This window comes from Panicum hallii, chromosome 4, assembly GCF_002211085.1.
Source record: "Panicum hallii strain FIL2 chromosome 4, PHallii_v3.1, whole genome shotgun sequence".
In the NCBI taxonomy this organism is placed as follows: domain Eukaryota; kingdom Viridiplantae; phylum Streptophyta; class Magnoliopsida; order Poales; family Poaceae; genus Panicum; species Panicum hallii.
The window spans coordinates 34,731,027-34,803,115 of NC_038045.1; the positions used below are offsets into that span (position 1 = coordinate 34,731,027).

General features: G+C 43.9%; 3 protein-coding genes across 3 annotated transcripts; 1 reads left to right on the plus strand and 2 right to left on the minus strand.

Moving 5' to 3' along the window:
• Positions 1 to 29,746: 29,746 nt before the first annotated feature.
• Positions 29,747 to 36,051, minus strand: LOC112890777 (signal recognition particle 19 kDa protein). Its single transcript, XM_025957633.1, has 5 exons — positions 36,003 to 36,051; positions 35,203 to 35,368; positions 34,123 to 34,345; positions 33,914 to 34,013; positions 29,747 to 30,140 (listed from the first exon to the last, which is right to left on the minus strand). The coding sequence occupies exons 1-5, from the start codon at positions 36,034 to 36,036 to the stop codon at positions 30,007 to 30,009; spliced, it is 657 nt and encodes a 218-aa protein (XP_025813418.1). The 5' UTR covers positions 36,037 to 36,051; the 3' UTR covers positions 29,747 to 30,006.
• A 12,206-nt stretch (positions 36,052 to 48,257) lies between these two features.
• Positions 48,258 to 49,057, plus strand: LOC112888987 (eukaryotic translation initiation factor 1A). Its single transcript, XM_025955434.1, has one exon. The coding sequence runs from the start codon at positions 48,380 to 48,382 to the stop codon at positions 48,812 to 48,814; it is 435 nt and encodes a 144-aa protein (XP_025811219.1). The 5' UTR covers positions 48,258 to 48,379; the 3' UTR covers positions 48,815 to 49,057.
• Positions 49,058 to 50,631: 1,574 nt separating this feature from the next.
• LOC112888986 (RNA-binding KH domain-containing protein RCF3) lies at positions 50,632 to 56,191 on the minus strand. Its single transcript, XM_025955433.1, has 8 exons — positions 55,232 to 56,191; positions 53,446 to 53,898; positions 52,554 to 52,802; positions 51,925 to 52,152; positions 51,456 to 51,535; positions 51,275 to 51,383; positions 51,065 to 51,191; positions 50,632 to 50,984 (listed from the first exon to the last, which is right to left on the minus strand). Exons 1-8 carry the CDS (start codon positions 55,961 to 55,963, stop codon positions 50,968 to 50,970), a joined length of 1,995 nt encoding a protein of 664 aa, XP_025811218.1. The 5' UTR covers positions 55,964 to 56,191; the 3' UTR covers positions 50,632 to 50,967.
• Between the last annotated feature and the right edge of the window lie 15,898 nt (positions 56,192 to 72,089).

A 72,089-nucleotide genomic window follows, 5' to 3' on the forward strand; every position in this document is an offset into this window, starting at 1 on the left:
CGAGGAACTGCTCCATCCCTGCTGGTGGCGCCTGGTGCTGCTGATTCTGCTAAGAAACTGGATTGGAGTTGTTGCTTCTCCCTTGACGTGGCACGTCAGGCTGATCAACCCCTGATCCGGATCTGGTGTTCACCATCTGATCGGTTAGAAAAATAAGACTCATGAAATAAATCATGGAAAAAGGATAGGAACAAGGGTGAGATAGAGGCAGTAAAATAAAATAGATAGCCCCAAGCTTTACTAAACTATCTAACTTTATTTAAAACTTGATGTAATTATGGTCGTCACTCCACAATTCATCGCAATCATTACAAAGATCCAAATCGAATTGTTCTCACAAAACAAGGCACAAGCACACTGACTAAGACTAAGCAAACTCTAAAGAACGTTCGAACTAGCAATTACAAAAAAGACTCTTAAGGACACTCCTAAATTAAACTCCTACATCTAGCATCTCTAACGATAGAGGGTGCGATAGCCGAGCTCTCCGTAGTGGGCACGCTTGCGGGGAGGTGACTCTGCCCAGAAGTCTACACACTCATCGCTGTCTTACTCTGGAGTAGCTCCTGATCTCCCCTCAGCTGGGCCTCCAGAATCGTCTTCTCTCTGAGCATCTTCCTCAGCTTCCTCTTGACCTCTTGGATCTCTAACCCGACGGCATCCACGTCAGTGCTGAGGGCGGCGACCAACTCGTGTGTGGTGTCTGTGAGCAGGCTTCCCTCACCAGGGGGTGGAACAGGAATCTGTGCACTGGTGGCACCTTTCCTACGGCAAGGGAACTTTTGGAACTCTGTGTCCTGTAGCTCATCCAGGTAGACATGGTAGGGTGAATAGAGAGCCCTCCTGGTAGCTTCATTGGTCCCTACATCCAAGGTCTTCCTGGGCACATCATCATAGTGCATCTAGACTTCCCTCCGGCTGCCACACATCTCATCCGGAATGCTGATCACCACTGACACTAGCCACTCCTCCTCTTCCTGAGCATTCTTGAACACGTAGGCTTCATAGTGTGGCCTCAGTGGAAAGCCAATTCTTTGTATGGCCCTCCATAGAATGCTGGGAATGGACCTTCAGCAAAGTCCAAGTAGTGTAGATCTTTCTCATAATGGGGTTCTGGTGGCGGCACATCTGCTACAGCGGCTGGCTCTGGGTCATCATCTGGATCATCATCACCACCATCTGGTGCAGCTGGGTCATCACCACCATCTTCTGCATTATCGCCTCCTGCGGTGCCTGGATCGGCGCCGTCTCCTCCTGCGGCGTCTTCATCAGCACTATCCTGTGCATCGTCTGGGTGGTCTTCAGGCAGATCCATGGGCTCCACCTCAGTCTCAGTGTCCACCCATCCTCCTCCATAGTAGCCACAGTGGTTGTCATCATCATCCTCCTTCTAGGGTTCCTCCTCGAACTCCACGAGCACTGGGGCGTCCTCTGGTTGCATAGGCTCCTCCTGTGTGGGCACCTCCTAAGGAGCGGGCACCTCCTGCTCCCGTTGCTGCACATGCACCTCCTAAGGGTGCTGAATCTGACAGGGTGGTCCACGGGTGCTCTTGCGGGCGGTCTACCTGGTTCTGGCCATCTGTAGAAAAATAAGGACAGCGCAAGAAAGAGGATATTTAGAAAGAGCTATGAGCGATCTTAAAGCAAGAAGGAGTTTGGAAAAATAGGCAAACACACTTGTGACGCAAGCATGAAAACAAGAGTGAGATGCTAGTGATATAATCAAGAAATAAGTAATTTTCAAAAGCAACCAGGCAGTAGCTAGGTTACTGAACAAGATAAGCCTTATGTTTCGACCATTACTAACTAGGCTAACATCCTACAGTCAACACTGTGCTGATACCACTTCTATCATACCCGGTTTTAAGAAGAAACCAGATGCATCTCATATGTACGCTAGGATCAAGTTCACACACATATGATAGACGATACAAGTGTATATTCAAAACAATATCATAATGGAAGAGAGTGTTAAAGTACTTTATTACATGACCAAAAGCCTTAATCTTAAGCAAACAAATGAACATCTTTAACTAGTAGCGGAACTTCAACTTCACAGGCAGATGACTTGGAGGCATATGCCTAGAACTCCTCGAAGTCTTCAGGAAACTCCGGACAATTATCTTGTTTCTAGCAGCATCGGTTTTAATAAAGCAAGCGTGAGTACCAATGTTGAAATAGCCCTCTGTAGTTTCGCTATAGCCCGCTATTAGCTTTTAAGAAGATCTACCGCTATGCTATGCTACATTTGTCCGTACGTCCGCTAAATGGGTTTTACGAGATGTAACACTGCTAAATGTCCACTAAAGTGGCTTTTGTGAGATTTAGCAGCGCTAAATGTCAAGTTGCTAGTAGATTTTAGTGGTGTCATTCACTCAAAGATGCGGTGAAAAGAATCGATACAAATAAATGAATGTACTGTGGACTTTAGACAATGTAGCATGGGCACCGTTAGGCAGTTAAGAGATATGTTAGAGTTTATTTTTTGGTGTTAGACCAATAATGCTTATAATTTAATATGTGATTATTGATTATTTTATCATTCCGCTAAATTATTTAGCTTTTGCTATAGCCCGCTATAGCTTTCTATAGCTTTTACAACATTAGTGAGTACACTTGTGGTTGGTACTCAGCAAGTGGTGTAAATTATATGACATGCAAGGCCAATTTTAAGAAATAGCTGATATGATTTGATTGCGATAAGTACTTTTAGTTGGTCAAGTTTTCTTTAGCAAGCATTAACTAAGTGTAAGTATATACCAAAACCCTTAAGTAACAACAATATAAATAAATAACATTAATTTAGATCATCTTCAAGTTCAATTATTATGTGAGGGTCCAAGCCGCTCTTAACCGTGAGCACGGCTAATATATCAGTTTTCACTCTGTAGAGGTTGTACACTTTACTCAAAACTCATGTTTCCCTTCATGCCCAGGTTTACAAAGCCCTTAAACACTTCCGAGGTGAGTGGCAGGGACTCACTACGAGGCCTTTACAAAGATTCCCTAACTTATGACAATCCGCTAAGGTTTCTAAGTCAAAGCGGTCATAACTCTCCCTAATGAGGAAGACGCCTTAACCAAGACCATATCATAACCTCAAGAGGACCGAGCTATACCCGATAGTGCAACCCCTCTTGCCCTTTCGGTAAGATTATCATAAGCTAAAGTTTCTAATTAATTAGCCAAGGCCAAAACTATGTAGTATTGTGGTTACACTATTTTCCTAGGTGATTCTCCGTATTCCAATTAAAATAATGATCTTATAATTATCACCATAAAGTATTCCAGAACATGAAGTAAAACAAGTGTAGCATTATTTCCAAGTTAACCAACCATAGTCCAAGTAGATGAGCAACTAGCATAGCTACAACATAAAGTAAACAATTCAGGTTTAATCAAGGAAGTACAATAGAAAATAGGCATATCCTTAGTTTAGGATCCATAAAATTATAGACTCATGCATGCATATAAAATAAAGGTGTGTATTAAGATTATTGGGATCGAAGAATGATCAAGGACCACTTGCCTTTCTCAAAGCACTACTGCTGCTCAGGGACATCTTCAAAACCTTGGTCTTGCGGATCCTCGAACTGTGCACCGTCTACCACACCACACAAGTCCATACAAGCAAACAAGTACAACAAATAAGAAATAGTACAACAAACAATGTAAACAGAACCAAACAAGGTTGTAAAGCTACTGTACACATTGCAAGAATCGCGTGAGCGCAAGAATCGATAAAAATGGAGTTAAAACGGAGAAGTTACGGCTAGAACATGGTCCCATAGGCTTATTTGTAAAAGATTTAAAATAAAACAAGCTCTGAACGAAGAAATCAAGAGCTAAAACATAAATAAACCTAAAATCTATGGTTTAGATTTGAAAACAGAGACATTTGGACGACGGGTTAGATTTTAGAAAAAGACAAAGGCTAAAACAAAATAAAAAAAGGACTATTTTGCAAATATTTTTGAACTAGCATGGACTGCTTTTTGATTTCATAAAAATAGAGGGGCCATTTTGAAAAAAGGCTAGGGTTGACCGGTACGCTAGGTTTTGACCGGTGGTGTAGATCGGATCTAGACCGTCGGATTTGGATCCGATGGTGCAGATTGAGCAAGCGGAACGGGCAGCGGCGCGGGTTGCCGGCGACGAGCGGCGGCGGCGGCAGCTCGCTGGACATGCTCGAAATCGAGCTTCCGGCCTCGGTTTCAAGCGCGGGTTGGTTGAGGGGAAAGAGGGCACTTCGAGGATCTCGATGGCGGGGTCGGCTCAGAGTTTTGCGGATGCGAACGGAGGTGAGGGGGCGCAACGGTACACCGGCGAGAAATCGCCACGGCAATGAAGCGAGAGAGAGGGAAAGAAGGGACCGGCAAGGGGAGCTGGCGAGGCGGCGAGACCATGGCGACCGAGGTGCGGCGGCGGTGAGCTCAGCGTGGATAGGGTTTGAGCGATGCGGAGGCGGCGGCTGCAATAGGGTCGGCCGGATAGGGTCAAGGGAGGGTCTTGGCGGCGCTTATATAGGGGCGGCCGAGAGCCTTGGCGTGCGGGCCAAGGTGGCACCGAGAGGCAGCGCTTCCAGGTTGGACTCGAGTCCAGCTCGGTCGAGGGGGAAGGGGAAGGCCCCGACAGGTGAGGTCCGCCTGTCGGCAACAGAAAGAGGGAGGGGAGGAGAGGAGAGATGAGGCAGGCCGGTCTGGGCCAAGCGGGTTGGGCCGCGCAGGAGAGAAAAGGAGAAAGAGAAAAGATAGAAGGAAAAGAGAGAAAGAAAGAGAGATTGGGTCGGGTCAAAAGAAAGGAAGAGAGGGGAAGGAAAGGAAAACGAGAGAAAAGTTTTTAAAATAATATGATAAGCACAATTCAATTGAATTCATATTTGGAAATTTAAATTCACTGAATCCAAATAAATAAAACAATGCAATGCAGCATGAATGCTCAAAACCTATTTTCCTTCTAATTCTGTTTATGGATAAGTAGATTATTTATAATTCACGGTAAATATTCTAGAATCAAAATAAATTAAAGAGAACCTTATCGATCCTGCAAAATAATCTAGCAAATTATTTTAGACTCCTAAATTGAAAATTAGGGTGTTACAATGACCACGATGACCATGCCAAAACGGTCATGAAAACCATTTTCCAAAACCTGAATTTTCATCAAACTCTTCATGTTGTGGAGGCCTTTCACCTCCTACAGAAAGACGTTCATTAAACATCCTCTCCATGGCCTAGTGAGTTCCGTAGTTGGCGTAATTCAGCTCACGCAACTCGGGGTTCTTCTTCTCCATTGAAACCACCATGAACACTCGAATCATCAGATCCTGCTATGTTCGAACAGTGCAAGAAAAAGTGGAATAGGTAAAATTTATGGAATCTAACAACCTCATCTCTTACTTACCAATGTTCTTACTCGTTCTCAAGGACTATGGGTGTGCTAAAGTGGCAGTACCGCAGCTGTAATTAAGCGATCGAAATGATTACAAGACGAGAGGTCCGGTTTCAGATTTTTGTGGAGTTGTAGATGGCTATTCAAGGGAGGCTATGGTACTAAAAAAATCAAGTGCGTAAACCACTCAAAATATGAGAACGTTGCTGTCACAAGCACCACAAACTTGTGGTTCTGAATTTAGAACTTGCAATTGCACAAACCACAATATCACCCCTTTCATATTCTTCCTTCTTTTTTTTACTCTTTCTTTCTGATCTCCTTTTTTTTTGTTTTTAGCAAACACAAGATAGCAACTATGGGGTGCGGATAAAGAAAAGATAGGAACACAGTGCTAAAAAAATTATGACCAACAACTAGATGAATGTAAACGGCACCAGATTATCAGTACCAACAAAGGGCTATAGGATTTTTTTTGTGTGGCATTTTAGTGGACTATAGGATATGGCAAAACAAATATATATGATGGATGGAAACTGTAAAAGATGGTAAACAAAAGGATAGATATGTGGATGATATGATAAGAAAACCTACCGTGACAATGATAGCTCTGATTACCACATGATAGGTGCCGACATGAATCGACACAAGGATGGCCCGATCTTCACGACGGTAGGTTTAAGAACAAGGGTAACATTGCTGTGAAATAGCGGATAAGTAGCTTTATACCTGCCTAGGTTGAATGCGACCAAGCGATGGGGAGAGAGGCACCGAAACCTTGAGGACTTCGACTCGATCTCCGAACGATCGCAAAACCACAAACCGAGACTAATCAACACAAAATAGTGCAGCCGAATTGGAAGCCGTAGATCACAAATTAGGGGACCTTAGAGAGATATTCCTCACAAGTACAAGAAGAACTCGCAAGAACAAAGGTGTGTAGGACACTCAGCAGCGCGGCTTCAATACTATATCGGTTTATCAAATGATCAAAAGTTGTTTTCCAATAGCACATAGGTGATATTTATACAAGGAACAACCCTCCTTGTTGGGTAAGAACTGAAGTCACCACTTTGGGAGGTGGAAGGCCAACTGGTTGAGGCATTCAAGAAGTGGTCTTTAGTTCCCGCGCGTCTCCTAGGCTTCTGCGTAGTCTTCAGTAAACTTGTTATTATTCTCTGCTCAGAAGTCCAAAAGATGTGCCGTTTGTTGGGATGGAAAGAGGACTTGATAAGCTTTCCAATAATGTATAACTTGTATCATGGAACGTGACACACTAATACATACTTGTACGAGAAATTGTACCAACATTCTGTCCTAGGAAGACCGTTGACCTTCTCAGCGATCATCACTAAATTGATCATAAAATCTTATTGGAAGCTCCAAATTGCAAGCTGTTTCTTGAATTGGAAAGTAGACTTCATAATCTTTCATAAATGTTCTCAATGACCTTCATAGCTTTTGGGAATCAAAAGTTATGGCTGTTTCTTTTGCTGGTCTGATCTGGTAGTCCGTTTTGGTGGTCCGATCCTGCTTCTTCTCTTCATGTGTATACCTAGGTACAATCAATGTAGCACATTTAGGAAGTATAAAATTCTCATATATGTTGAAATTAGTTTCAGCTAGGAACGAAGTAACCTGGTGATGTAGCTTATTAGCTCGACTACGTGTAATTGGTCCAATACTCACTTGTTCTCTTGTTTGGGTGGCATCTTCTGCATCATTTCCTTGATTTGCATGTAACGGTGCTTGGTTGTTTGGGATGTCCTCAAAAGTGGGTGAGACCGTTGGCGACTACATTGCGCGTGGAAGGAGGCGAGGAGGTGCAGACCTAGATCTTAGATCTAGAAATACGGCGGCGCTGGAGTAGAGGAAGGTGAAAGGGCTAAGGCAGTGGATGTGAAAATGAGGGTTAACCCTAAGTCACCGCGTGGTTAAATAGCTAGCAATGAGCCTAGGGAGCACCCCACGGAAGCTGAAACAATTTTCATGGGATAAGATTTCTTTTAAGCGGTAATTTAGGGTTTGTTTGGGGAAGTTATTTGTTTAACCATTTTTAGAGATTTTATCCCGAAAAAAGAGTTTTCGAATTACAAACCAATCACTCTATTTTAACCATCAATTTAATTTCATAAAAATATTCTACAATGCATGCCACATTCTTTTGGATCCTTTTTTCAAATTCTGGATATGGCTTCAAGGCTCGGGGGCTGCGGGACACGTGTCATCAGTGACTTGTCTTTCAAATTTATTAGGAAGACAAAGAAGATTAAAGACCAATTTGACCCTCAGCCTGATTATTCGATTCAACCTAAGGCTCAAGGGCTACTCTATATGGAGTGCGATTTTCATCGCATCCCATATAAAAGAAGAGTACTACTCGAATACATATGAACCCTCAGCCTGGTTCTTCGATTCAACCTAAGGCTCGGGGACTACTCCATATGGAGTACGATTTTCATCGCATCCCATATAAAAGATTATTTGTGATGACCTAAAAGTTATCCGGGGCATGAGCACCTCCTAGCCATGAAGTAGCCAACGAAGTACTCGGAAGACACCTTCAAAATGGAGTTTCAAAAGAACTCGAAGAGTTGCACAGTCTAGGCAAAAGAGCTATTTTGATAAAAGGAGAAAGCCTTTGCAATTTGGACTTGGTGATCATATCTACCTTTGGGATTCACCAACCAAGAGTGTGCAAAGGTTTTGAGTGAGAGGGAAGTTAGCTCCCCGATATGTTAGTCCTTATGAAATCACCGAAATTTGTGGATCCGTGGCCTATAGAATGCGACTACCCCCTCCGCTTGCAGCCATCCATGATATCTTTCATGTCTCTCAACTCAAGAATTGTATTCGAGTTCCGACCGAAATTGTTGAACAAAAGGAAATATTGGTAGAACCGGACCTCTCTTATATTGAATATCTTATCAAAGTTCTTGATCAAAAGGAAAGGGTCACTAAAAGAAAAGTGGTTAAAATGTATAAAATCCAATGGAGCCATCACACCGAAGAGGAAGCCACTTGGGAAGCCGAAAGCTATCTAAATCAAAATTTTTGCTGTTTTCTAAACTCACCCAAAGGCCATCACATCGAAGAGGAAGCCACTTTCAACGCACTTCAAATAGAACAACTCATTGGTCTGTCGGGTCACCACCCAATTCAACCATGGTTACACAGGATCGACGTAGGTTTACCTCGCATGAAGACGAGTCCAGCCTTACAACAGCTCGCAACTTTTACACCACAGGATAATTAAATATTATTACATATTATTCGAAACTTCAAAGCTAATACAAATTTATACTAGCATTATTTGAAACTTCAAGTTTACCAGGCAGTATTCAGAGTTAGCAGCGAAAACAACAACGCGACTACATACGTCGCAGAGGTAGGCACCATACTCAGCTCAAAGCATGGCGTTACTCCGAAGGGCCATTGCCAGACGGGGACGGATCCCATTCCACGGACCAGCCAAGCGGAACAGTGCCGGGCCAAGTCAGACTATCCACTTGGGTCACGAACGACATACCTGAAAACCATATTACTAGCAAGGCTGAGTATACTAATACTCAGCAAGGCTTACCAGACATTTGGATATACTTAGCCCATAACTAGACCATGATAGGTTGAACAACTCTAGTTTTCATTTCCTGAAAAGCAACAAAGAGTATGTCCTTACTTTCATATGTTAGCTTTCAGATTCTAGTTTCTTTTAACCATTCTAGGTAAGCACCTATACTAGTCAAGCAAGGTAGATATTAAGCATCCATCAAAATTATTCCATTAACTATTACTGTTATTACTCTATGTGGCAGAAGTCTCAAGCAGTCTCAATCTCCACAAGAAACGGATGATTCTGAATCGAATTTCATAACCTTGCAAGGGATCCTAACTCACACGCTCGGAAACTTAACTTTTCGGGCAACCGTTCCCATCTTATTCCGGGGCGTGGATCAGGGCCACCACAAGCGACTGCAGGACCATACGCACATTCATTGTGCGGGACGTACGCCTACAGAGCGACTGTATGGCCGTACTCCCGTCCGCTACGTTGAACGTATTCCCACACGTCAGTGTGCGTGTGTGACAAAAACCAAAATTCGAGTGGTGGGTTAAGTCCACTTGCCGGGCCAATCAGGTAATAGGCTTACCGCGTACCATATTTACGGTATGTGGCTAGTACTTTCAAACACTTGACCACCACTACCACACACTGCGACCTTATCAAACATAAATCAACATAGACGGGTATTTTTTCAAATCATTATATGGTTTTAACCCCGTCCGTTATCCTTATAGTGATTGCAGAATGGTAAATAATCAACTCCTAAATCGCGCGAGTGACAGCAAATCACTCATAACCCCGTCCGTTATCCTTATAGTGATTGCAGAATGGTAAACAATCAACTCCTATATCGCGCGGGTGACAGGAAATCACTCGACTTCTGCCGGTCCTATTAGCAGAGCATCTATTCGGTAAAGACTCGGAAAAACATTACATAGGTTCCTAAGTTTCATGCATCTAGGGTTTCATTACAACTCCTAAAACTTAATGCACAATATAGATATATAACATAATAAGTGCATAATTTGAAAAACTAGGTTATGCACCGGGGCTTGCCTTCTTGGGTGAGGCTGGGGTCAGGAATGTCAACAACTTCCAAACTTTGGTTCGGGGCTTCATTAAGATCCTCAGCGATGTTCACTTGGTCTTCAGATATACCCTGCTCGGGTTCCGGGACCAATTCGTAGGTTCCGTCTTCAAGCGTCGTTGATTCTACATGATATACAATGATTTGAATTAAGTGATTATTAAGTCAATAACTTTCCTTCACGATAAGTTGCAATCCAACAATTCACATTCAAAACACCACAAAGCAAAGGATTTGAATTCCAAGAATTCAAATTTACTTATTATACATAAATAATTTCTATAACTTCAAGCATAAGAGTATTGAGGTTAGGAATTTAACTACACACACTTGAAGTTGATACAAAGCTTCTATTAATTTCTTATTTTTAAACCTAACAGGTTAGTGGTACAAAAATGAACAAATTCAAACTTAAGTTAACAAGTTTTATTTTTAGTTTGAAATCTATAGGGGCTCTAGCTTTGAATTTTCGTGAGTGTATTTACTTCTATCAGATGAGCTTGCCATAAATTTTTCATAAATTTTTGAAAGCAGAAACTAAGGTATTTGAATCAAATTCAAATTTCAAGTTTAAATCAAAACCTTAAGTTAAACAGTGCTATAAATTATTCAAAAATTGCTATCAATTACTCAACATCAGAAAGATATATGGTAAAAATATCTAAGCATGGAAGCATCAGAAACATGCTTGAATAGTCTTAATTCATTTCAAGCTCAATTTGCATAAATTTAAATGAGTTCCAGTTAGAGTTAGAGTTTAGTACTGATGGTGAAATTTGCACACAAGTTCACTCATGCCACATACAAGTTGCATACCAAAGATTACATGAAATAAAGCTAGCATGCAAGAGATACATACAAGATTCTCTTTTTTAAACTTTAAACTAACACTTAAAACATTAAGTTTCAAACTAAACTTTAGTAACAAAAGTTGCAGAGCTAGACTCTTAGAGTACAACAAAACTGGTTTGACAATTTTTGGATTTTTCTACAAATTTCTATAGATTTTCAAAGTTGGTAGATTTGAATTGGGGGGTAGTGATATTGTTGTAGAAAAGACCCTAGAAAGAAAAGAAGACTTGCAATTAGGTTCCTGGTCGGTTTAAACAAAAGAACCGAACGATGGCGGCCAAATTCCGACGAGGCGGCTCACCAGCAGCGAGGGGAAAGTGGTGGAAAAGGTTCAGGGGCTCACGGCGAACTCGGGGATGACCGGAATCGAAGAAGAAAGGCTCAGAGGCGATGGTTCGACGGAGTTCCAAGCCAGTGCGGCGAAGTTCCGAGAGCGGCGTCGGTGTTCCGGCGGCCAGAATGCAGGAGGGTGATAGGAAAGTGGCTAGGAAGCTTCTACGCGTAGATGTGGTGCTGGTGGTGAGCTTGGCGAGGGTTAAGAGGGGGCGGAGCGCCGGGGCGACGGTGAGACCGAGCGGCAGTGGTGGAGAGGATCGCCGGCGCGGCATTTTGGGCGACGTAAACATGAGAGGATGGAGAAGAGCTAGCTAGGAAGCTTCGGTGGGATGTGGCGGTGCCAGGGGAGTACTGGGTTGCGGACGTGGGGCAGTGGAGGTGGCTAACGGCGGCGAGTAGGACTGCTGTGGAGCTCTGGCGAAGGTAGTCGAGCGGAGAAGAAAAAGAGGAGGTAAAAAGAAGTCGAGGAGGGCTCTTGGACGTGCTGCAAGACCAAGAGGAGTCATGGGCGAGCAGAGAGTAGCTGCTGGCGGCCGGCGGCGTCACGTGGCGCCGCCGGGCGACGGCGGTGCGACGTGGCTGGGCAGGGAAAACGCCAGCGGGGTCGGGCGAGCTGGAGGCCAGGTGGTGCGGGTAGGGCGGGAAGGGGGCAGCTGGCAGCTAGGGAGATCGCCCATGACGGGGCGACAGGCGGCGCAGCAGTGAAACAAAGAGGGAGGGGAGAGAGGAAGATGATGAGGACTTATCCATAATTTTCCAAAAGTGCAAGGGGTTCACTGTAAAGTAAAATTTTCTTTCAAACCATATCCCAAGTGAGAATATGCCCAAAATCAAAAGTGTAGGGCTTAAAAAGAACTACAACTTTGCTTTAAGGGTCAGCTTCAAAGGAGTTAGGGTTTTGAAACTATTTCAAAATCCGACAAACTATGCAATTTCAAATAAAACCTATTTAAATTTCACATTTCAAATGATTCCTTAGGGTAATTCCACTTCTTACAGTGGTTTAAAAGTAAATACTTGCTTTTGCAACACAAACCTTCATACATTTTGCAATTACCTTTCATTCAAACACATTTTACAAAAGAACTCTAATTAATTTTTTTTCGTAATTACAAAAATGCCCTGTAACTTGCATTTAGGTTTTAAACTCATTCACAAGAACAAACACAAACTTTACACTAAACTCTAGTGTGTCTTATTCCCAATTACCAGAAATATCACAGCCTTTCCCCCTAAAAAGAATCTCGTCCCGATATTCCGGAATAGGATGAAATCGGATGATTAGATATGTGGACTGGCTCTAAGGAAGCCTGGAAAGTTGCGTTGAAGATATGACTCGGTTTCCCAAGTCGCTTCTTCTTCGATGTGATGGTTCCACTGAATTTTAAACACCCTGACAGTCTCTCTTCTTGTGCTTCTTTCCTTGGTATCCAGTATTCTGATTGGATGCTCAGTATAAGATAGATTTGATTCGATTTCAATGCCTTGTGAATCGATGATCTCGGTAGGGATTTTGATACACTTCCTAAGTTGAGACACATGGAAGACATCATGAACGGCCGCTAGTTGAGGAGGAAGTTGAAGACGATAAGCTACGGATCCACAGACTTTGAGAATTTCAAAAGGTCCAACATATCGAGGAGAGAGTTTTTCTTTTATGCCAAACCGTTGAATACCTCTGGTAGGAGATACTCGGAGATATACAAAATCACCAACTTTAAATTGCAATGGTTTTCTTCGTTTGTCCGCATAGCTCTTTTGTTGAGATTGGGCTTCTTTTAGATTATACTGGACGGTCTTCACTTTTTCTTCTGCTTCAGTGACAAGATCAGGCCCAAAAATTTTACGTTCACCGGTTTGAGACCAACTCAAAGGTGTTCGGCATCGGTGACCGTATAATGCTTCAAACGGAGCCATCTTGAGACTCGATTGATAACTGTTATTGTAGGAAAATTCCGCCAAAGATAAGCATTTCTCCCAATTCTTGTCGTACTGGATTACACAGGCTCTAAGCATATCCTCTAGGATTTGATTTATTCTTTCCATTTGTCCGTCTGTCTGCGGATGATATGCGGAGCTTCGTATTAACTTGGTTCCAAGAGAATGTTGAAGTTGCTCTCAAAAATGAGCAATGAACTGTGCTCCACGATCAGAAATGATCGTCTTAGGCACTCCATGGAGACGAACGATTTGGTCTAGGTAGATCTCAGCATACTTTTTGGCATTGTAAGTGGTATGCACAGAAAGGAAATGGGCGGTCTTTGTTAATCGATCAACAATTACCCAAATAGAATCATGCTTTTGGGAGGTGTTGGGTAAGCCAATGATAAAATCCATGCTGATATCTTTCCACTTCCAAGAGGGAATGGTTAAAGGCTGAAGAACACCAGCAGTTTTTAAGTGGCTAGCCTTAACTCTTTGGCGAATGTCATACTCAGAGACATACTTTGCAATTTCTCTTTTCATGCGAGTCCACCAGAAGGTTTGTCTCAAATCTTGGTACATCTTGGTACTGCCGGGGTGCATGGAGAACTTGGATAGATGTGCCTCGTCCAATATCTTCTTGCGAAGCTGATGGTCCTTAGGTACAACAATACGCTCATTGAACCATAGAATCCCCTTGTGATCCACTCGGAAGCACTTGTACTTTTCTTCTCCTTGGGCTAGCATCTGCTTGATGATTTTGACCCCTTCGTCATGCTGTTGTGCCGTAATGATACTATCCTTAAGTGTAGCCTCAACTGCGATATGATTTAAGCTACCTTGAGGAATAATCTCGAGATTGAGTTTTCTCATTTCCCAACAGAGAGTTTCACTGTGGCTTCTACTGATAAGCAAGAGCAGTGCGCCTTGCGGCTAACTGCATCTACAACTACATTGGCTTTGCCTGGATGATAGTATACTTCTATATCATAATCCTTTATAAGTTCTAGCCAACGTCTTTGCCTCATATTTAGATCTGCTTGCGTAAAAATGTACTTGAGGCTCTTATGGTCAGTATAAATGTTGCACTTAGTACTCATCAGATGATGTCTCCAAATCTTAAGTGCATGAATAACAGCTGCAAGTCCAAGATCATGTGTAGGATAGTTCTGTTCATGAGTCCTGAGTGCTCGTGATGCATAAGCAATTACTCAGTTGTCTTGCACAAGTACACAACCAAGTCTGATGCCCGAAGCATCACAATAAACGACAAAAGGTTTGGAATTATCTGGTTGAGCCAAAACTGGAGCAGTAGTGAGATGTGCTCTTAGGGTGTGGAATGCTTCTTCACATTTCTCATTCCAGGAGAATTTAACTCCTTTCTTCAGTAATTCTGTCATGGGCTTGTCTATTCTAGAGAAGTCAGGGATGAAACGACGATAATAGCCAGCTAGACCAAGAAAACTGAGGATTTGATGGACTGAAGTAGGAAGCTTCCAATCCAGTACTTCCTGTACTTTACTCGGATCGATGGATATGCTGTTACTGGAGATGGTGTGACCTAGAAATTTAACTGTATCCAACCAAAACTCACATTTGGAGAATTTGGCATACAAACGGTGGTCTCTCAATCTCTGAAGAACAACATGGAGATGTACTGCATGATCTTCTAGGTTTTTGGAATAGATCAGAATATCATCGATAAATACCACAATAAATTTGTCAAACTCTAGCATGAAGACTGAGTTCATAAGATACATGAAATATGCTGGTGCATTGGTAAGACCAAAAGACATAACCAGATATTCATAGAGTCCATATCTGGTGGAAAATGTCGTTTTTGGAATGTCACTAGGCCTAATCTTTATCTGATGATATCCAGAGCGAAGGTCAATTTTAGAGAATACCTTGGCTCTGGCTAATTGATCGAACAGGATGTCAATGCGGGGAAGAGGATATTTGTTTTTGATGGTTACCGCATTGAGAGGGCGATAGTCTACACATAGTCTTAGACTATTGTCCTTTTTCTTCACGAATAGGGCTGGGCATCCCCATGGTGAAGCACTTGGATGAATAAAACCTTTATCAAGGAGGTCCTGAAGTTGAATTTTCAATTCTGTCAGCTTATTGGGTGGCATACGATATGGCCTCTTTGAGATGGGGGCTGTGCCGGGCTGTAGCTCTATAACAAACTCAATGTCCCTATCCGGAGGCATCCCAGGCAAATCATCCGGAAAAACATCTGGGTACTCACATACAATAGGGATATCCTCTAGCTTGACCCCTTCTACAGCATAGGCACAAGAGTTGATGAACTTCCGTTGTAAAAGATAGAGAATAGTAGTTCCTTGGTAGGGTGAGTCTATCTCAACTGCTCGGGAAGAGATATCTAATGATACTCGGTGCCTAGTCATCCAATCCATGCCTAGGAGGATATCCATTCCTTCTAGATCTAACAAAAGTGAATCTGTCTTTACCAGATTGCTACCCAACTGAATTGGCACATTTCTACAGATTTGATTTGAGACAATTTTACCGCCAGGAGTTGCTATCATATATGCTCCTTTAGTAGGATGGAAATCCAAGCCTATTTTTGTTCCCATTTTCAGAAGATATACCGCTGCTTAACAGATATGCGTATCACATATTCTATTTAACCAACACATTCAAAGTGCAAAGATACACAAACTCAGGTTACGGATTAGAAACTGGTAGTCCTTAATATATCACATCCCGGTGGTCTGCTTATTACAAGTCAAGCCATACATACGCATGCCACATATAGTACAACAAAGTGGCCCTTAGTTAAAGTAGACTACCCACTCCCTATGTCACACTATTCTACACTAAATACATCTAGGATATCGACAATATAGATGAACTAGAAATCGTCAAGGTTGCCCACAGAAGGCTGGCTGCAGGAAGATGAATGATTTGGTTGGGGGTTAGGTTCTGGATCTCCATGCTCGGAATCGAGATCTGAAATTCCTTCAATTTCCTCCGGGTCTTCTCCTTCATCTTCACTCTCAGGCTCCTCAGGTACATCAGGAGGTGCCGGCTGCTCATGGAGCACATTGATGTGGGCGATGGCGTCGTCAAGCTCAAGGGTGAGGTCGTGGACTTGCTCCTGGAGGAACTCAATAATGGTGTTACACTGGATAATCACTATATCACTCTCGAGGATCTGATCCTCTCGGTGGGTGATGGTTTCGTCTCGCTGTGCGATAACCTCATCTTTAGCAATGATCGTGGCTTGGAGCTCTTCAATCTGAGTAACCTGTTGGTCAATATTTTTGTGATGACTTTGAGCTATGCTGGTTAGTTGGTTCATACCGCGGTGTTGAAGTATCTGATAGTGGTGCTGTGCATTCATGAATCTGATTGTAGCACATAACGTCTTTTCGGCCAGATCTCCCAGCAAATGGCCACAATGTGATACTTGGAAAACCCACTCGGGGTCACGAGAATCTACTGTAGAGAATAGGCCAATAGGATACTCGGCAACTTCTTCTAGATATTGGTCGCAGAAAATGTTGATAACTTCAAGGGCTGCCGCTTCTATAGTGTCAACGAGGCGATAACCAACCACATTAATCCTGATGGGCTGCCATAGAGAATGAAAAGGATGTTAAGGGATGGTCATCTTTACTCTGCACCGAGGAACACCCTCTTCACTATACTCAACTCCATCATGTTGCGGGGGCTCGGTGTAGCAAAATAACTGAAGTGACTCCCACAAAAGATGTGGAAAACCCTCCCAATGCAACGCATTGGTATGAGCATGTCCCTCGTGGTCCCAAAAGATCTTTGGAAATTCCACCATCTAAAGCAAGAATTCAAATGGTGAGATTGAAGGTTTTCAACAAATAGTTGAATAGACTGGGACAATAAATGTGAGTTAGATGCATGGGATGGTTGGAATGCAACTACCCTGCCGAGAACTCACAAGGTAAATGGAACGAGATAACCGATTCTGGTAACAGTAAAGGCTGGAAATCAGATGGATGTTATATCTTGAGAATGAAACAATAGATGCCAAGACACTCAACTAAGGCTGTCACAGGATCATATCGAGACTGCACTGGGGATAGACAACACTCTAGATGTTCTTAAAAGAACAACACATTCAATGCATTCACTTCGTTTGATCATGGATTATGCATACACGTACTACTCGACCTCACAACCAAAAACAACTGCCAAATATCTTTGGACATACGTGGTTAATTTCGATGGCACAATACATACGTCTCTCTCTATAATAACTAGTCGATAAATCCCATCCGTCTTAACCTATTAATCGTGGTTAATGTACCTGCAGAAAACCATAGTTGTATATCACGAACCTTTTATGCCAGCACGTCATGAAAGCATCCCCAAACATTATTGTTCACTATAGAAACAGTATCCGTACAATTTCCATCGTACGGATGATGTTAACATACGTTACATCTGCAACGTATTCATGGGGGTACCATATAAAATAGGGGTATGAACAGCGATCACCATACCCTGTGCCTAACCATATACTCCCAATATGATCAACTAATTGTTGGTATATTGGCAGCATCTCAAGTAAGCCACAGCTTGAGAAACAGCGTTCGGTTCGCATCACCGACGGGAAGGCCAATCTCTCTCAGTTGGCTGAGGATCCTTACCTTCTTACCTCAACATCAAGTAACGACGCACCCAAATGTAAAATCTAAGATTGGTTGTGCTTGAAAGTAAATTTTGATAAAAATATAGTGCTGGAAGTTAGAGTAGTACTATATATATATATATATATATTAGTAGCCACTTGATAACTCCCGTATAAACCCTTAGGGCTTTACGATCTAAGCACAAACCTTAACGAGTCCAACATAATTTATAAACTCTTTTGTTAAACAAATTTTTATTCTGAAACCATTTTTAAGAGCTGCTGCAATCCTGGGTACCCTTATATCTCTGGTACCGACTGTAAGCGTAAAACTACAGCTCTGATACCAGCTGTAGCAGAACCACTTGAATTATTCCGGCTCAAGCGCGCTAGTCATCGCTAGACAGGCGATAGAAGCTCAACGCACTTCAAACGGAACAATCTGTTAGTCTGTCGGGTCATCGCCCGATTCAACCACGGTTACACAGGATCAACGTAGGTTTACCTCGCACGAATACGAGTCCAGCCTTACAACAGCTCGCAACTTTTATACCACAGGATAATTAAACATTATTACACAAGGGTTTTGTTTCATCCTAGCTAATACAAATTTATACAAGCATTATTCGAAACTTCAAGTTTACCAGGCAGTATTCAGAGTTAGCAGCAAAAACAACAACGCGACTACATAAATCGCAGAGGTAGGCACCATACTCAACCCAAAGCATAGCGTTACTCCGAAGGGTCATTGCCAGCCTGGGACGGATCCTATTCCACGGACCAGCTAAGCGGAACAGTGCTGGGCCAAGTCAGCCTATCCACTTAGGTCAAGAACGACATACCTGAAAACCATATTACTAGCAAGGCTGAGTATACTAATACTCAGCAAGGTTTACCAGATATTTGGGTATACTTAGCCCATAACTAGACCATGATAGGTTGAACGGCTCTAGTTTTCATTTGCTGAAAAGCAACAAAGATTATGTCCTTACTTTCATTTGTTAGCTTTCAGATTCTAGTTTCTTTTAACCATTCTAGGTAAGCACCTATACTAGTCAAGCAAGGTAGATATTAAGCATCCATCAAAATTATTCCATTAACTGTTACTGTTATTACTCTATGTGGCAGAAGTATCAAGCGGTCTCAATCTCCGCGAGAAACGGACGATTCTGAATCGAATTTCATAACCTTGCAAGGGATCCTAACTCACACGCTCGGAAACTTAACTTTTCGGGCAACCGTTCCCATCTTATTCTGGGGCATGGATCAGGGCCACCACAAGCGACTGCAGGACCATACGCACATTCACTGTGCGGGACGTACGCCTACAGAGCAACTGTATGGCCGTACTCCCGTCCACTACGCGGAACGTATTCCCACACATCGGTGCGCATGTGTGACAAAAACCAAAATTCGAGTGGTGGGATAACTCCACTTGCCGGGCCAATCAGATAATAGGCTTACCGCGTACCATATTTACGGTATGTGGCTAGTACTTTCGAACACTTGACCACCACTACCACACATTGCAACCTTATCAAACTTAAATCAACACATACGGGGTATTCTTTAAAGTCATGATATCGTACATAACCCCGTCCGTTATCCTTATAGTGATTGCAGAATGGTAAACAATCAACTCCTATATCGCGCGAGTGACAGGAAATCACTCGACTTCTGCCGGTCCTATTAGCAGAGCCTCTATTCAGTAAAGACTCCGAAAAACATTACATTGGTTCCTAAGTTTCATGCATCTAGGGTTTCATTACAACTCCTAAAACTTAATGCACAATATAGATATATAACATAATAAGTGCATAATTTGAAAAACTGGGTTATGCACCAGGGCTTGCCTTCTTGGGTGAGGCTGGGGTCAGGAATGTCAACAACTTCCGAACTTTGGTTCGGGGCTTCAGTAAGATCCTCAGCGATGTTGACTTGGTCTTCAGATATACCCTGCTCGGGTTCTGGGACCAATTCGTAGGTTCCGTCTTCAAGCGTCGTTGATTCTACATGATATGCAATGATTTGAATTAAGTAATTATTAAGTCAATAACTTTCCTTCACGATAAGTTGCAATCCAACAATTCACATTCAAAACACCACAAAGCAAAGGATTTGAATTCCAAGAATTCAAATTTACTTATTATACATAAATAATTTCTATAACTTCAAGCATAAGAGTATTAAGGTTAGGAATTTAACTACACACACTTGAAGTTGATACAAAGCTTCTGTTAATTTCTTATTTTTAAACCTAACAGGTTAGTGGTACAAAAATGAACAAATTCAAACATAAGTTAATAAGTTTTATTTTTAGTTTGAAATCTATAGGGGCTCTAGCTTTTAATTTTGGTGAGTGTGTTTACCTCTATCAGATGAGCTTGCCATAAATTTTTGATAAATTTTTGAAAGCAGAAACTAAGGTATTTGAATCAAATTCAAATTTCAAGTTTAAATCAAAACCTTAAGTTAAACAGTGCTATAAATTATTCAAAAATTACTATCAGTTACTCAACATCAGAAAGATATATGGTAAAAATATCTAAGCATGGAAGCATCAGAAACATGCTTGAATAGTCTTAATTCATTTCAAGCTCAATTTGCATAAATTTAAATGAGTTCCAGTTAGAGTTTGAGTTTAGTACTGATGGTGAAATTTGCACACAAGTTTACTCATGCCACATACAAGTTGCATACCAAAGATTACACAAAATAAAGCTAGCATGCAAGAGATACATACAAGATTCTCTTTTTTAAACTTTAAACTAACACTTAAAACATTAAGTTTCAAACTAAACTTTAGTAACAAAAGTTGCAGAGCTAGACTCTTAGAGTACAACAAAACTGGTTTGACAATTTTTGGATTTTTCTACAAATTTCTATAGATTTTCAAATTTGGCAGATTTGAATTGGGGGGGTACTGATATTGTTGTAGAAAAGACCCTAGAAAGAAAAGAAGACTTGCAATTAGGTCCCTGGCCAGTTTGAATAGAGGAACCAAACGATGGCGGCCAAATTCTAGCGAGGCGGCTCACCGGCAGCGAGGGGAAAGTGGTGGAAAAGGTTCAGGGGCTCACGGCGGACTCGGGGATGACCGGAATCGAAGAAGAAAGGCTCAGAGGCGATGGTTGGTCAGAGGTCCGAGCCGGTGTGGCGAAGTTCCGAGAGCGGCAGCGGTGTTCCGGCGGTCGGAATGCAGGAGGGCGACGGGAAAGTGGCCTGGAAGCTTCTACGCGTAGATGTGGTGCTGGTGGTGAGCTAGGCGAGGGTTAAGAGGGGCCGGAGCGCCGGGGCGACGGTGAGACCGAGCGGCAGCGGTGGAGAGGATCGCCGGCGTGGCATTTTGGGTGGCGTAAATGCAATAGGATGGAGAAGAGCTGGCTAGGAAGTTTCGGTGGGATGTGGCGGTGCCAGGGGAGCACTGGGTTGTGGACGTGGGGCGGTGGAGGCGGCTAACAGCGGCGAGCTGGACTGCGGCGGAGCTCTGGCGACGGTAGTCGAGCAGAGACGAAAAAGAGGAGGTGAAAATAAGTCGAGGAGGGCTCCTGGACGCGCTGCAAGACCAAGAGGAGTCACGTGGCGCCTTCAGGCGGCGGCGGTGCGACGTGGCTGGGCGGGGAAAACGCCAGCGGGGTCGGCGAGCGGCGGGCGGGCGAGCTGGAGGCCAAGTGGTGCGGGTAGGGCGGCGAGGGGCCAGCTGGCGGCCAGGGAGATCACCGGCGACGGGGCGGCGGGCAGCTAACACAGAGGGAGGGGAGAGAGGAAGACGATGAGGACTTATCCGTAATTTTCCAAAAGTGCAAGGGGTTCACTGTAAAGTAAAATTTTCTTTCAAACCATATCCCAAGTGAGAATATGCCCAAAATCAAAAGTGTAGGGCTTAAAAAGAACTACAACTTTGCTTTAAGGGTCAGCTTCAAAGGAGTTAGGGTTTTGAAACTATTTCAAAATCCGACAAACTATGCAATTTCAAATAAAACCTATTTAAATTTCACATTTCAAATGAAACCTTAGGGTAATTCCACTTCTTACAGTGGTTTAGAAGTAAATACTTGCTTTTGCAACATGAACCTTCATACATTTTGAAATTACCTTTCATTCAAACATATTTTACAAAAGAACTCTAATTAATTTTTTTCATAATTACAAAAATACCTTGTAACTTGCATTTAGGTTTTAAACAAACACAAACTTTACACTAAACTCTAGTGTGTCTTACTCCCAATTACCAGAAATGTCACACAAATGATCTTTTGATCCAAAGTGAAAGTTGTAGACTTTCAAATTCCCTACAATTTTTGTGTTCAAAGTTTTTCAAGTTTTTGTTCGAAATTTTGAGAAAATTTAATTTAAATCCCGGCCCTTTTCTTGTCGTCGCATGCCATTAACGCCGTCGCCCAAGCCCCACGTCGAGCCCCACCCTCCGTCCATCCTCCACCCTTGCCGAGCCCCTGAATCGGTTCCCCATGGCCCTCTGAAGCTCCCCGACCTCCCCACGCCACCCTCCCTCGTCGGACCACCGCAGCACACCGCCCGCACCTTGCCGAAACTCCTGCTCACCACCGACAGCCCAACTCCAGCCATCCCAGCACCAACCGAAGCCATAACGAGGTAGCCCTCGCGTCACTCATTCTTCCCCACACCTTTCCCCTCGCCGCCAACTAGTTCCCCCGCTGGATTTTGGCCAGTAACAGCCCAGCTCCGGCCAGGGGCGAAATTGCAAATCCTCATATCTTTTTGGAGTCCTTTCTGCTAGATCCAGGGACCTATTTGCGAGAACTCAAGTTAACTTTTGTTCTCAAGAGACTGTCAATTGTAAAATCAATCTAAAATCATACAAAAATTAGAAAAATGCAAACTAAAATTTGTTGTGACCCTATTGATGAATCCTACAACTTTTGCACAGAAGGATGACCAGTTACAAACTATAACTTGATCTAAAATTAATCTTGTTTTGAATAGCCCATAAATGAATCTCTTGATCTAGAATAGTATTGTGGATGATTTTTTACTGTAAGCTAGTCTCTGCTTGTTAAGACTTGTGAAAAATCTCAAGGCTGGAACAAGTCTCTACGAGTAGTTTTTGTTGACCTTGTTTGATGTGCTATTTTTCTAGAGTTATTTGTTCATACTATTCTACTAATATTTTAGGGTTGAAACTTTTACAGTAGAGTAATCTTGATGTATAAATACTATGGACACAATTTGGAACTTTTAATTCTGTCTAACTTGCTCGTATATTTTTAGTTAAGGAAAACTACATTAAATTCAAATAACTAGTTCTGGTGCTTAGAAAAATAAGAAATCTTAACCAGAGACTACCTATGAATAGATTATCATGTTGGAAAAGTTTGAGCACAGAAACATTATGGAACTTCCTGTAGAAATAAATCTTGATTAATGTAGATGTATGTAGACTTATTTGCTATGCTCTGTATCTTGCACACTAAAACCTAAAAAATTTACAGTAGACTCATCATAAGTTTAGGAGTACTCAGTAAAATATTAAGCACTAGTTTTTGCATGGTTTGTTCTGTATAAATAGAACTTGATCCTAGTAGTAGGTGTTTAATGTATTTTTTATGATTAATCTGCTAAATGAAAATGGCTAGAAATTTTACAGTGAGTTTTTACTTAAGTTAAGTAACGTGCTCTGCATAAAAATCTCAACACCAAAAACTATCTCTATTAGTTGTTTTATTTTTAATCCATGCTTATTTTTAAAAATGGTCATTTATGAAATGATAAAACCCCTCACTTACTTAATGAAATTAGTTAATCTAGATACTACTCGATAAATAACTACCCAAGAAAAAAATAAAGTGCTTTACAACTTAACTTGAGTTTTGTTGAATCACAACTTTATAGTGAAATAGTTATTTATCTTATCCCATTAAAACAACTCATACATATGCATTCATATAGAATCGACGACTCTCGCCGACGGAACCAATGAGCTGGTGTTGGAGCTCGAGAGTGAGTAGTGCGAAGCTCGGATCAATCTAACTGATGTCATCAAAGACCTGAACCAAAGTTCGGAAGAGCCCAAGGCTAGCTTTGCTCAGAAAAGCAAGCCTCGAAACATAACCCCTTTTTTAAACTTATGCAACTTTTACTTATATATGGTATTGTGCATTAAGTTTGTAGGAGTGGATTGAAACCCTAGATGCATGATCCTAGGTACCTATAATATGAACACTAGCCTGTGTCGGTCGCTAGATTGCCATGCTAATAGGACTTTGGTAAGAGTCAAGTGATTTCTTGTTACTCACGAGATATAGGGGTTGCTTGTTTTACTTATGTTGGAATCATAAGATCGACGGACGGGGCTATGTTATGATATTTCTGTTGATGATTGAGGCCCCATTTGTTTAGTGAAAATGCTAAGGTCGCAGTGTGTTGTAGTGGTGGTTAAGTTTTTGAACGTACTAACCACATGCCGAGAATATGGTAATCGGTAATCTTAACTACCTGATTGTTCCGGCGAGTGGACTTTACCCTCACCCTCTTGACTTGTTCCCATGGGCACATGGTGAGTGCAAGAGCAGCCACGGCCTAGCTTCGTTCTGTGGTTCGTGGACCTCTGTACTTGAGGGGGTGGCCCTGATCCACAACACGGAAAGAAAGGGGAAAAGTTGAACGTGTAACTCTGTGAGTAACCACGTGACGGTGTGCTTAGGGTTCCCCTTGCAAGGTTAAGAAATTCGATTCGAATCGTCCGTTTCTCGTGGCCATTGAGACTGCTCGACCCTTTTACCACATAGAGTAAGAAGAGGAACAATTATGATGATTAATCTGGTTGGATACTCAATTAGTTATTTCCACCATGCGTGATTTGGATAGTTGCTTACCTAGAATGGTTAATCAACTAGAACTTGATGCTAAAACTTGAAAGCAGGGACTCACTCTTATATGCTTTTTGGCAAAAACAATCCTGATTTAAGTACGTGTTAGCCCGGATTAATTCAGCCGGTTCAGCCATATATATTACCCTTCTCCTTCTCTCCTTGCACCACCTAGTGGGGAAACCAACCTCCCCAGGTTAGTTGGCACCAAAACTCAAGCGTCAAGGCAGCTTGGATCAGTAGGGGCGAAGGAGTTGCTAGGCTGAGTCGGCCGACTGTGAGGAGGGTCGGTGCTAGCTCATCCCTAAGTTCCATTGGACCATACAATGAGTGAAGGACTTTGGGCAAAAGTTGAGGGTTGTTGGGGGTCTAGGGTCGACCGACCTCCCTTCTGTGCTCAACTGAGTCACAATCTTCTGGAAAGCATAATTTTTGCATCCGGACTCCAAATCGAGTGAACCAAAAGTCCATTTCATTCATGTTGATGAACTCTTCGTAATTGTGTGCTCTAGTTTGGTATTTGAGAGTGTTTTTGATAATAATATATTTAGACTCCATTTGTACCATGGTTGCACATGCTTCAAGATGGCAACAGGCACAGAATGCTCGCATACCCGCGGGTAAGAAATCCGATGGGTGCAGATCCGAGCGCCACTCTATGCCCAACGGATATTTGTTAATGCAGACCATTTTATGAACCAATTGCCAGTAATCAAACCCGCTCCACAAATCTAACAAGTAGAATCCACATGTATGTATGTATATAATTCACATCTTAGGATTTTCTCACCCTCTCATCCACTCCCGATCTCCCCCACCCAGCCGCTCTGGTTGTTTCCCTCTCCCTCACACATGCCGTCGCCCCTGACACCCCCCCCCCCCTCACGCCGCTGCTCCCCGCCTTCCTCCCTCGTGTCACTGCCCCCCTGCCCCGCCCTCCTCCCTTGCGCCACCACCCCTACCCTCGTCCTTGCGCCGCTTCCCCCTTCCCTCCTTCCATCACGCCGCTCCGCTGCCCCTACCCTCCTCCCATCCACCGCTACGCCGCCGCCCCTGCTCAACAGCAGAGGCGCGGTGAGGGTGCTATCGGTGCCCCTCGAGCCCGGCGTGGCGGAGCCATGGCCGCTCCCAATCTCCTCCCCGCCGGGAACATGGGTACGCCCGTGGCCATGTAATGCCCGCGGATGAAAGATACGGGCATAGCTTACTATCCGTGGCGTGTGGCGGGCACGGGCGCGGGTAAAGGATTTTGCTCGTGGCTGCGGCCATGAAAACCTTGTACCGCGGGTATTTTACCCGTTGCCATGCATCTTAATGTCATTCTGAGCATATTCCTGCAAAGCACTTTAAACAACCAAATCCTATGAAATTTAATAGTTTAAAATAAATAATGCATAGAACTTTATTTATATCCTATTTAATTACAAGAGTATGATGGTTAAAATTTTAAAATCATGTCTGTCATCATACATTCGTGCAAAAGTACATGTCATTAGCATCAATGGCTAGGGTGGGGGTGGGCGATCGAGGTGCAGGTGGCCGACGTGACCAGGTTGCAGGCGGGCACGCGGCTTGCCGGCCAAGGGCGTAACGCATCGTAGGGTCTTTGGCATGGGTGCAGTGCGCTACTTCATGGCATGCATGTGTCGATGAGGTCAGTGTGGCGTGTATGCGCGTCGCTGCCCCTAGACAAACCATCACGTGTGCGGCCACACCTGGATCCCAGCAGCTTCACACGACACATGCTGCCATGCTGCAGGTGCTCGAGGAATTGCCAACAAGGTTTGTGTTGCATCCCTTGTCCCCTACACGCCTTTCCATTATACGCAGGACGTGTTGAGTGCATTTGGACTACTTTTTTATGGGTGTCCTTGGTAATATATTTTGTGCCATCTTCTGCATTAATTTGCCGTGGTTAGCTAATTTTTGCTACTCGGACATCTTGTATAAATGCTATGCATAAAAGATATTTTATGAAGCCAAAGGGTCTGTAGTCTAGTGATCATAAGAACCTTAGTAGCACCGTAGGTCTAGGGTTTGACTCCCTGTGAGTGAGCGAATTTTCTAGAATTTAACCGCGTTGTTCTTCCAGTGGTAGGCGACGTTCCCGTCGACAGCGAGGCGTCTGTGGTGACTTCGTCGAACTCGAGGATTTGTCGGCTCAGTATTCGAAGATGCTTATAGGGGTAGGGTTTGCGAACGTGCATTCATATGGGTGAGTGTGCATGCATTCTGAATGTCTGAGTTGTACTGTGTAATCTCAAAAAAAATATTTTATATAGCAATGCACAAATTATATCTAGTGTTTGTCAAAATTTTATCAAATCTGAAACATATGCAAATTCTATCAATTATTGTTGTCAAAATTCATTTGAAACATGTCAAAATGTCGTTGAAATGATTTATGTTAAAATAGGGGTAAAATCACAAAGTCCTCAGAAAAGATGGGGCAAATCCACGTGGGCAAAATTGTCATTTTCACACCTGAAACAACACCGCTGGAATAGGGTAAACTCAATCTTCAATTTTGAAAAAATGAGCGAAAAATCATCAGGCATTGACATTGAAAGTAGCGGTAAGAACACAAAACCCTCCCTATAAAGATACACGCACATATATATATATGAATGTTTGTTTTGACACCTTTACACTAACACCCCTATCCTAGTTTTATCCCCAACCATTTGTTACTTGATTAAAGGCATTAAATTATGTTAGTCCTTTTCTAATTCATGCATTTGTCTAATTCGTGCTTTTGTATATCAAAGGCTAAGCACCGTTGCTTATGCCCATTTATGAAAACAAATGTGCCCAAGGCATTTTGATCATCAAAGTTCAAAGGATGTCATTGTAAGAGGGGGGCATATTTACTAAGAAATATGTCTTATTTACCCCTGACCCATTAAGGTCCATCTACTTAATCCCTCACCTATAAAACCGAGTATTCTATATCTCGAACTATCCCAAACCGTCTAAATATCCCTTTCGAGGATGTTTTGCAGGCGGTTTTGCTTAAATGGCATTACATGTTGACATTGATATAGCAAGGATACATTTTGAAATCTACTTCACCCCCTGAATAATTAAGATTCATCTAATACATAACCCCCTCAACTATATAACCGTATATTTGGCCCCTCAAAGTATTAAGTATTGTCTAAAACTCTAAATCCTCTACTGCACATCGAAGATGGCTTGGCACTGACCCATCTCTCTGTCTCTCTCCCTCTTACACACACAAGCGTACCTTACTAGTCATCTCTTCACTATTTTAGCTCATTTTCAAAGTATGATAAGAACTCGAAATGAAGGTGAAGTTGATGTCAAGTTGTCACGTGTGTGTGTGCGCGCGTGTGTGTGTGAGAGAGAGAGAGATGGGTAGTGTCAGGCCATCTTTCATGTGCAACGGATGATTTAGATGGTACCGACTACTTTGAGCGGCCAGATATATGATTATATAGTTGATGGGTTATGTAGATGAAATTTAATAATTTAGGGGTGAAGTAAATTTTAAAATGTATCCTTGCTACATCACTGTCCACATGTAATGCCACGTAGGAAAAAAAACGCCTTCAAAACCACCCTAGGTGGTTATTTAGATGGTTTTTAATAGTTGAGATGGTAGAATACCTAATTTATAGGTGAGGGGATAAGTAGACGAACCTCGACATATGAGGAGATACAATAGACTTATTCCTATTTATTAAAAATTGATCAATTTTGTAGATTTGAAATCTTTATATTGTTCTTCTAGATGAAATCAACTCATTTATTGATAACTAAACCTACAATAAAAGCTTAAGGTAAGCATATCATCATGACGAGAACCGTGAAGATTGATAATTGTTCAAGAAGAATAGTGTGGACAGAATACTATATGACGAAAAGCATAATTTGTTGTTATTTTTATTTAGAGGTTTATCACATAAGATTTAACGAGCCAACAGTAGCGTTATAGAGCAGCTCTAGTGTTGACTTTTTGAGGGTGCCAAGATGAGTAAGAAACAGTTAACCAAGGTGTGATACAATTGAGGGTTCTCTTGACTGTGTGCTAGCAGAGCACCAGGAGCTCAAATAGGCACTGCAACCAAGGAATAAATAATACACCGGATATGTTGAGAGAAGAGCACACAACCAACTACTCTCTCCATCCCCAGTCGTTTCAATTTTTCTAGGTGTATAGGTTTTATGATACATCTATAGATATATATTATGTATAGGTGTATAACAAAATTTATATATCTAGAAAAATTAAAACAACTAATAATTTGGTAAGAATTTGGTAAGAAGAACACAGGTGGGCAGAAGGGACCAGTTTTATTTACAATCATGTGGGTCCCACCTTGGGTGTAAACTATATCACACGTTGCAGCATATTATTCCAAGCTAACACATTTTTTGTGGGTCTTGCCTTAGCAAAAGAACCTGCATCAAACACTATTTTCTTTTGATTTTTGGAATAGAGTTTTTAACGAGGTATATATGCAAATCGCATTATTCACCAAAGGAGGGCTATTGTAAAACAGGACTTTCTGAAAGAGTCATGCCCGGCTTAAACTTTAAACCAAGGAAAATAGGGAACAAGGTGCAGAATCGTAGAGTCCTAGAGTCGTAGTCCATTAACACATGGGCTCATACTAACTCATCCGCCGCGGAGGCCAGTTCATGACAACATGTTCGCCTGCACCGTAATGTCAAACAAATATACGATGGAAGATTCAAGAATCTACCAATGCCTTTTACAATCTGTAGAGGATATGGCGAACCACCTAACTTCAATGGTAACATCCAAAATGAGACTAGGAGACACGTAATGCACAAGATCAGACAGACTTTCTGAATAGAAACCAACCGAAACGAGAAAAGCTATCAACTAAGGTAAGCGTAGCAAAAGAGGGTAAACAATCTCACAATTGCATATTGCATTAATTACAGTAATTGGTTTCATCCACGGAAATAACAGCCTCAAAAGGCGGCTCTTTGCTGCGATGTTAGAAACATGGAAGGGTAAAATGCAAAATAACCTTGTTATCGTAAAGACGAAGACGTCCAGGAGTCACCTCTGAAGTACTATATGAAGAATAATATCATCTATGGGTCCCGCATGCAAAAACAGTTCTATTCTATTGATTAAATTTAATAAAGCATCTCAGCTGGATTAGTAAATTGGATCCCATGTCATGGCTACCATATTTTTAGGTGTAGCACATCTGAATCTGGAGACTACAAGAAAGATGTGTATGGAAATTTTCAAATGGATCAAAATCCCACAAGTCACAATGATTTTCAGGCCTCAGAAGGACACAACTTCCACATAAACTTAATACGAGGATGAACAGAAAAACCCAACAAGATGATACTGCCATCACTTTTTCTTTTTCCCACCTTTTGTGTTCTTCGAACTGCCACCAGTTGAAGAACTGGGCGCTGATTCCTGCTTCTTTGTCCTTCCGTGATGCTTGGGAACTAGCTCTGCTATTTGGATCATCAGCTGCTTCTCTGTAACATGTGAACGCATGTCAGTAAAATATGTCTAAACATATCTCTTACAAAGACCAAACCTTGGGCAGTGCGTCCTAGCAAAATAGAGCATCAAATTTCAAGATATGTAATTAGAATACAGTTCATATTGTTGCAATCAGCCTGTAAAGTGTTTCTGGACAGTCCTTAAACACATCTATTCAGTTCAGTGAAAACCTCCTCCAGGTGATAGGTGATAGATGTGGCTAATAAACTACAAAAACATGTCCATTCCAACACTTAAAAACATGTAAAACAACTATTCCACCATCCATTCACACAGTCGTGCTTGACAAGGGCTGATCTACTGATTGTTTGGCAGTAGCACTGGCTACTGCAAGTAATAATATGCTGGAAATTCATATCGATATCTTTATCAGAACATGCAGCATCCGGAAGGAGTCAAAGATAAATAATTCAGCAGTGCATATTTCATAGATGCATTTGGCCAACGTAAAAGCTACACGTAGTGGAAACTTTCACTAAGACACTAGCTAATCAATGAGAACAGAAGCTGAGTTTGGAAGAGTATTACATTCCCAGTTACCCATGTCGTGCCTCATTTCAGAATTGTAGCAAAAAACAAAATTTTCAGACACAAGACATTCAACAAAGTTCCATAGAAATGAGCGTACATAGTTACAGACATGATAAATATCAACCAACACTGCTCACAGCAACATTATAGCACGATATATCATATCAAACAAGATAAAATAAATAAAAGAGAACAATAATGAGATGGTTAAGGTAGAGTTTGGTTGGAGAGCGAGATAGGATGGAACGGTTCCATCCCAAATTAGAGGCACAGAATGGCTCCATCTCTATGTTTTGGTTGGAGGGATGGAATGGTTCCATTTTTTGTTTGGTTCGAGGGACGGGGATCAACCGGCTCGTCTTCCGTTAACCCCCGTTTTGTGGGGCCCACCTGTCATGCACCACCCTTCTCCCTCCCCCTCCCCTTCCCTTCCTGAGCGCAGCTGCCCGCCGTCGCCGCATGCTCGGCATCTTGCTTCGCTGCCCCACCGTAGCAGGGCTGCAGCACTGCCACAGCCAGCTCTCTCCCTAAGCAAGCTGTTGCCTAAATCAAGCGTGGCCATCAGGGAATCCATCATGCCACCACCAAAAACGGAGCAGGTCAGTAGGGAAACGCAGCAGGGAATCGAGCGTGGCCGCCAGGAGGTCTGCCGTCGCCGCCAGATTCGTCGTGTTGCCGGCCAAATCGGAGATGGTGTCGCCCGATTCACCGCGCCGCCGCTCAAATCGGAGCCGGCGCCACCCGTTTCACCACGCCGCCACTCAAAACGGAGCCGGCGACACCCAATTCACCGTGCTGCTGCCCAAATCGGAGCATTGGTATCACCCCGCCGCCCATAGCTTTCGTCATCGTCTGTGGGAGCTGAAGCTTGGGCTCGTCACCGCTGGGGGGGAGCGCAACACAAGCAGGGCGTGAGACGGGGAGAGAGGGCGTTGCATCGAGATGAACTCGCTCGGTGTTTTTTGCGGAACGGGTCCGTCCCGGATATTGAGCGAATATTCGCTTGTTGGGACGGCTCGTTCCTATGTTCACGAACCTAAGGATGGAACCGCTCCGTTCCGGTCGGCTCCCCAACCAAACACGACCTAAGACACAATCCCATAAACCCAACATATGAACAACAGAGGCATTATGTTTACTGAACAATTTGATGACAGTACTACCTTGGACCCTTGCGAGGAAAAAGTTTTTCCTAGCAAGTCAGGTTAAGAATCATGGCTCCTTGAACTAACAATAACAGAACTTCCCGAAGTATATATGTCCACATGATAGATGACACAAGAGATCAATGTCAAGAAGGAAACTTGCATCTGAATAGTTTTTCTTCAGATCCATACAAGTATTTTTTTTTCTAGAAGCTAGTGTCAAAGATCAAGAAGAACATGAAGGGCAGAACTGGCTATTAACCCAAACTAGAAGATTATGCATAACAGTAAGGTAGTTAGTTTATATAAGACAAATAAGGTGCATAACTAGCTACTGATTTCAAGTAGGACACATATTACTTGTTTCATTCAATCAGACAAAATTCACTAACATAAAATATGTTTTTTTAAATAAATAGGCTTCGCCTCATAATACTGCAACTGCTTATCAAGACAGCCCAATATGTTTAGCATTAATCACAGTAGAAATAAGCAATGCGCCGATCAACCATTTCTTTTCCTAAATGGGATGCCAGTGGGTCAAATGTATCGAAGACTCTACCATGACCATGACTAACAGTAACAGCAATGCCCTGAATTTCATTGGATATTCACTAACAATGATCATAGAATATCAACAGATATACAAAAGAAAAGGCACATGAAGGGCACAGAGAAAGAAGATTTAGTAAAAGTAAGTAACAAAAAATAAAAAACCTGAGCTAATCTGAATGGACACAAGAAGCGCCCAACAAAGACGTGAAGATTTTAGTAATTGAAGTCTACCCAGGCAATTTTAGTAATTGAAGATTTTAGTAATGGAGGCTCAAAGTTGAAGAGTTCAAGTGACCCAGATTCAAGGAGTTCACCCAACAAGATGGAAAGTGAAGAGCCAATTGTCCCCAATTTCTGAAATAATTATTGTTAACCCCAAATGACCCAGATTCAAGGAGTTTACACAAAAAGGTGGAAAGTGATGAACTAATTGCCCCAATCTCTGAAGTTATTATTGTTAACCCTTGTGAATTAGTGATAAAATAACTCCATCAGTAGAAACCTAGATTTTAGTAAAGAAAAGAAAATCTGGCAAAAAAAGAATAGTCAAAAAGAATTGTAGAGAGCTAAACCAAATTGAAATGGTCAGCTGGACATGCTTCTGAAAGACTGGAACAGAGACGTACTACCCCACAAAGACTTAGCCAGTTAGAGAAACCGTTCAGCGTAAATTCGAAGCACAAACAAGACTCAGCTAATTGAGGAGGTACCACGCATCTGTAAAACCTAGTATTTTGGAAGAAAGAAAGAAAAATAGGACCATACTACCAAACATTTGAATGTGGATGACTAGCTTTGTGACGTGGAATAAAACCTCAAAGCACTCCATGCAAGTTTTGCGACATTGAGGTTAACAGAAAGGAAATAGACATTGAACCATCAAGGAGAAGCAGACACATAGGTTTTCCTTGATTTCGTGAAGTGATTCAACATGAGTCTAGCAAATGCCAAACCAAACAAAGTGCAGAAAAAGTTTGGTTTAAAAAAACACTGTGTATGAATATCTCTAACTATACCAGTACATGCATGTCGGTGTTGATAGTCGATATAAATAAACATTGAAGAATCAAGTCAGAGCAGCAACACAAGTTTTCCTGATACTGTGAAAGTATTTACACATGAGTTTGGCATACATCAAACCAAACTAAGAGCAGAAAAAATCTACACTTATGTATACATCCATAAATAACAGCATTAAGGCATGGACATAATGACAAAACGACCAAATCAACAAAAGTGAGATTACTAAACATTAAGCAATTCATGAAAATCATATTTATCTAAGATATCATCATGTGCCACTTTATCAAATTACTATAGCACTTGAATGCAACCCACCATCAGTGTGCCATTTCCTTGATGTGATCAACAACCAAAACTAGCAAATGAATACTGCATACTTGTTCTTCTTAGCTTTAATTGATAAGAAATGCTTGCAGTCCCATCTAAAATTCAGCATAGGTGAAAGCAAGTGGTTGCCAGAATTAGAATTACGGCAGTACTTCGGCACTTACTCGTTTTAATAGCAGGATTGACAGGGGAGCCGTCATCCTTCTTGAGCTGCACCCTGACCCTCCCCACCTGGAAGAAATCCCGAGGGTACGCCTTATCCAGCTACACATAGCAACCAATCCGCACAACAATACCCATCAGATGCGCAAATCAAGCAAGAACGATTAGACTGCCAAAAAAAAATAATCTAATAACGAATCCGGGCAGGTACCTCGATGGCGTGGGGGATCTTGAGGTGCGAGCAGCAGTCAGCAATCTCGATGCACGTGGGGTCAGGGCAGGCCTTGCTGGCGGCGATGCGTCGGCCTTCAGCAACCGTCTTCTTGGAGTTGAGGTAGACTGGGTAGATGACGTTCCACTTCTTGATAGTGCTCCGCAGGTCGCCCCCGCCGCCGTCCATCTGCGCGCTGTTCGACACTGCCACGGCACAGATCCTGGCACAAGAACCGCAGGGACTAGGGAGTATGAGGTTGATGCGGGTCTGAATGTTCCGAGAGATCCTTGGCTTAGGCAGCAGAGCAAACTGCAGCAATCAGCTGCTCTGTTGAAGCTACGCAAGAAATGCCATCAACTGCTCTGTCCCCAAATCTTCCCCTCCCTCTCTCTTTCCAATCCTACCTGCAGCCCTTCTGCATCCTCTGTCGCTGCATTGCAAGCACAGGCACAGCGCACGGCCAGCCAGGCGCACCAGCAGGCAGCCTGGAGTCCAGGTTCCTCCCCCTCCCCGACCTCCTCCTCTCTCTCTCTTTCTAATCCTACCTGCAGCCCTTCTGCATCCTCTGTCCCTGCATTGCAAGCACAGGCACAGCACGCGGCCTGCCAGGCGCACCAGCAGGCAGCCTGGAGCCCAGGTTCCTCCCCCTCCACGACCTCCCTCCCCTTCCACCGCTGACTCACCTTCCCGGCCTCCCTCATTGACCTCCCTTCCCACCCTTCCCTGCGACGGGGAGCACTGCCGGGCGCCCGGGCGGCCGGGCGGCGGCCGGAACGCGCCCCCGGCCCCCCTCGGTCCCTCCCAGACCTCCCGCCTCCCTATCCTCCCTGCGTCCCGTGAGCCCCTCCAGCCGCCCGACCGCGCAGGAGCCCCCGTCCCCTGCTCCCGCACGCGGCAGGGGCTCGGCGCGCGCGGATCCACGTGGTCGGGGCGGCGCAGCTCCGGCCGCTGGGGTCTAGGTGGCTCGGGCCCCTCGATTCGGCGGGCCGCCGCCACCGCCAGTCCTCCTCTCTCACCCTAGATCCACTTCGTAGGCCGAAAATTTTCGGAAGGAGACGACGGGGAAAGGAGGCGTACCTAGCGGGATTGGCGTCCGCGCCGGTGCGGGAGGGGTGACGGTTGCTCCTCGACTCCGATGAGATGACGGAACGGGGCTCCGGAGATCGAAGCTCGCGGATGAGAGCTGTGCCAAGAGGCCGTTTGGAAGGGATCGTGCAGAAACGTTTCACCGCTGAAGTCAAAGCTGGTGAAAAAAATAATTTTATCTAACTTTTAGTTTACTTTTATCTGAGTTTAAAAAAATAGTTTTATTTACAGTATTTAGATTTGCGTAAAATAAATAAGCACGAAGCCAGTAAAAATCCTACCAAAATTTAGAAGCCAGATGAGAGCTCATTGAAGAGAGGTTTTTCCTTTCTCTCTACTAAATACAGGATACGAGGTAGGACGAGGGTATGGTTAGAGTTGCTCTTACCGTAGAAGTAGATAGAGATCCAGTGAGGTTTAAGAGCAGCAGTTTGATAAGAAGACGGGTGGAACGGTATCAATACACTCGTAAATAGTAAGACGGATGAAACAGTATCGATGGGCTCGGAAAAAAAAACTTTTTGGTTTTCGCAATGAAAAAGAAAGAAAGGAAGAAAGCTATGCCAATCTATTTTGGTGTACAAACTTTTAAGATGGAAAATAAAATTGGTGATTAAGCGATGAGCAGAATGACTAAAAAGTGATGGCGAAATTGGCTGTCATGTAAAGGGAACCAATTCAGAAAGTAAATAAAAAGAAAGGAAAATATTTGATCTTGCAGGCAGAAGATTTAGGCTTGCACGTGCACACACAAAACAATGAGTAAATAGGAACAAAAAGAAGAACCTCACCACCGATATGGGAGATGAAGGAGCTCGATATCATTAGGCCTTAAGGCTTGGATACGAGGGTAAGGCCTCTTGGTTTTCACAGCAGCTGGACCGGGATTCACGGATATTGTATGGACCTTCAACGGTAGCAAAAGTAGGGGTAGCGAGGGCATCACCCGATAGGACCGTGGGAGAGCTCTGTTGGGCTGTGGAAAAGTGAAAAGGACGTCAAGTTCCAATATGTTTTGCATGGTGGTGGTGAAAGGCGGTGCTCTCACTGGAGTTGATGAGAAGCGAGAGTGTTTGAGTTGGATTAGCAGCAATCACTACAGGAAAACGACACACTTCCGACGGCCGCAGTTAACTTTCGACGGCCCCGTCGGAAGTTCACTAACTTCCGACGGCCATAAGGCAGCCGTCGGAAGTTTCATAACTTCCGACGGCTGCAGTAACAGCGGTCGGAAGTTAACCAACTTCCGACGGTTTACTACGCGGCCGTCGGAAGTTAGGGGCACGCCGTTAGGGCTCGCGTTATCTCTCGTGCCCTTCTCTTTTTTCCCCACTTCTCCTCACCTCCCGCGCCGCCGCCCGCCGCCCGTCCCCGCCGCCGCCTCCGCCCCGCGCCGCCGCCTCCGCCCCGCGCCGCCGCCTCCGCCCCGGGCCGCGCGCCCGCCCGCCTCCCGCGCCCGCCTCCGCCCCGGGCCGCCGCGCCGCCCCCCGGCCGGGCCGCCCGCCTCCCGCGCCGCCCCCCGGGCCGCGCCCGCCTCCGGCCCCGGGCCGCGCGGCCGCCCGGCCTCCCGCGCCGCCGGCCGTCCGCGCCGGCCCCCGCGCCGCGCCGCCCCCCGGCCGGGCCGCCCGCCTCCCGCGCCGCGCCGCCGCCGCGCCGCGCCGCGCCGCGCTGCCCCGCGCCCGCCCGTCCGCGCCGCCGCCCTGCCGCCCGTTCGCGCCGCAGTCCGTGCCGCCCGCCGCCCGTTCCCACTGCCGCGCCGCTGTCCGTGCCGCCCGCCGCGCGTTCCCGCCACCGCCCCGCCGCGCCGCCGCCCGTTCCCGCCGCCGCGCCGCCGTCCGTGCCGCCCGCCGCCCGTTCCCGCTGCCGCGCCGCTGTCCGTGCCGCCCGCCGCGCGTTCCCGCCACCGCCCCGCCGCGCCGCCGCCCGTTCCCGCCGCCGCCCCGCCGTCCGTGCCGCCCGCCGCCCGTTCCCGCTGCCGCGCCGCTGTCCGTGCCGCCCGCCGCTCGTTCCCGCCACCGCCCCGCCGCGCCGCCACCCGTTCCCACCGCCGCGCCGCCGTCCGTGCCGCCCGCCGCCCGTTCCCGCTGCCGCGCCGCTGTCCGTGCCGCCCGCCGCTCGTTCCCGCCACCGCCCCGCCGCGCCGCCGCCCGTTCCCGCCGCCGCGCCGCCGTCCGTGCTGCGCTGCCGGTCACAGGAGCTGGTGATGAAGGGGCAGGAGCTGGAGAGGCTGGGGCTGGGGCTGGAGGGTCAGAAGCTGGAGGATCTGGAGGGCAGGGTCGGACACGTAGGCGGCGGTCGAAGATTGGTTGGATTCCGCCGCCTAAACCTCCACGAGAAGAAGAAAAGTGCGTGATCACACCGAATGGAGATGGGTGAGTATGTTTTTTCTATATTTTAGTACGTAATCCTTATTCCGAAATGATTCTAATTGTTTTATATACTTGTAGGTCTTGGTTTGAGCCTAATTTCCCAGGTGTTGGTCATCTAAGACAGGTGAACAAAATTCTAGGTAACATATGCCGTATGCTTTGGCCTGGAATGGTAGAACTTGTATCTGGTGAACGGATCCCTGCTACATCTTGGAATCATTATAGATATGGTGTCAACATAACGTTCGGCAATACCCAAAAGGCAGTTTGGGCTGAGTTTTGGGTACGATTGCTCTTATGTACTGATTTAATTTTCTACATACGATGGCTACTGATTGTGTAAAATTTTTGCAGAAATACTACAAGTTGCCTGAGGAGGGAGCTTATGATGATCATGCCAGACGTGTGTTCCACCATAACGCACACATTGTGGTTAGAGATATGATTTCTTATGCCAGAATTCAGGTTGTCGCTTCTTATCTGGAACGGACTCAAGGGATGCGATTTGAGAAGAAACGGGATGCTGGGAAATATTACTTGACTGAGGAGCAATACCGCGAGGTAAACTGTTGCAAGTTGCAATTAGTATGATTCTGTTTGTTACCTTGAAACAAAATATTGTTGTGCAGGAAATGATTCCGTGGATGGCCACACGTGAGGAGGCTTATCATGCCTTATGTCACTATTGGACCACGGATGAGTTCAAAAGCATTTCCCAGAGAAATAGAGGAAATCGTGGAACTGAGTCCTATCACACCTACGGAGGTGATGGGCACTTCCGATTGGCCAAACGCATTGTAAGTGAACTCTTTGAAATGAATTCTATTAATTTCATTTATCAATGCATGCTTCTTTAGTTTTTTGTTGTATGTATAGGAAGTTCGCACTGGTGTAGCGCCGAGTGATATTCAGGTCTATCTTGAAGGTCATAGAGGACGTGATCCTACAAATCCAGATCAGTTATGCTCTCAGGCGGCTACAGAGCGTCTGGTATATCTAAATTTACCAAATTAGCACTATCGAGTTATCATGAAACCTCTTATGTAATTGTGCGATTTTGTTCTTTGAAGGCGGCATATGGTGACCAAATGATTGCTCGCCATGGAGAGGGTTATGATTGGAGAAACGCGCCTATTGATCCTGAGGCCGTTTACAGTAGTGGTGGTGGAAAACCTCATGGCCGGTTAGATTTCTTTAAATTTCAATCTAATTTTATAATTTAAGCGAAAATACATATTTCGAATTTGCTATATTTGGTCAATATTTGTAGGTATCCATTATTCGACAAAGTTATTGACTCGAGTCAGGTGCCGTCGCGTCAAAGAGCGGGATCGTCGCGGTCAGCAAGCCGTAGCACAAGTAGTGGCGACGACAGCGCGGAGGTTGTAAGGCTGCGTGAAAGAGTAAGACAACAGGAGCTACAGCAGCAGTGGTTCCAAGCTCAACTTGCACAACAGAATGCAATACTGCAGGTAAATCTTAATTGTTACAACTTAGGTTAAGTTACATTCTTACTGACAAATTTGATCTTTCAGCAAATAGCGACGCAACAGAATATACAAGTGCCACCACTGGTACCTCCACCTTTTGCACAGGCCGGTTGGCCATCAGCTTCACCTCAGGTATGATAGTCAACGATTCAAATGTTAGTTAATAGTCATTGCAAAATATGGTCACTCTTAATAAATATTATCCAATTAGTTATGTTTCAAACTAATCTTGTCCATTTATCTTTTATAGCCTTTTCACACCCCACCACCTAATCTAGCGGCACCGGGAGACTCACACGTTGATCCAACATCGAATTGGGCGGATCAATTTATTGGAAGTGGCGGATCAATTCAACCAGGTGATGGAGGCGGCCAAACTTAAGTGAAACATTATTGTTCTATGAATTTGTTCCATATGATACTTGTATGAAGTTTGTGAACTTTGATTATGAACATATGTATGTGGATATATGAATTGTGTACTTGCGTGCAATTTCTGATTGTAAATTATAATTATGGATTAAATCTGATTATACATAATGCTTAAGGTTGGTTTGTGGATGAAATTTGATGATATATATTGATTGTGGTTGGTTTTAGATTGGTTTCAGGGTTTGATAGCGATCTGGGAATAAGCTTAACTTCCGACGGTTTCTATATGCCCGTCGGAAGTTAAATCCAACTAACTTCCGACGGCCACGTTAAACCGTCGGAAGTTAACAGACGGACGTCAGCTGCCGTTTGCCGAGCTAACTTCCGACGGTTTAACGTGGCCGTCGGAAGTTTATAAACTTCCGACGGTTTTGGCTCTATACCGTCGGAAGTATAAAACTTCCGACGTCTTTTTTCCGTCCAACCAACTTCCGACGGCCTGTGTCTAAACCGTCGGAAGTTAAGTAACTTCCGACGGTTTAGCCGTAACTTCCGACGGTTTAACCGTCGGAAGTTACGGTTTTTCCTGTAGTGAATGGCACTCGCGGGCGGTGACTGCGAGCCAGGGGACGGTCAGGGAGGGAGCAGCGGTAGAGAACATGTGCAGCACCAATATGAAATAATCTAAGTGGTGTTGAACTAAGTTAAGTTGAATTCTTGTCATTATGTAGCCATGTAAAAACTTACGAGTGTCCGAATGAACACTCCCTTGAGCAAAAAGGTGAATGCCATGAGATGCTTGTGGAGGCAAATGAGTAGGAACCGTCATAATTTTTTTTTTTGTACCGATGAAGCATGTCTTATACGTCCGCACTTTATTTATGGAACTACTTAAGTATTTGTAGAATACATACCAATTGGAGATTAGGCGTATCTCTTTATGAATTTCTTTGAGTATATTTATATTGCACACATTTCAAGAATAACACTCATGGCTAAGGGACGGTTCATATCATATTATTCATAAAACTATAGAATCCACGTAGGAAATATGTGAGTGATCTCTCATAAGACCACTCAGGAACTGTATTAGTCAGAAATATGGTAATCGAAACACAAACTCTCATGAAGAGAAATGAAGAGATGACAGGGAAAACAGGAAGGAATTGTATCGATGGTGCTTACCATGGAAACAAGCAAGGCCACTCAGGAACTGTATTAGTCAGAAATATGGTCATCGAAACACAAACTCTCATGAAGAGGAATGGAGAGATGACAGGGAAAACAGGAAGGAATTGTATCGATGGTGCTTACCATGGAAACAAGCAAGACGGGTGGCTAGGTTTTTATTGCTCGTGACAATGCTGGTCAAGGCCTTTTAGCTGGTGCAGGGAAACTACAAGCAGTACATATGCAGTGCACTACGAGCTGCTGCAGGCCCAGGCATGCCATACGTTCAGGTAGAGATTGATTCATCCGTACTCGTAACAACTCTAACCTCGACATCCTATGACCAAGCTCCCGGTGGTGTCATTTTTAAAGCAATGCTCCACACATTAGGAGAAACGTAACACGAAATCTCAAGCATTAACGGATAACAGTGATATAACATTTCCAGCATTTGGCCTCGAGGATACACAGTGTGGATGGGATTAGAGCTTCCACAACATTAGAATAAACGATGCTCCAATCAGAAATGAAATGATTCAGGCATTGATGTTGCAACTGCGGCGCTTGATGCCACGTAAAACTTTTTGACAATTATCAACCAACTTTTAATCACAAATACCACATATAATTTCATCAATTGAGAAACACATGATAGATTCATACAACTTGATCGCTTTCATTTAACCATGTGTATCCGTCCGGTCATACATTGCTCAGAGAACTGGGCGGTAGCCCGGTTGGTTGCGTCCTTGGCAGAGTGTGGGACGGACCGGCCAGGATTCGAACCCAAGTTCTCGCGCAACATTCCTCGAAGTGGCAGGAAGTTAATCTACCCTCTAGCCTCTTTATACATAAACCGCTCCACGGAACAAGAATCATATTTCGGATGGCCAAACCACTTTATTCTTCAAGCGTTCTTGTCTAGGACATACCCGTGTAGTGCTAGCGCATAATAGTCACGTCCAAGGTGCAATTCAAACCAATACCACACCAAACTATATATTAAGGGAGGTTAACTTCAAACCAGCCCACTCCACCCATCACCCTCCCGAAACCAAACCAAACCAATCTAGTTATATGATAAACCTCAAATAAAACCACACCGCATATCTTAAACCGGTTCAAACACTACAACAAAATAGCTTATTTTCGTCGGCCAGAAACCGTCGAAAATAGCCAGAAAGTCGTCGAAAATATATATATTCGTCGGTCGGCCGACGAAAATAGGCCGACGGAATAAAATCAACGAAAATGAACGCATTTTCGTCGGCAACCGATAAAAATACATATATTTTCGTCGGCCTTATTTTCGTCAGCTAAGCTGGCCGACGAAAAAAATATGTATTTTCGTCGGTCTCGACGACCAACGAAACTATTGGATACGCTCTAGTATTTTTGTCGGCCACCTGGCCGATGAAAATACTGGGCGCTTGCTAAAAAAACAGCTGCAGCATTTTTCATAGTTTTCCAGAATTACAAATAACAGTTAATTAATATAAAAATAGCCATCCATAAGCACAATCATAAAATACATCATCACACAATCATGAAATACATCCAATACGTGCAATCATGAAATTCATAGTCTAAATGACATATATTTCTTACATAGTCTAAATGACATATATTTCTTACAGTATACTCATCAGAATCAGTATGCTCAGTCTTATAGGTCAGTATTTCTTATGCGAGCCCAAGAACAAGTGCTCTGTCAGTATTTCTTATGCGAGCTCAAGAACAAGTGTTGATGCTCCACCTCCTCCCTAAGGACCTGTTTAAAAAGAAACAAGGACTATGAGGAACGAGATATGATGTCCCAAAATGATGACTAAAGAAAGAGAAAGAAACAATGATATTTTCGCACTTTGAAAAATCACTAACAGAAGTACAGAACCCACTAGCAGCAGTGAAGATGATTTACCCTACATGGCAAACCCTATGACATGCTCAAGTATTTGGCAAAATTCATAATTATTTACGAATCAACTTCTAGTTTTCTACTAGAAAAATGTTCCACATCTTAAAGAAATAAGGGATTATAACTCAAAATAATAGAAAAATTAGCATCATAAGATAAAACTTACTCCAGGAAGGGTGACCAAAATCCGAGCACCACTACACCCAAGAGGATGACCTAAAGATACAGCTCCTCCATGAACATTAATCTTCTCCTGCAAGCACATTGTTGTTAATTCCTAATATATTGTTAGATGCTACTAAATGTTTTTGAAGAATTATATGCTGGAGTGGTTGTAAAAAGCTTTGGAGCCTATATAAACAACATTCATAGTTGAAAAGTTACTATTTTAGAATACGAATGACAGGAATTGGTTAAATTTGATATCTAAAATAGTAGCATAAACTGCTCAAGAGAAAATAACTTCCTACATCCTTTAATATTAAGATCATGATGATATATCTAGAAGCGTACTCTACTCTTAAATGAGATAGCTGTTACTATAGCTTACTTGAGCTGCATCTGCATATCCTTTGATCCTTGCAAGGACATGCAGGCCAAGCTCTTGAGCCTTCTGCCCGCTCACGAAGACTAATGCAGCAGCTCCGTCACTGATCCACGTAAAACAAATTAGATGTAACTAATTGCAGAAGCCTACACAAGCGAACAGTAGGCAGCACACTTGACAGTACCACTCAAGGGAAAAAATATACAGTGCAAAGTGTAATGAAAGAGTGTCTATGACAACCGAGAAGAAATTATACAGGTAGGCTAATTTTCCTTGATTTAATGGGAATGAGGCATTACAAAGATATTTTTACTTTCTTATGTGATATAAATCATTTACACCAACTTATGTTACAATCATAAAGAAATTAGTTACAATTTAGAGCATAACAACCAGTCAAACATAAATAGGCAAAGCAATTCGTAAGTACAAACAGAAGTCAAATATGAAAACAACAAAAAAGAACAGAATGCATGCATGATATAATAACATAATTAATTGTCATCTTTTTCGATAAGTACCGGTGGTTTTTCCCTCCCAACAGGAACTTCAATCTGGTTCATAAAACATTGAGCATAAGAAAAAACCAAACAAAATATTTGATGTATAGAAGGGTAATGTTGTGTACTGAAGAGCAGCTCCTAAGAGATTAAATCTATATTGCTTCAACAAGGATGCAAATAGTACTCATTTTAGTATGGCATATCTACTTTCATCTTTGGAAGCAAGCAAATGAATGGTTCATCTGCAGATCTAGAGCATCACATAAGCCCACCCTAGCAATCATACGAGATTCCTAATAGAAACACTATTGCTCATACAGAGCCACACCATTCACGATGATAACCAAGATAATGAAAGAAGATGTTTAAACTGATGGTAATTGAAAAGAAAAATCAGTGGTAATTGAAAGAAGATGTTTCCTAATAGAAACACCATTGCTCATACAGATCCACCCTAGGGAATGCAGAAGAGGACGACGACATGCTCATTGCTAAAGCCTCAAGGTGGTGGATGGATCAGAGAGGCCTGATGCGATGGTGGAAAGGCCTGATGCGGGGGGGGGGGGGGGGCGGGGGTGCTGGCTGGCGGCTCGGGTAAGCAAGAAAACCAAATCTGGGGAGGCAGGTACTTATATTAGAGCACCGTTATTTTCGTCGGCCAGATTTGAGCCAACGAAATTATAAGTATTTTCGTCAGCCTGAGCTAGATCGACGAAAATATAGACTATGTTTCGTCGGCCCGGTTTGGCCGACGAAAATATAGAATTTGTTTCGTCGGCCCGTGCCATGCCGACGGAAATACTTCTAATTTCGTCGGTTTACACAAGCCAACGAAATAATTTGATAATTTTCGTCGGCTTGCATTAGGCCGACGAAATTAGATGTGGCCCACGAAATTAAGCTGATTTAGTGTAGTGAAAGCCATTTAAATCCATTTCCAAATCATATATATGGTTCAATTTTGATGTTGGGTCCACATAGATTTAGCTACACCGATTTACACAAAGTGGCTAACTATCATTTTGAGATATATCCAACAAATTCCCGCTAAAATTTTAAGGTGTGAACATGAGGATTTATTTTTAGGATCCGACTCTCGACATAGGGCCCATATATAAATCTAGCCACACCAGTCTACGCAAAGTAGCTAACTATCATTATAAGATATTTCCAACAAATTTCAGTCAAATTTGCTAAAAATTTGAAGGTGTGAACGTGAGATTTTAGTCCATCTTCCGATGTGGAAATGACATGTAGATCTAGCCACACTAATATGCACGAAGTAGCTGATCGTCATTGTAAGGTATCTTCTTCAAATTTCGATCAATTTTGTTATATTTTTATGATGTGAACGTGAGGTTCTAGTCTTAGGGTCTGACTTTAAACGTAAGACCTGTTAAACTGAAATACCTGAACCAAACTGAACCTACCCACTATAATAGCTAACCCAAACCCAAAACTGAAGCGATCTATTATAATAGCTAATCCAAACCAAATCACACCACTAACTTTCTCAGCCCACTTCCTATCAAACTTAATCCCTTCAAAAGAAAAACCAAACCATATAACCCGACTTTGGCCCAAAAGTTAGCAGGTTGAGCTGCAGCACATCATTGTGAAATTTAGACAAATTATTATGCAATCTTTTATGTATGAAAAAAATTGACCATTTTAGAATGCCCCTAGTGAAGTTTGGAATTGTCTTGGACTATGTTATCACATGCCTAATTAACTAGCTAAGTACCATGTTGCGCTCTGTTGTCATGATGTATCAATAAAGGGAGAAAGAATGATCTGGGTCCTAGCATCCAAGAGATCAAGAGTGACATTTTGATATAGGTGGCGAGACCACGAGGGAGGAAGATACAAACGAAAACCAAAATGGCATTCTTGCTGTGAAAATCGGACGGTGAATCTTGCGGTTCATGACATGCTAAGGCCTAAGAGTTTTGCTTATCTCCAATGCAGGTTCGGGGTTCGGGACGTGCCAGTCAATTTGACCCGCAACTGACGAGAAAAAAGAAATATAATCAGTAAGCAACTAAGAACGCATCGGCTGGGATTCCGAAGAGTTCCATAAAATGCATCGGTCATGAAGTCCGATACAACAATTAAGTTATCGGCAGTAAAGCCGATTCATTAGCGACAAATAAGGTTAAGAACAGACTTCATCATACATAAACACATCTAGTTAATAAAATTTAATAAAACTTAATCATACATAAACACATCTGGTTAATAAAACTTAATTTGATCATCACTATCAGTCAGGTCAGACTCAACCGAGACAGCACTAACAGACGATAGATTAAGCAAAATTAGCTGATGAATCTAATTAAGATGGCAAATATCCTTATCAATAATTGTCAAAAATATCTAGATCAAGATTGAATCGGCTATTAGATAAGCAATATAACGAACGTATAAACTGAGCCGATAGAAGCTTGATTAAAATAGAATAACTTGTGAAATCTATTAAGAACTAGTAAGGTATTGGATAATGCAACTTTACAAGAATTTGATAGAAATCGATAACTAAAGAAATCGGCTAGATTAACTCACGAAGCGATGCAACCTTGCTAGATTTAGACGATATCAGTAAATTGGTAGATAAGCTAGATGAAACTACAATGATGCGTTAGTAATTAAATCCTAGAGAATTCGATAAAACGAGACTCACAAGCAAACTGAAGATCGAAGCGATGCATCCCTGTTTCCCGAAGAAGTCGTCAAAAACTACCGCTACTAGTACTCCTAGGGTTTTGGCGATGTCCTGAGAAAAATTATATTGATTGATGATTATTCGTACAGACCCTGACTGCTCCTAACTATACTCTGAACATAAAAGACTCCTAGTCAATTATGACACGCTAAAAACTTAACTAAAGAGATAAAACTACTAAAATTACAAAGCTCTTAAAAGTAAAAGGAAATCAGACTCTCGTAAAATTTTTGATTGACGTCATCGTCCTAATCCGATTCAAATTGCCTCCAGAACCATCCTTGACTGAGTCCTCATCCGTCTCTGACCAGCGCCACGTCATCCTTGACCAAGATTCCTAGCAACTTTGACTTTAGCGCACAAATAGCCTTCTCCAGGACTTCACATCGGCTCTTTGCTGGTCTCTTTTTGTTTCCATAAACATCCTTGCAAAATTTTGGCGTCAACAAGCATAAGAGTGGAGGAAGTGAATTGAATGGTACCAAATTAACAATAAAATCTTTAGGTAAGTACTCCACAAGAGGTGGAATGGGATAAAAAGAGTTGTAGCAGGCGATGTGCTCGTAGACAGTGAGGCGTCTGTGGTGATCTCGTCAATCTCAAGATATATCGGCTTAGTCTTTTGAAGGTGCTCATAGAGGGTAGGATTGTGTGTATTCATATGAGTGAGTGTGCATGCGTGTATGTGAGCGTCTCCGTATGTACTGTGTTTTGAAAAAAAGAATCACATGTAACAAACAGTTTGTGCCAACATAGCTTATTTAGTCCCTCCCTATTAAAATAAATGACTGTTTCGGACATATGATTTTCAAAACAATACTTTTTGTTTTTCAAAACAATACTTTTAGCTAAAAATGTTCATAAAACATAACAAAGCTATATGTATAAAACATAATTTGAGACAAATTAGTTTGTGCCATTCTCAAGTATAAGTACTCAATTCATAAAAAGTAATATGCAACCAAAGTTCCAAATGGTTAGTTTAAAACAGCTCAATGCTACGTATTTATAACTAGATGAAGCACAACCCAAATTATTCGATTATATGCATGACAGTCATCACAAGACAAATGAACCAAATTTCCTGAAAATTGTTACAAATTTGTCTCATACTACACAAAAGCAAAGTGCATCTAGGACAACGCGAAATGTTTTTGGCCAAATAGTGAAAATTGCTAACAATTGCATTTCCTCCTATAAATTTTCTAGTGTGTCTTTGAGCAATGCGTCAAAAGGATAAAGAGATTGCTCATCTAGGACACACTTACTTTAAAAATATAAAAAGTATTGCAAAATAACCATGCTAGATTTATATTTCTAAAATCCAAGGGTCCATAAGGAAAGGACTAAAATTCCTAGTTCTTTACCGGTGGACTCTTGCCAAGAGAGATGTTTCTTGCAAATCATTGAATTCGGATATAAACATTTATGGGTTGTACCTATATCCTCATATTTTTGTTACTCGTGATATAGTCGTGCATTCTACAAACAAATCCATACGAATTTAGTAATTAACATACATATCATAATCTACATATTTTTTATTGTTTTTGCCTAGTCTATGTCAACCAAGAATTTCAGTTTTCCCAAATTTACTCTATAAATACTAATTCTACATGGTTTCAAACTCTTAGTTCTTTAACACCAGGTACACCTATCAACATTACATGACGGACCAAAATTTAAAAGGTAAAAAAACAGTTTGTTTTTTTAGATAAAGAAATTGTAATAGTTTGTCAACAACAAAAAAGATTGCTAGGAGGCTTCCTTCGAAGCACAATCCGTATGGGACACGAACTCTTTTCCTTTGCCACGACTCTGCGTGTCCACCACTTCCCCCGCTTATCCAGAAACCGACCCCGCCCTCTCGGTCCCAGCGGTCCATCACCCCCAACCCTAGATCCAACAGCTCAGACCCCTCGTCCCCTCTTCCCCTCGCTTCCCCGCTATAAACTCGCCGCCGCACCCACCGAACAGCAATCCCACGACCCGCAAGCCACACAGCCACCTTTCCCCCACCTCGATCTCGCACGCCTAGGGTTTCGTCTCGCCGCCCCCCTCCTCCCCCACCGCCAAGATGCCGAAGAACAAGGGTAAGGGAGGCAAGAACCGGAAGCGGGGTAAGAACGAGGCGGACGACGACAAGCGCGAGCTCGTCTTCAAGGAGGACGGGCAGGAGTACGCGCAGGTGACCCGCATGCTCGGCAATGGCCGCTGCGAGGCCATCTGCGTCGACGGCACGCGCCGTCTCTGCCACATCCGTGGCAAGATGCACAAGAAGGTCTGGATCGCGGCGGGCGACATCGTCCTCGTCGGCCTCCGCGACTACCAGGACGACAAGGCCGACGTCATCCTCAAGTACATGAACGACGAGGCGCGTCTGCTCAAGGCCTACGGGGAGCTCCCCGAGACGCTCAGGCTCAACGAGGGCGTCGACGTCGACGGGCCCGAGGACGGCGAGGAGGGCAGCGACTACATCCAGTTCGAGGACGAGGACATCGACAAGATCTAAGATTCCTGTTTCTCCTCGCGGTTGTTTTCTTATATGTGACTTATTGTTATGTTCTAGTGGCATGTGGTGATACGGTTTAGGCTGGCTGTTATGGATTTGCACTTTTGCCAGCATAATCTTGTGATGCGACGAGATGTGGTTAGGATCTGAGGTGGGTTAAATAATCGCGGATTAATATCGTTCCAATCTGGTACATGCTGTTATTACAACAAGTGCTATACTGGTGCTGTTATTATTGTTCTCGATTGTGTTGTCTGGTTTGTTGATTTTGCTGATTGGAGTAACTCTGGTTGCGCGGTCTATAATAGTTTGGGGGTTTATGAGGGCTTCCTGAGAAATTTGAAGGCTAAATTCCAGTTCATCTGCTCCATGAATGAGTATTAGGAAACGGGTTCACAACATAGTTCATATCAACCGAAACTCTTCTACTCTTTTGATTAAATGTTTTGGATTGACTATGTCGATAAGAAATTGTTGCTCTTGTGTCAAATATTGGTGAAGTCTGTTTTGTTGTTTGGTGTGGTTTGTGTTTTTGTTCAAAGGTACGTTGTGGATTGACTGTACATCAGAAAATTGTTGCTCCTGTTTCAATATTGGTGAAGCCTGTTTTCGTGCTTGGTGTGGTTTGTGCTCTCGTTCAAAGGTTTTCTAGGGATGACATTCTGGTCCAAACTTAGCCTGAGATTGAGAGCTTATGCCCATTGAGGTACTGCGGTGGTGATTTGGAGTTTGATTCAATGACTTGCGGCACTGAACCAGTGAGCTCTCTGTATATCTTTCAAAACGTCTTTGTAATTCAGCACATTTTGAGTAACTATTTTGTTGATTTGTATTTTTTTTAATTTTATTGTTATATTGGAAACAGTCATCTCTTGGAATGCTTATTTTGTTTGGCTTGTTTTGTTTATCCAATAAGTGGAATCGATGGCTTAAATTTGCTGTTTTGTTTTAGCTGGCAATTTCTGTCTTCTCCCGATGGCAGAAGTCAAATGTTTGCTTGAGGAGCTCTGAAGATGACATCTAGTGGTTTTAGGGTCTGTTTGGGAGGGGCTTATACCAGCTTTGGTTTCATCTATTTGTGCAAATAAGACATTGTGGCTTTGTACAACTAAGATACTGTGGTGTGATTCGTTTTGTAAACCTGAGGCATAAATAAACTAGAAGTGAAACTACTTTTCTTAGTTCACCGGCGAAGCTGTTTTGGGAAACTTTTTTTTTAGGACTAGCCCTTCCAAACGGACCTGCTGTGCCTTGGCAAGTAGAAAGTTTGGAGTTCACTTTAGACAACATTTGGAAAAACAATGTCTCGAAAGGCAGAGCACTTACAAAAGCTGTGTTTGCTCACTCTATTATGGACGCCTTTTCTGCCAATTCTCCGACTCAATGTGAGGACAAACGAGCAAATAACAGCCAGCTTGGCTAATTTAGGCACAGTACTGGGGAGAAGCAACAGCAATGATCCTTTGCAACATCAGCACGTTATGAGAGCGAACCAGATTCGTCCTTTCACCACCCGAAATACATCTCATTCAGCAGCCAGAAGAGTACACATTAAATTCTTTAGCTCAAGCATGAACAACCCAGATATACAAGCATGAACAACCCAGATATACCACTTCGTCAACAGGTGACTCGGAGCACGGATGCAAATGCAATACGGTAAGCAATGCGCAGGAATCGCAATGAAAAAGGACTAACACGAGAACACCAGCTTAGGAAACATAGCGGCAATCCAGTAATCGATGCTTTGTACTGTGTTAGCTCGAAAGGTCAACAAACTGCATAATTGAGCACTCAAATGATTAGGAAGTCGAAGATTTCAAGTTCTAACCAAACTACCTGACCAACTTACTGGCCAGCAGCCATCTATGAATTGGAAATTGAATCAATCAATAAGACGTCTACTATCTTACACCTCCCAAGTACCAGATAAGATAAACTAGAAACAAAACAAATTTTGGCTACTTAGCATTACAGCTATGAAATAAAATAAATGTGAACATATCTTAACACTTTACACACGGAAAACATGACGCTCAATTAGACAACTATTACAAATAACCACAACGACTGGATGTATTGTACCTAAAAATATTCAACGGGAAATGCAACGACGAAACACCTATGGCATGCAGTAGAGTGTAGTCATGTCTTCAACTGTCATCTTGGACTGAAATAAAAAATGGAGAAGGGGAAAGTTATATATTGCTGAAAAAGAAACAAAAAAGATCTTGAGGGAGTGATACTCACTGCTAAGGATAAATCCCTGCAGCAAACTTTTAGCTTTTTCAGTCTGCTCAGGGGTACCAGATATTTGTACAACTTTCTCCAAGATGCCAGGTCTATCATCAGCGAGAGTTACAGTAGCACCAGACATCTGTTTCCAACAAACAGTTAGAAGGCTATGCAGGGACGATTTTCCTCCCTTTAGTACTAAAGGAAATCCAGAATATACCGCACCTCGCTTATTTGGGCAAGCTTGCTGCCAGCCCTCATGGTGAGGCTTGCAACAGCACTGTTTGGTATGACAACTTCTAATGTGCTTCTAGTCACTAGAGGAACGGCAAATCTGATGGAGGACAAAAGGTGGTGGTCAAGGAACAACCAAACATAAGAAACAACTCCAAGGATAAAGCATTACCTTTTTGAAGCATTTTGCCTGATATCATCATTAATGTTGCTACCTTGCTCAAATGATCCACTTGCACTGCCTCCACTATCCTGCAATTGAAAAATGGCATATAGCACAGTTCAACCAATCACTTGAGGTAATATGAACCACAAAAGTGACTTTTCCATAGTACATATGGGACATCAGTCCCCCCATTATCGTTAATTATCTCTAGCGTTGTTTTGGCAAGTAGAAACGCAGAATGCAAGGATGCTAACTATAGTTAACCAACAGTTGACGAAATTGAGTGAGCACATTCCGAAAGAAATGAAAGACGAATGATAATATAGAACATGCAGCGGAAAAGGAGACCAGTGGTAAAAGATACATCAAAGGAAAATAGATTTTGTTCGTATAAGTATCTTTTAAACAACAGTCTGATAATGTATAAACATCTTTTCCTAGTGGCGTCAAGGAATCATTTGTACATCAAACCTACCTTTGAGTGCCATGAAGCTGTCAGTTGTGGTGCTTGGTGGTAAGGACCCATTGGAATATCATTTCCCTGGTATGGTCCTCGAGGTGAACCAGTGGCTGGAGAAATGGCTCCATATACATTAATGTTGCCAACTTTAATAGGACCAGACATTTCACGGTATAGATAACTTCTTAGTTTCGTGGCTACTTGCATAAGAGCATTCCGAGCAGCTCTAATATCTCCAACAATCTGCAAAAATATAATTTGATCAACCACCGGAAAAAAGGCTAATGAACTTGAAACTCAAAATAATGCAAAAAATTATATTCATGCATGCAAAATCTGTGATGACATGTGTAATCAAAGTGTCAACAGGCTACTGATCTGAGCCTCTGAGCTTATGTCCTGGTACCAGGTAGTATATTGGTAAATGGTTTGGTTTAGAAAAACAAAGTAGCCACTATTCCAATGTGTTATCATTCACAAAGAAACCCCAATATTTAACCCTCCTAATTGCCAACAAATCGCTGTCAAAACAAACTGCCAAATAAATTATGTAAAATCATATAGGTACTTGCATCTAGATTAACATGTACTTACCTTGCTAAACATTGAAAATGGGAAAGTCTTTTCCTGGGATGAAGACAAACCTGTATGAGTTCATCAGAATCTAGGGCACATGGTGGAAGATCTTCTCTTGGTAATATCTGCACATTTGCACTAGTCTGTCTCTGTATATCTGATAATGACCCCTCCCTTCCATCAAAGCAAGCAATTTCACTAGAAGGTACAAGTAGTCTTGTCGTGATAATGTTATCCTTATCAGGGCCAAGGTCTACAATATGAGTTTGGATGTGCAGCAGTGCTTCCTGCGCAGGGAAAAGCTCATGGTCTGGGCCCTATACCAAAGGTACACACAAAACCATATAAAAACAGATCCTTCCAGATGGGAAAAAGCAATCTCACAAATCAGTTAAGATGAAAATAAACATAACTTACAAATACACAGACATCACCGAAGTAATATGGCAAGATATTTAAACCTAAGACATACTAGAATATTCAAAATGCAGATAGCAAAGTGATGCATTCTGACAAAAAGTCAAACAAATATTACATGCAAGCACTGCTGTAAACTTTATCAGCTAAGAGTAAACTCCAAATAAGAAGTCTAAGAGGACTCGGAACCTAGTGGCCATAAACTCATAACACTGCATTAGGATGCATGTCACTTAGTACAAAATTTAAACATAGGCCTCATTTTTACCTAGAATAATGGCATTGTCCAAAGCCAAGAACGCATGACTTTATAGGAGCAGTATAACTAATACTGGGAGTGTACAGTGAGAATGTTCCCAAATTCTATCAACAATCATGTCACCTATGTATTACTCAGGTAGCGAAACCGTATACATATCAGAGCTACACCCGGTGGTATTCGTAAGTACCTTGAGTAATAGACAAGAAAAAATCTTTACTAAACAGTCAAGTCAAAATACAGGAAGCAAAGAGACAAAATTATGCAATGAACCTCCGATTTACCTCTCTGGATGTGATGATTACTACCCTTTCATCAGAACCAGCAATAGTATCACTAAGCCTAACATCAACACCAACATCTGCCTGTAGCATCTCTATTATTCCATCACGGCTTGAAACTAAACTGCTAGCCTTGTCATTTGGGCAAAGAATTCGAAATATGATATCATCATACAGAATATCTGGGTGTTCAATGACCTTCCCACCATTTGAATCAAACTCATACCCTGGTGGCTCCATGCTAATACTGTTCCTAATCTGATCAGGTCGTCCATAAGTTTCTTCATATACAGGCATCTGCTGAACACCACCCAGGTATTCATCTTCCTGAGAAATTCGAGGCTCTGGTGAATTCATTCGCCCTCGGAAAGGACCACGATCGCGGTGTAAGCTTTCCTTTAGGCGATCAGTGATTATTGCTACAGCCTTCCTAACACAATTTCCATCTCCAACAACCTGAAATATCAAGAGGTACACCATAGAATGAGAATAAAATTACAGTGAAAGATATTTTCAAATAAAGAATGTTGTTTATCTTTTTTATTTATATATATTTGCAGTGATATAATGCTAAGAGACATGGATCTATCAGATGGAACTTGCAAGTATAGAGCACAAACCTGATCATTTTATTTAATACTCACTTGTGCAACTGGAATTCTACAAATTACTCTCCCTCCGTCCCAAAAAGAATATCATTCTAGTTTTGCCCTAAGTCAAACTACCCTAAGTTTGACCAAATTTATAAACAAGAGGATGACCATTTATGAGACCAAATAGATATATCATGAAGATATATTTCATGATGGATCTAATGATACTTTTTTGGTACATGAACATTGGTACTTTTCTATATATATAAACTTGGTCAAACATAGAATTGTTTGACTTCGAACAAAACTAGAATGACATTCCTATTGGGACAGAGACATGGAGGGAGTTACTTCTAACACAAGAGGTCTCAAAGGTGGTTTTCCCAACATGGAAATGACATGTACTAGGCATGTTGCAGACACGTAATTCACTCTGCAATAAATAAACACACTAAAAATATCAACTTTTCTCTCAATCATGAACCTTCACATCCATGCCAAGCATATCAAGAAAGGTGCAGAAGTGGGCATAGACCTCTCTCCTCATGACCTGGCACTCGGGTCATCAGGAGTTCTCTCATCATGGCATGCATTTCCAACATAAAAATGATCAGGAATCTCCATTTGTGTTAGCACTGATCTCAACTTTCAGAGAAGCAACCACTGTTAGCACTGACCTCAACTGTCAGAGTATCGATTACTCAAAATTAGTCAAATCAAGCCTATGTCGCAAGAGAAGAGCAAACAGCAAATGGGCACCGACCACCAGTTTACTTCGGTGTTTCATTACAAGGTACAGCCACTCATGTAGTATATCTTGTGAATCAAGGTGTTCAGTAGACATAATGTGAGAACCAGTAGGGAGTGATCATCTCCAAAATTCAATCTACAGGTAGAGATAATGCACTTTTATTTCCTGACCAAAAAGTGTAATGGAGCTTGCAGCCTTAGCTACGTTACCAGATGACACATTCATGTATCTTAAAGAGTAGGGTCCCTACTACTTTTGTGTACCCATTTGGTTTTTTGACTTTCAGTCTTATTGCTCATTGATAATAGTTTAGCTTAATTAATCTCTGTTCTCACGCCTATTACTGTTTTGCATCCTTGAACATCCATGTGTGTTCTTACTATCCCCTTGTATGAACCAAATTGGAAAATCACTAGCACATTATTGTAGCAAGCAATTGTCATACCTGTACAACCTCCTCGGACAAGGACACACAGCGCGGCGTGTGCTGGTCGCGCGGCAGAATCCTGATGTGCGTCTTGGTCTCCATCCTCATCTGCTCGATGATCTTGCCGCCCTTGCCGAGCAGGCATCCAACGTGAAGTTTGGGCACGATGAGGCGCGTGGTGGTCTTCCCCCTGTCCCGCGGGTCCTTGCCCCTGGGCCCGTACTCGCCATCCTCGTCGCCATCCTCGGCTTCCGTCTCGAGGATCCGGCGGTGCACCATGAGGAGCGCCTCCTGCGCTGGGGAGTACATGGGCGGGCGGCCGTCGGCCTCGCGCCGCGCGCCGTCGACTGTCTCGATGACCCGGACGTAGTCGCCCGCGAAGGGCGGGTGCACGGTGATGAGCGCGCCGCTGTCGTCGCGGACCTTGGCGACGAAGCTGGGCGGGAAGCCGTAGGCCTTGCATTCGGGGCACAGGATGCGGAAGGAGGTGGTGGTGGACGCAGCGCCCGGCGCCCCCGCAGCGGCCGGCGGTGGGGGAGGCGGGGGCGGGGGCGGGGGCGGCGCGGCATCAGGGGGAAGGAAGCCGCGGCGGTCGGAGCCGCCGCCGCCTCCGGGTGGCCCGCGGCGGTGGTAGCCAGAGTTAGGGTTCTGGCCGCCGCCGCCGCTGCGGCGGTCGAAGCGCTGCTTGGAGCGGGGCGGCGGCGAGTCCTGGTCGTAGTGGTAGCCGCGCTTGGAGCGGGAACGATCCATCGCTGCCTGATTCGGGAGCGGCTGGTTCGTTTTTCGTTCTGCTCGTTCGATTTGATTCAGATTCTGAGCCGAGGAGCCATCGATTTGGAGGGCTCTAGGTTGATTAGGGTTTACAGAAGTGGAGGAGCCGGGGAAGGAGGGGGAGGCGCCATGGCATTGCCATCGCAGGGGCCGTCTACCGGGTGGAACGGGATTTGGTCCGTACCGTGTCCCGGTCGGGTCGGGTCGACGAGAATGCCCTCACCCCCAGAGATGTGCCCGTGTGAGCGCGCAGCAGATTAGGGTCCGGCAATGTTGTTTTATCTAAAAAAATTTGGTTTCTAAGTGAAACAAAAGGACCAAAATAAGCAAGGGAGAAAATAGAAACCAAAATCTGCATGTTCAAATTATTTTTAAACCCAAAATTTTAATATCTTGGTGAACAAGAATCTCAGTGAAGAAAATTCAGCATATGAAGGGTGGTGATAAAAGTTGCATCACTACACGTTTAGCAATTACGATAACAACAATATGTCCAACGATAAGCATGACCATATACAAAAATGCCATTATATCAATACAGATCAATAAGTACTTTGCTATCTTCAACTTAAACTAGAAATGGTGTCATGTTTGGCACAACTTGTGATTGAACATGATCCACTTTTTAAAAAAGATGCTGAAAAGCATACTACAATTATTATGCTTCAGTTCATTTTTGGAATTTGCTTATTAAAAGGTTGCTCTAATTCAGCTTAATCGGTCATGTACCATATAGTGCAGCACATGACAAAAACACACGGGAATTAGGGGGTTTGGGAACAACCTTTTGAATTGCACTAGCCAAGGAGGTATATAAAAGTTGGATTTATTTGGTTGCTTGATTTATAGAATGTTGGAAAACTAAAATAATATTGTTTACCAAATTGATACAAATTAAACACACTGATATTTTTGGTTAAAACTTTTGGGTTTACATCTCTCAACTCTCTGTTTGGGTCAAATTATAAGCCACATTGATAAATTTTGATTGAGAGACGCAACTTTCAATACATAAATATATTAAAGCACTAATTCTATTTGTCTAGAGATATTAAAGCATTGCTCGTTTTGTTTGGGGAACCAAACAAGAATTGACTGTTTAATATGTATTCCTACTATGCCTTGCTAAAATTTGGCTACTTAAAAATCAAAATTAATGTGAGGGTATTTGAATAGTTGTCATCCGAACATGTATGTGAATGCAAATAGATGTTCAGATACTATATAATCATAGTTTTGGTTGTAGCCTATGATGTGGCTCTTATTATTTCTACTATCAAAATAAAGACCTTATTAGTCTTGGTATGAGAAATGCACTCATACTTGACAATAAACTCTAGTGCCAACTTAAACAAATGTAGCCATTTAACAATAATTAAATAGCATAACATTAGATGCTATATTTGAATGGGCATGTAGCCTAGTAGTTGCAGTATCTTAGAAGCACCCACCAGACTCGAGTTCGACTCCAATCAAAGTAGAATTTTAAGGCTGGGTTAAAAGAATTAACGGACTTAGATGTGTCCTAGCAGTTAATGGCATATCCTGGTAGGTGGGCTTTGCGGGATTTTCTCGGTCCTACGTTATAACTGCTTTAGATATGACAACAAGTCACAGCCTTTAGATAATCTACATCCTCTATCCATAAATGTTGGATCAATATTAATAAAAAAGAGCTGGAGTAGTAGTTTGAAGTTGAATAAGTAATTCTCCTAGTAGGTTTGTATGGAGTATTGTTTATTGCTATTTATACTTCTCTTTTATGACCCAAAGCGTTGTACCTATTAAAACGGGCATATTTTGAGGTTGTGGCCGAACTACATCCACATGGTTCATCGTCCCATAGATCTATACTTCTATAGTGCTATTAGATTAGGATAGCTTAGATCGTTGAGTACCAAATATAGAGCGCTTCAAATCTATTTTGCCACTTATGATCCAGCCATGGAAGAGAGGATGCTTATGATGAAGGTTGATCAACCATACTAGACCATCAAGAACAGAACAAGTTGAGGAGAGGGAGGGTATCTACAATATCTCTCTTGACGAATTTGTCTCTTCCATTCTTCGTACTCTTAACATTTTGATCCCCTCTTATAGACATGTTGTGTAGTAATCAGATGAAAAACGACGCCTTTCTTTCTATTATAAATGGGACGATAAGGAAGAAGGGTCCATGTTAACTCAAATTTTATCTTAAATTTTTTTAAGCAAGTTGGCAAGACACGGGAGTTGGTGAAATTCACACATAGCCTAAATTATTTATAATATAAAAATAAGGAAGGAGGGTCCATATTAACTCAAATTTTTATCTTAACTTTTTTAAGCAAGTTGGCATGATACGTGGAGTTGGTGAAATTCACATAACCAAAATTATTTATATTATAAAAAATCATTGTTAAATCTAGCACATTTGCGTCTATATAATTTGTACCAACAGTCAGTACTAAACCTTAATTGGAAAACACAAAACAAAAGTCGAAGGCCACAGGCGACTCACAAGCAGCAACCAGCAGACCACAAAAGGAGAGTGACAAACGTAGATTGTTGAGATAGAGTGATGCAGTGGTATTGCCAACTTGGGAGAGGCAACAGGTTCGTTGGCGGGAGGCTAGGATGTGTTTGGGTGCTTGCACACCGGTGGATCCGTACAAACTTGCAGGAAGAGTGTTTGGTTGTGTGTATGAGCGGATGCAGACTGCATCAGCGGATGCATAAATGGATTGTTTGTTGTTTGTACGAGGTTTCTTGGACTTGCATCGTAATGCATGCTGAGTGGATGCAGTGATCGTGAAAGTAGGGATGGTTGGTTGGTTGTATAAGCAGACAATGATCCTTGTGAAGATGTTTGGTTGGTTGCATGGATTGTGAGATTGATGAGTGGGCTGGAAGCTGTCAGATCCGGAGTCAGAGGACTGCGCACATGGTATAGATTTTCTAGAATAAGCGTTGGAGGCATGTCCCATACTTTAATCCTGTTGTAACTACTCGGACCCGGGACTAGTCGGAACAGAAGGAAATTACCCGAGTAGTAAGATAGAACTCCTAAGCTTGTATCTGGCTACGATATCTGTAATCCTGTCCCCCAAGACTATATAAGGGCGGCCAAGAACTCCCTCCAACACATAATCATCTAAGGCAATACAAACCACCATACAGGACGTAGCGTATTACGCTCCTTGAGGTCCAAACCCGTCTAAATCTTTGTGTTCTTTGCACCTTCGAGTTCCGTTGGTGTTTTACCGTCAAGCCAACCGAGGGATACCCCCGAGGTGGTGAGTTGTAGGTGGGGTGTCGCCGAGATCAGGAACTCGAAAGTGCAAAGAATGCAAAATTTAAACAGGTTCCGGCCGCCGAGAGCGTACTAGCCAACATCCTATGTGGTGGTTTGTATTGCCTTAGGTGTTGTATCTATTTGGAGGGGTCCCTTCCCGCCCTTATATAGTTTGGGGGGACAGACTTGCATGGAAATCCTACCCAGATACGAACTTAGGAGTCCTACCCGAGTAATTTTCGGGTAGTTTCCTTATGTTCCGACTAGTTCTACCATGATATAAGTAGTTACAACTGATATAGGGTGTGGGCCATGTCTCATCCCTTATCCTAGAATATGTACGCCATGTGCGCAGTCACGTGGCCTCCGGTCTGACAAGCCCCCCGAGCTCTTCATAGTCGAGTACTGCAGGCTTCTGAGTACTTCTGAAGGCGTCTTCGAGTTCTCCTGAACTCCATCTTGAAAGTGTCTTCCGAGTACTTCATTGGTTACATCGAGACTGTGAGGTGCTCATGCCCCGAGTAGTTGTCAAGTCTTCTTTTATATGGGGTACGATTAAACTCGCACTCCATATGGAGTAGCCCTCGAGTTTTGGGTTGAATCGAAGAATTAGGTCGAGGGTCAAATTAGCCTTGAATCTTCTATCCTTATCTTCCAAAAGACTAGAAAAATAAGTCGCTGATGACACATGTCCCGCAACTGCTGAGCCTTCAATCCCAATCCCCGAGATTTAGAAAAAAGATCCAAAGAATCATGGCATGCAATATATGATGGTAAGGATTTCATGGTTAAGATGGGCAATTTGGTTCAGAAATTCGAAAACCGCTTTTTTCGTAATGAATTCTCTGAAAAAATGGTTACGCAAATAATTTTTCCAAAAAGCGCCCTAAATTACCGCTCAAATTAAACCTTTTTCATTGAGTCAATGGTTAAAATTTGGAAAACCCCTTATTTCAGGATAAAATCAGTGAAATAATGGTTAAATAATTATCTTCCTAAGATAAATCTTCTAAAACCTCTTAGATCGGGTTCTTCTATGAAGCTTCCGAGTAGTTTTGTGATGTCCAGCCTTCGAACGTGAGAGCTTAAATGATCCATCGAAAGCATGCTGAGTGCCCTGTCGAGCCCAGCTCCCGAGCATGGGAGCTAGAGGAGTCGAGGTTGCTGACAGTGCGTATAACTAGTCGGGAACTAGTAAACGCAGTGTTATAGGAGCAAGGCTCCTTCAATAAACTACGCGTAAAACTAGTCAAGAACTAGTAAATGGAGTATCACTGGAAGCATAGGAGCGCGGCCCCTTCAGTAAACTACGCGTAGTACTAGTTAAGAACTAGTAGACGGAGTATTACTAGAAGTACGGGAGCGAGGTCCCTTCAGTAAACTATGCATAAGACTAGTTGAGGACTAGTAAATAGAGTATTATCGGTAGTATGGGAGTGAGGCCCCTTCAGTAAACTACGCGTAAGACTAGTCGAGAACTAGTAAACTGAGTGTTACTGGAAGTATGGGAGCGAGGCCCCTTCAGTAAATTACGCGTAGTACTAGTCGGGAACTAGTAAACAGAGTGTTACTGGAAGTATGGGAGCGAGGACCCTTCAGTAAACTACGCGTAGTATTGGGAACTAGTAAACAGAGTATTACTGGAAGTACGGGAGCGAGGCCCCTTCAGTAAACTATGCGTAAGACTAGTCGAGGACTAGTAAACAGAGTATTATTGGTAGTATGGGAGTGAGGCCCCTTCAGTAAACTACGCCTAAGACTAGTCGAGAACTAGTAAATAGAGTGTTACTGGAAGTATGGGAGCGAGGCCCCTTCAGTAAATTACGCGTAGTACTAGTCGGGAACTAGTAAACAGAGTGTTATTGGAAGTATGGGAGCGAGGTCCCTTCAGTAAACTACGCGTAGGACTAATTGAGAACTAGTAAACGAAGTATTACTGAAAGTATAGGAGCGAGGCCCCTTTAGTAAACGGTATAAGACTAGTCGAGAACTAGTAAACAGAGTGTTACTGGAAGTATGGGAGCGAGACCCCTTCAATAGACTACGTGTAGTACTAGTCGGGAACTAGTGAATGGAGTGTTTCTGGAAGTATGGGAGCGAGGCCCCTTCAGTAAACTACACGTAGTACTAGTCGGGAACTAGTAAACGGAGTGTTACTGGAAGTATGAGAGCGAGGCCCCTTCAGTAAACTACGTGTAGTACTGGTCGAGAACTAGTAAACGGAGTATTACTGGAAGTATGAGAGCGAGGCCCCTTCAGAAAACTATGCATAGTACTAGTCTAGAACTAGTAAACAGAGTGTTACCGGAAGTATGGGAGCGAGGCCCCTTCAGTAAACTATGCTGCGCTGCAGCTGGCAACTTGGGATACAAGTTAGCTAAGGGTGAGAACTGCGTAGGTGCTTGATATTCCAAGAGTTTGGAACCTTCTGGCCATTAGGGTACTGTAAGTGAGACGACCCTGATCTTGTAACCTTGAGCATGATGAAGGGTCCCTCCCATCACGAATCAAGCTTGTGCAGCCTGGTTTTATTCTGGATGCGGCGAAGGACCAAAACTCCAACGTGATGTTTCGGTTGTGGTAACGACGGATGCCTTGTAAGTAGTGGGCCGACTGAAGCAAAATATTGCATCTGACCCCTTCCGCCGAGTCAAATTCAAGATGTTGTGTCATCAGCCTCGCCTTCTTTGTACATCTCCAGTCGAGGTGATTGCCACATGACATCAGCCGGTAGTATAGCTTCGGACCTGTAGACGAGAAAGAAAGGTGACTGTCCTGTGGCCTTGCTTGGTTGTATGCGAAGCCGCCAAACTACTGACGAGATCTCATTGATCCATTTGCCTCCCTTTTTGTTGTTCTCGTCATAGAGTCTTTTCTTTAGACCATCCAATATCATGACGTTGGACGCTCAACCTAACCGTTGGCCCGCGGGTGAGCTATTGAAACATACTTGACCTCGATGGTGCTGCACTCGTAGAAATTCCAAAACTGATGTGAGTGGAAATTGGATCCAAGATCCGTGATGATAGTATTAGGGAAGCCGAATCGGTGCAAGATGTCGCAGATGAAGCTAACCACTCGATCTGCAGAGAGCTTTGTAATTGGTTTGTGCTCCATCCACTTCGTGAACTTGTTGATGGCTACCAACACGTGAGTAAAACCTCCTGGCACAGTTGTCAAGGGTCCGATCATATCCAGACCCCAGCATGTGAATGGCCATGAAGGTGGTATGGTAATAAGGTTGTGGGCCGGGACGTGGGGCTGGCTGCTGAAGAACTAGTAGTTTGTACACCGACGAACGAGTTCTTCGGTGTCTGCTAAAGCCGTCGGCCAGTAGAACCTGGATCTGAAAGCCTTCCCGACCAGCGTGCGAGAAGCAGCATGGTTTCCGCACATGCCTTCGTGAATCTCTTGGAGTATTTCTCTGCCTTTCTTCTTGTGGACACACTTGATGAGTATGCCTGATGCTGATCCACGCTTGTATAATTTGTCCCCGACTAGAACGTACCCTTTGCTGCACCTTAGGATGCGTGCAGCCTCAGCGCTTTTTGGATCAACGCCGGCAGGTAGTTTGTGCTCCTTGATGAAGTCGAGAAAAGTCACCCGCCAGTCGACCTCGATCATCAAGACCTCTCGGTTGGGTTCTATTGGACCCTGAGCGATGGTGCTTTGATTTGGTATCTTGATGGATGGGTGGTGCAACTCGTGGACGAAAACTCCCGGTGGGACATTAGCTTGATCGGACGCAGTTTCGAGAGCACAACCGCTCCCACATTATTGTCGTGAATCACATGATGAATTTCCAGGCCCGAGAACTTGTTCTCGAGCTTGTGTATTTCCGTGATGTACGCGTCCATGGTGTCCTTGTTGATATCCCACTCTTTGTTGACTTGTTGGATCACCAGCAAGGAGTCGCTGTAAATAAGTAGTCGCTTGATACCCAGAGAGACTGCCTGGCGTAGCCTGTGCAGTAGTGCCTCGTACTCAGCTTCGTTGTTCGAGACCTCAAATAGTATTTGGAATACATATTTAAGTTGTTCTCTCCTATTGGACTGATGAAGAATACTCCCGCACCACCGCCTCCAAGCTTAAGTGAGCCGTTGAAGTACATCACCCAATGCTCTGGCAGGTTGGCTCGGGTTCCACTTGGTTTTCTCGCCATTCTACCATAAAGTCAACTAGTGCCTGCGACTTGATGGTAGTTCGGGGCTTGAAGTCAAGAGTAAGAGCCCCCAGTTCCACTGCCCACTTGGAGATGCGCCCAGTGGCATCCTGATTGTGGGGAATATCCACCAATGGGAAATCAGTGACCACTGAGATCTTGTGTGTGTCGAAATAGTGGCGAAGCTTCCTGGAGGTGATGAGTATAGCGTAGAGTAATTTCTAAATTGTCGAGTAATGAACCTTGGATTTAGAAAGAACTTCGCTGAGAAAGTAGACTGACCGTTGCACACCGAAAGCATGGCCTTCCTCCTGGCATTCCACCATGACTGTCATGCTGATGATGTGAGTAGTCACGGTGATGTAGAGTAATAGGCTCTCGCCTGGTTGCAGAGCTGTCAGGATGGGGGGCGACTGCAGATGATGCTTGAGATTTTCCAGCGCCTGCTTCGCCTCCTCAGTACACTGGAACTTGTCATGTCATTTCAGCAATTTGAAGAAGGGTAATCCCCGTTCTCCAAGTCGTGAGATATATCTATTCAGGGCCGCCATACAGCCTGTGAGCTTTTGGACATCCTTGATTGTCCATGGGGCGTCCATGTCTGTAATGGCAGTGATCTTCTCCGGGTTCGCTTCAATTTCTTGGTGACTATCGATGAAATCGAGTAGTTTCCCTTGTGGTACGCCGAAGACGCACTTGGTTGCATTGAGCTTCCATCAAAACTTGCGTAAGCTGTTGAAGGTTTCCTCAAGATCAGGGATAAACTCATCATGGACTCCAGTCTTGATGACCATGTCATCCACTTAGGCTTCAACATTGCGATGTAGCTGATCAGCAAGGCATAATTGGATAGCCCGGGTATAGGTGGCTCCTGCATTCTTTAACCCGAAGGACATAGTTGTGTAGGCATATGCTCCAAAAGAGGTGATGAATGCTATCTTGTTCTGGTCTTCTTCCTTGAAAGCAATCTGATGGTAACCCGAATAGCAATTGAGGAAAGAGAGCAGAACGCAGCCAGCCATAGAGTCAATGACTTGGTTGATGCATGGGAGTGCGAAGGAATCCTTCATGCAGTGCTTGTTGAGATCAATGTAATACACACACATCCTCGATTCATTATTATTCTTTTTTAGAACTAGTACAGGGTTGGCTAACAACTCAGGGTGGTAGATTTCTTTAATGAAACTAGCCGTGAGTAGTTTTGCTGACTCCTTCTTGATGGCCTCCCTCTTGTTTGGGGTGAAGCATCATAGTCACTGCTTCTTTGGAGTGGCTTTGGGGTCGACTTTTAGGCAATGCCCGATCAACTTCTTGGGCACGCCCGGCATATCCGTTGGTTTCCACGCGAATATGTCATGGTTGGCCCTAAGCTGATGAGTGCGCTTTCCTATTTGTCATTCAAGCCGCCACCAATCAAAGCAGTCTTGGATGAGTCACCTTCTTGCAGCTAGATGGCCTTGATGCCGACGTCACTGGGGATGGGTTTTACCTTGGACTGGCTAGGCCTCTGATTGGGGATCTCCATCTCTAAGTTAGTGACCTTTTGCGCGGCCGCGAAGACTTCTGCAGAAGGTTCTGGCATGTGCGATGTCGCGACGTACTCATTCGTCTCTTGGTCGCAGTCGTAGGACTTCTTCAAGTTGCCACGGAATGTGAGTACACCTGTCTTGCCTGGCATCTTGAGTAGTAAATAGACGTGGTGAGGTACGGCCATGAATTTGGCCAAAGCTGGTCTGCCGAGGATGGCGTGGTATGACGACTCGAAGTCAGCCACCTCGAACCTGATGTACTCTGTACGTAGTTGTCTTTCATCCCGAAGGTGACTGGCAGGACTACTGAACCGAGTGGTGTAGCCGCGTTTCCTAGGATGATGCCATAGAACGGAGCTCTATTGGGGGTGAGCATCTTGGAGATGTTCAGCCCCATATTCTTCAATGTACTCGCAAAGAGCAGCTTGAGGCCGCTCCCACCATCAATGAGTACTCGAGTCAATTGTGGGCCTGCCATGACCGGATCTAGGACGAGGGGGAATTTTTCTAGCTCAGAGAAGCTGGTCCACAAGTCATCCCTAGAGAAGGAGATCGGGACCTTGCTGTATCTTAGAGGTTTCTATATGGCTGGTTCTATAGAGAGAATTTTGCGCAGGGTCAACTTCTGTGTGCACCTCGAGGGAAAGCCGCCGTCTCCGCTGAAAATGATGTTGACAACATTTTTCGGGTCTTGGAAGTCTTGAGCCCCCGACTTGTCACCCTCGTTGTCATCCCCCTAATCTTTCCGCTTTTTGTCCTAAGGAAGGAGTGGGGCGTTAAGTGACTTGCAAAGGCTGACACACTCGAAGAGCGTATGCTATGACTTCAGGTGCCTCAGGCATCGTTTGTGCAGGACTTTCTCAAACTGTGCTTGATTGTTCACCGAATTCTTACCCCGCGGATTGCGCTCAATAGCCGCAACTTCTTGGTCTGACTTGCATTTTTGAGGATTCCCTGAGTTGTTCCGCTGGCCTTTGTTGATGTGGTTGTTGCTGTTGCCCTGCTGGTCATTGTTGCGCTTAGGGAAGCAGTCATTCTCCTCGTCCTCCTGGTCAGTGCACCATGCCATCATGTCGCGCAGTTCCACGGCAGTAGTCGGGCGGTTGTGTCCGAAGTTGTGGTAGGTGTGCTTCGAGAAGAGGCCGTTCTGGAAGCAGCGGATGACGTCTACGTCGGTGATGTTGGCTATGGTGGCTTGCATCTCAAAGAAACATCGAGTGTAGGACCTCAGGGTCTTGTTCAACTCCTGCTTAACCTAGGTCAAATCATGACGAGTACCTACTCGGATCATGGATCCCTGGAAGTTGTCGATGAAGGCTGTCTTGATGTCCTCCCAAGAGTTGATGGAGTTTGGTTTAAGGCTTTCGAGCCAAGTGAGGGGTGCGGATTCCAAGGATACTGGGAAGTAGAGTACCTTGGTGGAGTTCGATCGTCAGATACCTCGATGGCGACGGAGTAGCAATGAATCCACTGGCGCGGGTCTTCCTTGCCATCGTACTTGGGGATGCCTACTGGTTTGAAATCCTTGGGGTAGGACCTGTCGGTGATGTTGGAGGTGAACACGGGGAAGCAGTCACTATCATCAGCGTCATGATATCTGTCGGGTCGGTCCCTTCTCCTTGCCTCAATGATTCACTGCGCGTCGTGACCGTCGTTGATCTTCTGGCTTAGATCAATCGTAGAAGCGTTCTGAAGGCTGGCCTCGGGTGGAGCTTCTGTGACATTCAGGTACTTGGGATTAAAACACACTAGATTCTAGTATGAAGTTTATGTGTTTGATCTTGTATGTGTGTTTAAAGACTTAAATGCAAAGGGAAAAGGGTATTTTTGTAATTATGAAAAGTTCAGGTCCTTTTGTGCAAAATGTGTGTGAGTGGTAGGAAAAATCAAAACATGTGAAGGTTGTTTTGCAAAAAGACAAGAACTTACTTTTAAACCACAGATAGAAGTGAAACTACCCTAAGGATTCAATTGGAGTGTAGATTTTAAATAGGATTTGTGTGAAGTTTAAAATTTTGCCAAGTTTTAAAATAGATTCAAATCCTTAACTCTTTTGAAACTGAACCTTAAAGCAAAGTTGTAGATCTTGTTAAGCTCTACACCTTTTTTTTTGGGCACATTTTCATTTGAGCTATGGTTTGAAAGTTGTTTTGGCTTTACAGTGGAGTCCCTGCATTTTTGGAAAATTGCAGACTAGTCCTCATCGTCTACATCTAGCCCCTCCCTCTCTCTGTTTTCTCTCCGCGCCCGCCCGCCGCCCGCCGCCCGCCGGCCATTTTCCCGAGCCCCAGCTGTCGGTGTTTTACCGGCTGCCCACCGAGAGATATGCCCAAGGTGGTAAGTTTTAGGTGAGGTGACGCCGAGATCAGGAACTCGAAGGTGCAAGAAACACAAGACTTAGACAGGTTCGGGCCGCGAGGTGCGTAATACCCTACGTCCTGTATGGTGATTTGTATTGCCTTGGGTGTAGAATGATCTGATGATCTTGTTTTGAGAGGGTCCCTGTCCCCCCTTGTATATCCGGGAGGTCAGGGTTACGAAAATCCTAACCAACACTAGCTAAGGAATCGTACCAGAACATATCTCGAGTAGATTCCTTCTGTATCGGTTAGCTTTATCTCCTATTTAAACGGGATAAATAAGAGATACACGGGATAAATAAGAGATAAGACGCGCTTTATCTCTTGAGTCTGTTTAGACTACGTTATGTACACAGTCCCGTGGCCCCGGGTCTGACAAGCCCCCGAACTCTTCGTAGCTGAGTACTGCAGGCTTCTCGAGTACTTTCGAAGTAGTCTTTGACTTCTTTTGAAGCTCCATCATGAAGTCCTTCTTCGAGCACTTACTTGGCTGCATCGAAGCTATGAGCTACTCATGCCCCGAATTATATTTTAGATATGTTGTGCGATCGAAAAATCGCACTCCATGTGGAGTAGCCCCTGAGCCTCAGGTTGAATCGGAGAATCAGGCTGGGGGTCGCATTAATCTTGAATCTTCCTTACTTACTTTTTCAAAATAGATTTGAAAAAATAAGTAGTCGATGCCGCGTATCCTGCAGCCCCCGAGCCTTGAATCCAAATCTCTCTGGTTTGGAAATAAGGATCCAAAAGTCATGGCATGCAGTGTAAAAATATCCATATGATAAAAAACTGATGTGATGGTACAAATGATGGAATTTAGATTAGACATTCGAAAAACCCCTTTTGTCGGGACAATTAACCCTGAAAAAATGGTTAAACGAATATTTTATCTAAACAATCCACCAAATGACCTCTCAACTTCCAAATATTCCGTGAAATGACTCTTCAACTTCAAAATAGTAGAACTATTCCCAGCCGCTAGTTATTTAACCCCGCGGTAACTCCTAGTAAAAACTGTGCTTTCAATCTGCAATCTGCCAAGAGCCGCCAAAATCCCCAAATAGAGCCGCGCTCCGCCTTCATTCTCCCAAAGAAATCCCAATCCCCCAGATCTCCCCGCCCCTCTCCCCGCAGCCCCCGAGCAACTCGTGGCGAGCGGTTCCAGAGATGGTGCCCAAGAAATCAGAGAAAGAAGGGAAGAAGAAGGAGGCGCAGCCGCCGACCGGAGAGTGGACACACAGTAAGTGCTCCCTTAACGATCTCAATGAGCTAGTTTCCGAGGGATTGCTTGAATGTGCATCTAGGCCTAATGACCTATTTTGGTGATTAATAACAACCTAAATGAGTATCTAATGTTTCAATTGAGTATAATGAGCAGCGGTCAAAGAAACCAAAAAATAGAAAAGAAAAGGAGTGAATCTCAACGATCATTCAAATTTGGAGAACGGAACCGGATCAAGAAAAGAGTTGCAAGCGGAGAAAATTATTTGTTTTGTGTTTTCTTGAGTTTAGGTATACCGTACTATCAAGGGGGATGTGGAAAGTGTGTGGAAGATCACCAATAAATCAAATCCGGAGTGTAAGTCCTGTAGGAATTTATGCAAATCCGAGTGCTCCTAGCGGACAGTCCGCCAGTCCTGGCGAACAGTCCGCCAGGCCACTAAAACAGTCCAAACTAGAGAGCTCCTGGCGGACAGTCCGCAGGCCTGGCGGACAGTCCGCCAGGTCACTGGAAAACAGCCTAATGGCTAGTTTCCAGTGAGACCAAATAAATACCCCATGACCCCCAAACGCAAAATACTCTTGCCTAACCAGTGAAACCGAGTCTCAAGCACATTCTAAGCACTTCAAAGCTCCCCAATGTGAAACCCTAGCTTCCCCACTCCAAATCTTTGGTCTACGGTTGGGTTTGAGCAAGATCCAAGCAAGATTCAAGTTCTTCCCAAGAGATTCACCTCTCTTGGGCATCTCTTGGCACTCTCCATCGCTTTCCACATCTATTACTCTTGGAGCTTGGCTCCTAGATGGTTAGAGGTGCTCAAGAACAACCAACTCATGGTGTGGTTGGATTGAGAAGTTTGTATTACCCTTGTTGCTAGTGAAGAGCTCAAGTTTCACCTTTGTGGTTGCTTGAGAGAGGAAAGGGTTGAGAGGAACCCGGTCCTTTGTGGACTCCTCAACGGGGACGTAGAATCCTTAAGTGGATTCGAACCTCGGGTGAAAATCTTGTGTCTCTTGTGCTTGATTATCTTACTTCTTTCTTGTGTTTTTGTTATTCTTACCAACGTCTCGTATTCTTGCCCGATCTACTTGTGTACTCACTTTGAGTTAGATTGCTTCCGCATTTAGTGTTCCTCACTTGTATTAGAGTCTTTCTATTCAAGTGTATTTTGGTATACAAGTATTATTCTTTGAAAGATTGCATTCCATTCCCGAGACCTCCCAGCGGACGTTGGAAGTGCCTAGCGGACACTCCCAGCGGATAGTCCGCCAGGCAGCCTCGGGCTGAGATTTTTGTGTGCAGGTTTTAAGTGATGATTGCCTATTCACCCCCCTCTAGGCGTACTTTCGTTGCTCCAAGACAAAAATCTTGTCAATTGGCGCCCCTCATTCCACGAACCTTTCCCCATGGAAAATATTGACGAAATCGTCACATTTTACCATTTTGCTGAACGGGGTCTGGCCCTCCCCTCTTGTTCTTTTTTCCGTGGCCTCCTTTACTATTACGGGCTTGAGCTCCATCACTCAACCCAAACTCCATTTGCCACATCTTGATTTTTATCCATTTCTGTGAAGCCTTCCTTGGAATCGAACCCCACTGGGATCTTTTCCGCTTCCTCTTCCGCGTCAAACCACAGCCCACCTCCAAGAATCCTTCCGTTGTAGGGGGCGCCGGCATCCAACTCAGACAACAAGCCGGTGACAAGTATCTTACGTACAAATTCCCCTCCAACATTCCCGGGTGGAAGAACCATTGGTTTTATATTGAAAATCATGCCCCCTAACTCCTAGAAAAGTCAAACAGTCCACCTGTTGTGAGGCTGGAGTGGAACATCGAGCTTTCCAGGGGGGACATGGATCAAATCGAGGAGCTGTTAGACACCATAGCAGCGCACAAGCTGATGGGAGTGACCGGCGCATCCGTCATGTTTTCCTTTTTCAAACAGTGAGTCCAACCAATCCAACAACGCCACCGTCTTGGCTTCGAGTACATGGGTGCTGAGGATCCATCTTGCATGTGCGCAGAGGAGCTGTCAGATGAAGCCGCGCTCCTCCGAGTTAAGCGGGTGCTGTTGGACGTGGATGAAGTCCCCTATGTCCCAGGACTGTTCTCCGTGTGAAGTCCTCCAAGACCGATGAGTATTCGACTACTTTTTGTCGAAAACAAACTTTGTTCTGCCGCTGCTAACTGAAAACCTTCTGCAGGGGCACACAGAGCTGTACCGGAGCTACCCGCCACAACCCGACATCCCCCGGCCGGACCACCTCCTCCCCAGCGCCACGGCCGAAGCCAGGAGGGCCCAAGTAACCGAGGCTCTACGCGGCAGCGAATCCACAGAAGGCGGAAGCCCCCGGGCAGAGAAAGAAGCCGAGGAGGAGGCGAGTAGAGGCAACTGCCCCGGGCCATCCGTGGAGTTGGCCGATACTCTGCCTGCGATCCCGCAGGGTTACCGAGTTGCGCGCAAGTGAAAAGCACAAGAAATTGAGTCCTCCAGGTATGAACATGCTGCCTTGTTGTCATACACCAATATTGTTGCATGCTAACATTTCCCATTTGCAGTCCTCCAATTTCTCCACCCCGGCCCGGGCGCCAAGAAATGGAAACAGAGCCAACGGCCTCTGCGGTGGTGACTATTGCCGTGGCGGGCACCGCGCCATCGGCTGGTGAGACCCCGCCGCCGACAACGAGTACCCCACGGCGGGCTATGCGGGTGAAGAAGGCGGTCGTGAAGAACACCGTAAGTTTGCATTTTGCTTCGTACTGAGCATTCTGCTCTTTTCGACTTGTATGACTTTGCTGTATTAGGTCTGCAAGCGCCACTCCACGCAAGTCGAAGCCGGCCGCTGCTAGTCCAGCCCCCGAGCCAGCGGCCCTAGAGGAGCCCACGCCCTAGGAGCCAGCCCCTAAGGCGGACGCGACGCTGCCTTACTTGCCGCCCCCCGAGCCACAACAAGCCGAAGAGAGGGCCGGTGGCGAGGAGCAAGTCGAGGCCCCTAATGCCACTCCTGCGGATGGCACAAGTAAGCGTCTAACCACCCAAGGCTAGCTACCTAGACCCAGGCATTGTGCACTGAAACATCTGGACTTGCAGGTGCCCAGCAGCCACCTTCTGGGGAGGCCGCAGGGACCTCGAGTCCCGATGAGCTGCTGATGGCCGAGTTCGGGTGCCAGGACGTCATGGATGACCCAATGCTGACGGCCGGCAACATAAAGACCTTCAAGAAGGCATACAAGGAACTGTATGACTTTGCCATGGTAAGACTTGAGTACTTTTTCGCTTGTATGCATTGTTGAGTTGTTTATCTGACTCCCCTCCTTTATGCAGAACGTGATCACTTACTTACAGAAGAAATCCGAGAAGTTAAAAGCCGTCGTGAGTGGTCACCAGGAGCTTGCTGCCAAGGAGAAGTGCATATCCGAGGAGCAAACGAAGAACGGCTACCTCCGGAGGGAACTCGACATGATGAAGTAGGAACGTACTCGAGAGACTTGGCTTCTCAAGAACGACCTGCGCAATCTTGAGGAGCAGCTCAAGGAAGAGAAGAAAGTGCACCAAGG

Excerpts from the sequence above, each read along its gene's own strand:
- LOC112890777 (XM_025957633.1), bottom strand. The coding sequence starts at position 36,036 with ATGATATCGAGCTCCTTCATCTCCCATATCGGTG. Across the intron at positions 34,346-35,202 it reads GCGGACGCCAATCCCGCTAG|GATCTGTGCCGTGGCAGTGT; the intron begins GTACGCCTCCTT and ends TTCTTGTGCCAG. Across the intron at positions 30,141-33,913 it reads CAATCCTGCTATTAAAACGA|AGAAGCAGCTGATGATCCAA; the intron begins GTAAGTGCCGAA and ends CACATGTTACAG.
- LOC112888987 (XM_025955434.1), top strand. The coding sequence starts at position 48,380 with ATGCCGAAGAACAAGGGTAAGGGAGGCAAGAACCGGAAGCGGGGTAAG.
- LOC112888986 (XM_025955433.1), bottom strand. The coding sequence starts at position 55,963 with ATGGATCGTTCCCGCTCCAAGCGCGGCTACCACTACGACCAGGACTCG. Across the intron at positions 53,899-55,231 it reads TGTCCGAGGAGGTTGTACAG|GTTGTTGGAGATGGAAATTG; the intron begins GTATGACAATTG and ends TTGATATTTCAG. Across the intron at positions 52,153-52,553 it reads ATTCTGATGAACTCATACAG|ATTGTTGGAGATATTAGAGC; the intron begins GTTTGTCTTCAT and ends ATATTTTTGCAG.